At 47.2% G+C, this 72,089-nt stretch overlaps 1 protein-coding gene and 1 pseudogene across 1 annotated transcript in view; both read left to right on the plus strand.

The window, feature by feature from the left end:
* Positions 1 to 7,531: 7,531 nt before the first annotated feature.
* Positions 7,532 to 24,321, plus strand: LOC118023421 (annotated as a pseudogene).
* Positions 24,322 to 56,591: 32,270 nt separating this feature from the next.
* SMPD3 (sphingomyelin phosphodiesterase 3) overlaps positions 56,592 to 72,089 on the plus strand; it is an 82,756-nt gene continuing 67,258 nt past the window's right edge. Inside the window, exon 1 of the mRNA XM_035024913.1 lies at positions 56,592 to 56,810. The gene's annotated coding sequence lies outside the window, so the exon portion shown is untranslated. The remainder of the gene's footprint in view (positions 56,811 to 72,089) is intronic.

A 72,089-nucleotide genomic window follows, 5' to 3' on the forward strand; every position in this document is an offset into this window, starting at 1 on the left:
ATGGCACCCAGCCCCACTGGTCATGAGGAAGAGTCAGTATGTTGTACAAACACACACACAAAAGGAGGATTCAATCCTTCCCAACAAATCCTTTAGTCATTCATGGATGAAGTCCCCTGTCTGGAGGTTTCCCATGTTGTCTCAGATGCTCCCCGGAAAAGGGTGCTATGGTCAGATAAGCATGTGATGTGCGGCGCACTCCATCCTATGCCCCTTTGGAGGGCACAATGCACATCCTCTACTATACATTTTCCCTTTCGTTTCATCTTTCCTGCTGCTCCCTGCGCTCCATGCACATTTCCAGAAGAATATCAAGAAAACTATTTTCCCTGCATAATTATCCGCCTCCTCCCCACCCACCTACACACATCTTTCCTGCTTTGAAGGGGCAGCTGCTCTGATTTCTTTAAGTGGACTACACTCTGCATTTACTAGTCAGGTGGCATGAAAGTAAGGGAGCAGCCAGCCAAGGCTGGGGCGAGGGACTGGGCACTAGCCCTCTCCTCACCCCACCGGCCTAGGCTCCTCGGTCCATATTCAGGTCTCCTTCCCACTTCTGAGCTGGGGATGCAAGGCTGTTGGGCTTTGAATGGGTCACTAACCAGTGCCTGGCCCTCTTTCCCCTAAACTCAGACTGCCTCAGTCTTTTTTGTTGTTGTTTTTTAAAGATTTTATTTATTTGACAGAGAGAGACACAGCAAGAGAGGGAACAGAAGCAGGGGGAGTGGGAGAGGAAGAAGCAGGCTTCCCACGGAGCAGGGAGCCCGATGTGGGGCTCGATCCCAGGACCCTGGGATCATGACCTGAGCCAAAGGCAGACGCTTAAAAACTGAGCCACCCAGGCGCCCCTGGACTGCCTCAGTCTTGACCTTGCAACCAGATTTGAAATTCCTCTTCAATAAGATCAGCTAGTATGCTCTCAGCTGCAGGACACAGAAAACCCAATCCAAACTAATGCAAACAATAAAGAGAGTGGATTGGCTCACATAACCTCAGAGTCCAGAGGTGGCTGAGGCTCCAGCCAAGGTTCAGGCTGGGCAGTGACTCCACTGCTCTGGGATTCTCTCAGGCCTGACTGCCTCTGGCTATGGGCTTCATTCCCCAGCCTAGCCACACCTAACGCCATAAAGAGGTCAAAGCTGTTCCAAACGCATGTCTACACTCTGACCATCCAGAAGAGTCAGTGGGTCTTTCTCCATATTATCAAGAAAACATCTTCCCAGGCACCCATCAAAAGTCCCTCTGGTCCAGGTGATCCAGACTGGGTCGGGTGTCCAACCATTAGCCAATCACTAGGGCCAGGTGGATGGGACATGCTGACTGGCTTCACTCTATCAAGGCCTGCCTGTGCGGCTGGGGAGGATGGGAAGTGCAGGGACTGCATAGGGGAAGGATGGACATTCAAATAAAATGTGGAGTATATCACCAAAGGGAAGAAGAAATGGATACAGAAGGCCCACAGTGGTGAACATCCACTCCTTTGGGTAATATGTAATAAAGTCCTCTTAGCTTATCTCTTTGAGAAGCAAAGATCAACCTCTTTCTCTGTGCACTTCAGTAAAGAGCTTTCCAAGCAAGGTTCTTGCCTGTCTTATATCTGCAGCACCTAGAACACTGACTGGTTAACCTGATGCCCCACCAGTATGAGTGGAAGGAAGGGACCATAGAGAGGAAGAAACAGGAAAGCCAACTTCCCATTTGCTTGGTGCAGGTGACTCTGGGGCTCTGGGTGAGTCGACGGACTGAACAGCCCTGGGATCAATGGTGCTGGCTGGTTGGGGCCCAGGGCCGAGTGACACATGATCTCATCCACAGACCTCACTTCTGAGAAGGCCAGGAGAAGGAAGAGCTTTTGCCAACAGAACTATATGGCCTGTCACGTTAGTATCCACTATCTGAGCTGCAGGGATAATTCAGTGAAATTCTGGAAGCATTTATGGAATATCTACTTATGCCAAGTCCAGGAATGGGCACTGCAGAGCTCACAGTGGACAAGGCACAGGTAGTCTGTGCCCTGTGGGTGTCCAGCCTGGTGGATAGGGATCACAACCAAGCCAGGACAAAAACAGTGGGAACTCCATCACCAGAGGTTGGAGGAGCCCCCTCACTGCCCCCTCTGCATCACCTCAGACCTCTCTCTCAACAGCCAAAATGAGCCCCAAGTGCCCTCACATAGCCGCTGAGTATTCTGGACATTCCTCTTATAGATTTGTGACGAATCAATCCAAACCTGCACGTTTCCACCTTAGTTGCTAAGAATGAGAGAAAAGAGTGCTTCCCTAATTTTCCTTATGAAGAAGTTGGTACCTTGGACACAATGTTGTTCCCCTGAAAGCTCTTAGTGAGAGGAATAATTTCTTTTTCTTTAACAAAATAGTCTGTTCCTCCAAGTTTTTGAAAACCATTTTAGTCTCTATGCCCAATTCCAGAGTGGATGTGTGTTCAATGTCAAGAGCCAGCAGATGCCCCAGGCCAGGTGTCTGCGCAGCAAGAAGGGATCCTGTGGCTTCCTAAAGCCAGTTCCCATTTCCCAGAAACAGGGGTGCCTGGCTGGCTCAGTTGGAAGAGTATGCAACTCTTGACTTTGGGGTCATGAGTTTGAGCCCCACACTGGGTGTAGAGATTACTAAAAAAAAAAAAAAAACTTAAAAAAATAAAAATAAATAAATAAAAGTCACATGGCACCATATAAAATATGAGACGCAATGGGGACTTTTAATAATCTTCTCATGTTGTATAGTGTGTCTTGGTTGAGAAATTTTTGGATGTGTTCAAAGTTTTGGTTAAACTACCTGACAATCCCTCCCCAGCTGACTCATCTAGTGAGACCCCCTGAAGCCCTTGGGTCTGAAGACAGGCACTCTTGGGGTTGGGACCTAGGATTTTCAATGAGAGTCCATATTGGTCATGCCTGGAGGGCATTTCTTCTCCTTTCAGGAGCTATTCAATCACCAGACTAAAAGTATTCATTCACTTTGCAAAATTTTTTTTGGCAACTACCATGTTTCAAGTTCTGTTCTAGGTGCTGGTCTAAGACTCTGGGCAGCCTATTCCTCAGAAAAGTTACACCAGAAAGGATCTCTGTGTTCTCTCCCACTTTTCTCAGCCCTGTGAGGTATGCTGTGAAGATAAATGTGAGAAATAGGACATGGCCAAACTGTGGTTCCCAACCTGTCAGTAGTATTAGCTTCACATTGCTGCTACAACAAATCAACACAAACTTCATGGTGAAAACAAATATATTCTCTTATGGGTCTGGAGGTCAGAAGTCCAAAATCAGTTTCACTGGGTTCAAGTCAAGGTGTGAGCAGGGCTGGTTCCTTTAAGAGGCCCTGAGGGAAGAATTCTTGCCTTCTTGGCTTCCAGTGGCCACCTGTATTCCTTGGCTTGTGGCCCCTTCCTCAGCTTCAAAGCACATCACTCCACCTCCCCTTCTATCATCACATCACCTTTCCAGCTTCCTTCTGTGACCTTCCCTCCCTCTTCTAAAGACACCTGTGGTTATTTTAAGGGCCCACCCAGATAACCCAGGATAATCTCCCCATCTCAAGATCCTTAACTTAATTACATTTTCAAAATCCCCTTTGCCATATAAGCTAACATTCTCAGGTTCTGGGGATTAAGATGGAGATATCTTTGGGGAGAAAGGGGAAAGCCATTATTCAGCCTACTGTACCAGCCCAGAACAAAGTTAGGGTGAACCTTCTCTCATGCCTCATGTCAGAGCTTGAGCTCCTACCAGCATCTGGCTGGGTTTAGCACCCTATGCAAGTGAACCCCCCCACCCCGGAAAATCTGAGCTTTTCCTGGGGACTAACTTGTGCTTCAGAGCATATGCCAGCTTTTTGGCTATGAGGCTGCCTCTGTTGCCAACGACCCTGAGATGGCCACTCAGCTGAGCACTGCTGGCCTCCCTGGCCACCCTAAGGCCCCACTCAGGCTTTTGGAGCCAAAAGATCAGTCCTGACAAGCCTCTTTGCCAGATGTCAGGTCTCCCAAAAGTCATTTGCCTCAGAAATGGCTTGTCTTTGGCCACTGCTATGGCCTCCGCTGTGATCACCCATTAGTCCTCCACCGACCCCTCCAAGCCAACAGCAGTTGACTGGTAGGGCCTCTATATCTGCTTCCTTGCTCTTTCCTGCCTCAGTGTGGGCACTTGGTCCCCATGCTGGAACCACCCAGACATCTCTGTGTAGGGTGACCAACTGTCCCACTTGGGCTGGGACTGAGGAGTTTCCTGGGATGCAGGACTTTCCGTGTTAAAACCTGGACAGTCCCAGACAAACCAGGATGTAAACCCCCATCTCTGTATCTCAGAATCTGGAGGCCTCTCAAGCAGCCCCAGAAAAAAAATAAGTCTCTCCCTCCTCCAGTACTAAGACTAGCTTCATTTCTGGCCTAAAAATTAATCATTTCCAGGACAGTTAACTAAGTCAATTATTCTCTTCAGGGGCAATTGCCCCTCTTCCCCAGGACCCAACTAGACAATCATCAAATAATCTGAAAGGGGTACACATCCCAAAGTCTGGGGAGCTCTGTCCAACCTGAGCATTATCCTCCTCATTAGAGCTAAAATAAAACAGCCCTTCTTATCAACTGAGCATGTTGCAGGCAACTTGACAGGATGTGTGCAGAGGCCCCTAAGAGTGAAGTGCCTGGGAATGACAAAGTAAAGCAGATCGATTACTGAGCATCTTCTGTGAGTCCAGTACTATACTAGGATACACAGTTAGGAGAGGTTGATAACTTAGGACTTATGCCCTCAAGGACTCACAAACCCCAGATCTTGGGGGATCCCAGTTATTTCCTACTGGACATGTGGCTTTACTTGAAATCTGGATATTGGGGTGGGTCCCACGAAGAGGGGTTAAAACCTAGATTCCACCTGCCCCAGGAGAAGAAGCAACCCTTTGCATTCCCCTCAAGGAAAAAGGCTTTCCTGGGGAAGATCTCCCTTTCTTGAAGACACACTCATTCCTGGGGCTGACTGCTAACCTCACGAAAGCACAAGAACATCAATTATCTTGTCATTTCCCCCCAACACGTAGGTCAAGATTTCCAAGAGCCAAATCAGCCCTAGCTGTAGGTAAAACGTCACCATCAAGGTGCGAATGAAACTTACAATTCAGACTTCTCCTGAGGCAGACTGTGTTGCTAGAACGTGCGTGGGCTTTGCTCAATGACATGTCAAGCAGACAAATGCATACCTGGTACCATCTGTATTCAAGGCTGCCTTACCAGGCACTGGGAGGGCGTCCCTGAATAAATCTCACAGGCTTTAGTGGGAAGAATCCCCAGCGACTCTCAAGTTCATCTCCTTTATTTGATGGGTGAACAAATTGAGGCCCCAGGGAGGATGGAGGGGTACCCAGGAAGCCTTTAGAGCAGGAGGGGGACAGAACAGTGAACAGAGTCCTGGACTCCGAATCCCCCAGGCAACGTTCCTATCACATCGATTAATTAGGGAAAAGACCAATAGTATTAGCTGACCGTAATGGAACCTGGATGAACTGCCTGCACTGGGCTAATTGCTTTCTGGACATTGTTATTTACATAATGGGTGTCATTTACAACTGGGGTGCCCAATTGTCTTAGTCTGTCAACCACTGAGGGGTTTCCCTGGAAGCAGCACTTCCGGTGTGAAAATAGGAGAGTCCCAAACAGGGACAAGTTGGTTACCCTACATTTTAATCCTCTCAAAACCTTATAAAAGAGCCATCATTGCTGCTTCCGTTTTAAAGATAAGAAAACTGAGGTTTAGGGCACCTGGGTGGCTCAGTTGGTTAAGCGACTGCCTTCGGCTCAGGTCATGATCCTGGAGTCCCGAGATCGAGTCCCACGTCGGGCTCCCGGCTCGGCGGAGAGCGTGCTTCTCCCTCTGACCCTATCCCCTCTCATGCTGTTTCTCTCTCTCTCTCTCAAGTAAATAAATAAATAAAATCTTTAAAAAAAAAAAAAGAAAGAAAACTGAGGTTTAGAGACTCTATGTAACTTAAGGTCTCACAGTCAGTAAGTAGTAGAAGCAGCACCAAGACAGGAAATTCCACTCCAGGGCCCACCAGCTGAACCACTAAATTATAACAGGGACCTTGCCCTTAAAAAAAAAAAAGATTTTAGGGGCGCCTGGGTGGGTCAGTCATTAAGCTTCTGCCTTCGGCTCAGGTCATGATCCCAGGGTCCTGGGATCAAGGCCCACATCGGGCTCCCTGCTCAGCAGGAAGCCTGCTTCTCCCTCTCCCACTCCCCCTGCTTGTGTTTCCTCTCTCGCTGTGTCTCTCTCTGTCAAATAAAGAAATAAAATATTTAAAAAAAAAAAAGAAGATTTTATTTATTAATTTGAGAGAGAGAGAACAAGGGAGAGCACAAGCAGGGTGAAGAGCAGAGGGAGAAGCAGACTCCCCGTTGAGTAAGGAGCCCGATGAGGGGCTTGATCCCAGGACTCCGGGATCGTGACCTCAGCCAAAGGCAGACGCTTAACCAACTGAGCCACCCAGGCGCCAACAGGGATCTTTCCTAAAAGATGAGGAATCTTGCAAATTTTGACTTTTGTATTTGGGAGCCATTTTCTCTGGAAAGAGAGTCTAAGGCACTCAGCAGGACCCCATACAGGCCAAAGAGAAGGTGTAGGGTGGTGCAACAAAGGGTCCCACACTGAGTTTACTTATCTCTTACTCTGAAGATTGAAAAGTGCTCAACCACGAGATCGGGACTCAGGCACAACCCCAGGAAAACATACGGGGGGCGGGGGGAGCTCAGCAGTGTTGGACCAGGTCCTGAGGAGTTGTGAAATCACATTCCCTGAAAGTGTTTGCACGGGGAGAGTCCCGGTTCAGCTGCCGTGACTCAGGCTTGACCTCCACAAGGCTCTGAGGATGTGACCCCTTGAGGACCCCAACTTGAGAAGGCAGAAAGCAGCTCCAAGCTTTACCAGCTCAGCAAGGCCACTTCCTCTGCTGCCTGCTTTTGTCAGCAACTAGCAGGGGGTTGTGCTGCTTCTGCAGCCCCCATCCCAGGGAAGACACCACAGTCTTCTGCCTGGATTGTCACAGTAGACACTAATCATGTCACTCCCCTGCTTCACAGTCCCTCCGGGGGATCCTCCACATTTTTAGAATGTTAACATCCAAATTTCTCACAGCATCTTACAGATGCCTGGGCTCCACACTCACCCCCAAACCACCAACAGACAGGGCCTGGCCTGGGGTCATCCTAAAGGAATCCTGCCCAAGTGAGGAGGCAGTGAAAGAGGATTGGGTGGGCCATAAGCAGCCACTTGGGGGGAGGAACCCCATGCAAAAGAACTGTGTTTGGGGGTTCCTAGTGGGAAGGGGGGAGAAGGGTCTCTGAGGAACCCATGAAAGTGCCCAGTTGGGAAAGATCCAGAAGTTATCTATGTGCCACAGGGAAAGCCAGAATGTCAGATTCTAGATCCAGGGAAAAGAAGCCCTTCTCGGGCCTCTTGCTTCTCTCTCCTCCTCACTCCCCCACCTTAATCCATCCTCAAAGACAGGGATAACAGAGCGGCTAGCAAATGGAGGATGAGCTGGAGCAAGAAAGAAAACAGGCACACCACAACCTGCTGTCCTCCCTGGAGGCTTCCCACGGTGAGGTAGGGAAAGGTCTGAATAGGATATATATTTGATTATGCAATGGTGGCTACCTGAGTTTTTCCAATAGAGAGAGTTGGGGGAGAGGGGGTTTGCAGAAGCCAAATCCAGCTTATTCCATGAACTGCAGATGAAAGTTGGAGATGTAAAGTGCAAGGCATGTCCAGGGGACAAGTCACTCCATGCAAATTGTGGAATATGGAATATGCTGGCGGCAGTTGCGGTAGGAGTGATGAGTAGTGGGCAGGGACGGATCACACTGGTCTCATGGGTCTGGTTAAGTAACTTGAACCTTACCCTGACGACAGTGGGAAGCCATAGATGGTTGTAGGCAGAGAGTACCACGACCTGATTCATGTGTTCTAAAGTTCATTCTGAGTGTGGAGAATGGACTGAGGGGTGAGAACAGAGGTCTGAAGAGGCCTGAACAAGGACAAAGGTGGTGGGCTGGCAGATGGGGAGTAGGCTGGTAAGAAATGAAGGAAATGAAACTGGCAGAACAAGCTCTATTGGTCCTTGGGTCCCCTGCTCCCCCAGTGAGTCACTGAGGTCTGTGGGAGGAGCTGAGCAGCTCCTAAATGCAGGCCCAGGCAGGTGTTTCCATTTGTTCTCTCATCCAGTCCTCAAATGACCCTTGAGGTAGGAATCATCATCCCTACATGGCCAGTGAGAAGACTGGCTCAGAGCAGCCCAGTGATTTGATGGAGGCCACACATCTGGCTAGTGCAGCAGCCTGGACCAGAATCCAAGTCTGTTCTGGGACAGGGGCACTAGGCCATGCAGTCCTGAGTCTGTGGACAGCCACACCTGCTGACAGCTGGGGCAGCACCTCACATGAAGGACATTGGGTATGCTAACCTGGGCAGCCAGGTACACCGTCACTGGGGCCACTGAGAGGAAAAACCAAAGTGTCAGAGTCACTGAGGGTCCTGACTGACACGGCAGGGTATCAGACGTGGTACACACTGACAAGAACAACAAAAGATGAGGGGTGTGGAGGAAAGCTGAGAATGTGGCTGATGTCCCTTCCTGAGCAGAACGTGGGCCAAGAAGTTACAGGGAGAGCCTGCCCTGACCTTGCTGCCTGCCCGAAGGCCACGGTCCTTCCTTTCCTGCCCCTTACAAGAGGAGAGGGTCACAGGTGACCAACTGTCTGGTCATCTACTCACAAAGGGACAAAGCAGGGGCAGGGCAGGGTTGGGCCACAGAGGACTGACCAAGTGCCAGGCCTGTTTCTAAGTGATTTACACTGAACTCATTTAACCCTCTCAGTGGCCCTTGGTGTAAGTTACTGCCATTATCCCCATTTTATAAATGGGTAAGTGGAGGAACAAAGAGGTTCAGTAACTTCCCAAGGTCATACGATATCTGGTAACTGGCCAAGCTGGGGCTTAAACCCAGGTGGTCTGGCTCAAGTATAACAGCTGCGTGCTACACCCACCCATTCCTCCCACCTGCCCCTCCTCCACCCTCCCCTGCCTGCTCCCTGCCCCAGCTTTCCCATCTCACAAAATGGTCCTAGTCCCTCCACCTAAAGACCTGTACAGATCATGGCTGAGTGACCTTGACCCAGCCACAGCCTCTGGACATGATCTTGGCTATCCAGCCATCTGCCCTGCCCTGCTCAAGTGCCTCAGGCAGGAGCCTATGGATGGACCTTCCCTATCCACTCAGCCTGAGTCCAGCCAGGCTTTTGGGATGGAGAATGGGCATCCCTGCAGGCATGCTGGCCCACAGTAGGTCAGATGAGGGCTGTGAGCTGGGCCTGCTGGTGTCCCTGCCACCACAGCCTTGCCATGTGCACAGACCACAAACCAGAGACACCGAGCCCTTTGTTCCACCCAGCTTAAAATAAGTCAGGCCTTGCTCCATAGTGAGAAGTGCCAGGCCACCCTCCTAAAATGGACTCATGTGCCAGGGAGATCTGTGACTGCAACTTGGTGACCCACTATGACCATTTAACTCCTACTTCTCCATGCAGGGGCTGCAGGACAGTCCTTATTCCAGACAGGACTGCTCTTCTCATCCTGGCCTGGTCACTCTGGGCTCCCCTGCCTCCCAGGGGAGTTGGTCACAGCAGAAAAGTGGGAAGGGGTAGCAGTTCTGTGGGTCCCAAAAGGCATGGAGACGGGGGTTTTGGGCACCTAGGGCAGGCCAGAATTGAGCCTCAGCCTTTCCTGCTCTTGTTGCTAGTCTGCCCTTTGTCATCTCCAAGGGGACCGTGCATTCCAGCCCACCAGGAAGTTGAGCCAGCCTATGATCTCATTTTAAAGGTAAGGCAGATGAGGCCTGGAGAGGTATGACCTACCCAAGGGCAGCCAGGGAACAAATGGTAAAGCCAGTATTCAAGCTCCAGTCTGTTCCTATAGCCAAGGGCACCCTACCTCATGAGCACCCCATAACCACACCCAGGAAAGGTCGTGTCCTGTTCTGACGCTCCAGGACACCCTAGACGTGCCATCAAGGCAGTGAACATAAAGCCTGCCCTGCCCCCTGGCAGTTTTTCCTAACCATAAAACTGATTTTCCCTTTCATTTATTTTTCCACTTACCCACATGAAGAAGGCATCAAGAAAACATAATAAAAGAGCTCCCAAACTAGAGATGCACCATAATGGCAGAGAAGTGTAACTATAAATAGAAGAAAACCAGCCTCTCCAAGCTGTCCGGGATGGTCTGATTAGGCAGAGGCCTGTACCCTCTCATTAAGCAGCCTCAGTGTCCTACCTTGGACCCTCAGAAGCAGCTGGGTGGGGTGTGAAGTGGTCAGCAGGGTCGGGGAGGCACTTACTGGGCGTGCTGCAGAGATAAGCTTTTGGGGAGGGAGTTTCAGCATCCGTCTATTGTGGATAGCATCCCCTCAGCTGGGGTGGAGGCTGGGGGCAGGCCTGGGGGCAGGTTGTACACAGGGGTCACCTTGGCTTGGGCAAGATGCCTGGTGCCCTCCCAGTACATATTCTTTTCTTCCTCCAGTACATATTCTTTTTTTTTTAAGATTTTATTTATTTGACAGAGAGAGACAAAGCGAGAGAAGGAACACAAGCAGGGGGACCGGAAGAGGGAGAAGCAGGCTCCCCGTGGAGCAGGGAGCCTGACGTGGGGCTCGATCCCAGGACCCTGGGATCATGACCTGAGCCGAAGGCAGACGCTCAATGACTGAGCCACCCAGGCACCCCCTCACCCAGTACATATTCTTAAATAAGGACCATGGATGCTCAAGGAGATTCAGAAGCAGCAAGTTCGGCACCATTGACAGCTGATCTTCCTTGGGTGTTTACTGTATGCCAGGCCCAGCACTGCCCATAAGTGATCTCATTTAATTCTCCCAACAATCCTGTACAGTATTATGATTGCCCTTATTTTACAAATGATGCACAGAGAGGTTAAGCAACTTGCCCAAGGTCACACAGCAGGTAAAAGGTGGAAATATGGTTTGAACCCAGGAAGACGACTCCAGTGCCTATAGGTCTAACCGTGATACTACACTGTCCCCCTGAGAAGGCTGTGGAAGAGGCCTCTATCAGCCCTGAGGGGGTCTCTGGCCTCAGTCCCATCTGGTTTGACAGGCCCTGGGTAAGGCCTAGCAATGTCTGAGTCCGTCAGGAAGCCAGGATGAAGAGTGGAAGGGAGAGGCTGCTGACATGGAGGATGATGTTTACGATCCTCAGAGCTACCCAGCAGGAGTGACAAGTTGAACCCATAAGGATGTAATATATCTCGGGGAAATGTGGGGAGCAGGGATTAGTCCCCAGAAATAAGATCGAGTGTGGGGGAAAAGCTGCGCCAGGTCTTTTGTTGCTGTCATTAATAAGTTTATTTTTATTTAGTTAGTTAGTTTTAATTTTTTAAAAATTAAACTCTATGCCCATTGTGGGGCTCAAACTCATGACCCCAAGATCAAGATGTGCAAGCTCCACCAACTGAGTCAGCCAGGCACCCCATGTGCCAGGTCTTAGCAGGCACTCATCAAAAGGGTTGGTTAGAGAGGCCCACATACCTGACGCTGGCCCAGGGTCACAGCCCCAGGGTCAGCAGGCACTGGGGGCTAAGGGTCCCCTGGAATGAGGGAGGTAACCTGGGCTGCAGATCCTCAGGTTCATAGACCTTCGGGGTCCCAGCCCCAGAGCTGAGGGCCCTGGGGCCATAGATCCTGGCTCCCAGCCTGTGCCTCCATCTACCACCACCCCTCTGGCCAGAGAACCATCCCAGCGGTTACAAATGAGTCCACAGAGGGCGCCTGGGTGGCTCAGTTGGTTAAGCGACTGCCTTCGGCTCAGTCATGATCCTGGAGTCCCTGGATCAAGTCCCACATCGGGCTCCCTGCTCGGTGGGGAGTCTGCCTCTCCCTCTGACCCTCCCCCTTCTCATGTGCTCTCTCTCTCTCTCAAATAAATAAATAAAATCTTTAAAAAACAAACAAAACAAAACAAAACAAAACAACAAATGAGTCCACAGAGTCCAAGGGCAACAAAGCTCTGCCAGGTGGGGATGGCTCTGCATGACATCAAGATGTCTAGCATAAATAGGACCCCTGAGTCTGGTGTGAGGTGTTCTTGAGTGGGTAGCCCAAAGGATGATGTGGTCTGAGAATCTATCCTGGAGGACAGTGCCAGAACAAAGGAGGAAAGAGGCTGTGCCATGGAGTCCTGCTGGGGGAGGCTGTTTGAGGGGACCAGGAAGGAGCCATGAGGCAGAAAAGACCCAAGCTAAGGTAAAATGGGATGGCTCTGTGCCCCCAGATTACTGTGGGTAGAGGGCAGGGCCAGTCTTCCCCTCAGGGACCCACAGTCCCAGGAGACACATCAAATACGGTAAGGATGGCGACCTGGGAAGGTGTCAGGTGCTCTCATCGGAGTCCTGAGATTTGTAGAAAAGGAAATGCTCCACCTTCTTTAGGTGTGGAGTGAAAGTCACCGAGACTGCTGTGGGGGAATATGCCTGGTTTCCCTCCTCAGACCCCCAAGCAGAGGTCTTTGTCCATCAGGAGCCTGGTCACAGCGCTCAGGACAGGGAGAGGGGCCCTGAAGCCCAGGCTGGTCCAGACAAATTGGACCCCAGGAGGGGCCTAGAAAGCAAGACAAGGGGGGGCAAGAGAGACAGCTTCAGCTTGGCCTGGGCACCCCAGGCCCAGCCTTTCCAGGGAGCTAAGTCAGTGATACGAAGGCTGGTACTTTCTCGAGTAATGTGCTGGTACTAATACGGCCACCGCCGTACAGATTTATAGAACCTCTGATTTCACAATCACTGAGGGCCTCACAAGTATTAATTAAGGCTCAAAACCCCTGGAGTCTGGAGCGGATTCTCATTAACCTCATTCTGCAGACGCTGTGACTCGGCTTCCTTCTTAGAACCCCATGGATATGGTAATGGCTCCAGCCCTGGAAGCCGGGCTGACAAGGTTCCCTCCTTATGTCACAGGGGGTGGGGGAGGCTTGGAGGCTCCTGATGACTCCAAGAAACTCATGTCACAGCCAGGTTCAGACCAGACAGACCTCAGCTTCTACTATAGTAGCTGACACAGAAAGGATTTCCCTTCTTTTGGCCTTTTTTTTTTTTTAAGATTTATTAATTTATTTGAAAGGGGGGGGTGTGCGCACACAGTGGGGGTGGGGCAGAGGGAGAGGGAGAGAGAGAATCCCAAGAAGACTCCCTGCTGAGCACGGAGCCTGACTTGGGGCTTGATCCCACAACCCTGAGATCATGACCTGAGCTGAAATCAAGAGTCGGACACTTAACTGACTGAGCCACCCAGGCGCCCCTTGACTTTTTTTAAAGCAGATTAATTGAGATACAGACTTCACCCATTGAAAGCATTCAATTTAATGGCTTCTAGTATATTCGCAGAGTTGTGCATCCATGACCACAATCAATTTCAGAACATTTCATTATCACATTTCTTTTTTTTTTTTTTTAAGATTTTATTTATTTGACAGAGAGAGAGATAGCGAGAGCAGGAACACAGGCAGGGGGAGTGGGAGAGGCAGGCTTCCCGCTGAGCAGGGAGCCCCATGCGGGGCTCGATCCCAGGACCCTGAGATCATGACCTGAGCTGAAGGCAGATGCTTAATGACTGAGCCACCCAGGCACCTCATTATCACATTTCATTACCACAAAAAGAAACTCCCGCACTCCTTACTGATGATCCCCATTTTCCTGGCATCCTCCCCAGCCCTAGGCAACCACTAATCTACTTTGTCTCTATAGATTTGCCTATTCTGGCTTGTTTTTATTTATTTTTATTGTGATAAAATATACATAACATAAAATTTACCACTGTCACATTTTTAGGTGTCCAGTTCAGTGGCATTCAGTACATTCACGTTGGGGTGCAACCATTACCACCATCTATCTCCAGAGAGGTTTAGTCTTTCCAAACTGAAACTCTGTACTCATCAGACAGTAACTCCCCATCCTCCTTTCCCCCAGCCCCTGGTCACCGCTACTGTACTTTCTCTCTGTGAATTTCTACTCATGTAAGTGCAACCATACAATGTATGTTCTTTTGTGTCTGACTTATTTCACTTAGTGTAATGTTTTCAAGGTACATTCTGGATTATTTCTTAATTATGAAACATTTCAACTGAAAGTAAAGAAAACAATATGCAACACATCACCTTGAATTAAGTCATACATCTTATATTTGTTTAATCTGTTAGCTTTTTGCCATATTTGCTTTTTTTTTTTTTTTGGTAACACCTTCCCCAGAGCTAATTCAGTTCCCCAGATGCATACCAGTTGGTATGCATCTTTCTTGTTCATGTCTTTATATTTTTAAGTTTATAACACAATATATGGTACTATTTTGTGTCTTTAAACATAGTTAACCTACATGATGACTATAGTTAACACTGGCCTATTGTATATTTGAAAGTTTCTAAGAGAGTTGGTCATAAAAGTTCTCATCACTGGGCGCCTGGGTGGCTCAGTTGGTTGGGCGACTGCCTTCGGCTCAGGTCATGATCCTGGAGAGCCGGGATCAAGTCCCGCATGGGGCTCCCTGCTCGGCGGGGAGCCTGCTTCTCTCTCTGACCCTCCCCCCTCTCATGTGCTCTCTGTCTCTCTCATTCTGTCATAAATAAATAAATAAATTAATTAATTAATTAAATAAATAAATAAAAAAGTTCTCATCACAAGGAAAAAAACCTTTTTTTTTTGGTATCTATATGAGATGATGGATGTTAAATAAACTTACTGTTGTAATCATTTTACAATATATGTAAGTCATGTCATTATGCTGTATGCTTTAAACTTACATAGTGCTGTGTGTAAACTATCTCAATAAAACTGAAAAAAATAAAAAAGCATTTTTAAATGTAATTTGATCTCTTTGAAGAATCTGCATATATAAATACAAGGTGTTCAACTCTTAAACAATATTTAAATGGTGTCATATATTGTCTACCCTGTCATTTGTTCTCCACGCCACACTTTATTTTTGAGATTGATCCTTGCTGATATATGCAGCTCTGGTTTGCTCATTTTTACTGCTGTACAGTGTTCCTGTGACTGTGTACCCCACATGCTGGGTTTATCCAGGGGGTTCCCACATTTGGATTCTTACCAGAGAAGCCAGGATTACTCCCATCTGAGCTGGGCAGACACAGATAGCTCCCAAGCAGAGAACAAGCCACCCCGCAAAAAAAACTGTGTTCCTAACTGGGCCTGGAACCCCAGCGCTCCATCCCAGTTCAAGTTCTGTATTCGGAGTTGTGAGGGGCATGGCCTGGCCAGCTCGTGCAAGACCAGCACCTCAGAGAGGGAGCAAACCCTGTCCAGGTCCTTATGATTCGTTCCTCACCTTGGTCTCTCTTTCTGAGTTGCAGAATCCCTTGAGACAAAGCTCAGAATTCCTCTCCCCATGGAAATGTACCCACAGAGAATCTTCAAGCTCACCTGTAGGCCCCCAGGGTTGGGCTCTGGCCGCATCTTCCTGCTAGTTTCTCTATACAGTTTAGGGAGCCATGTGGCTTGAAGGTGTTAGGGAGGAGTAACTAGCATTGTGCACCTGGTGGAGGCATCAATAAATGCTTGCTGAGTGAGCGAGCAAATGAGTGCATGGATGAGAAAACACTCAGAGCCCCTGGCACCGGGCCTAGTAGGTGCTCAGAAACAGTGGCTGTGATTAATGTGTTCATGTATGTTTTAAGTTAGGTTGAACGTAGTATTATTTACAGGCAGTAAAATCCACCCTTTGTAGTATACAGTGTATGAGTTTTGATAAATGCACAGCTGTGTAATCATCACCACAATCAACATATAAAATATTTCCATCACTCCTTTGTGCTCCTTTGTAGTCGATCCCCTCCACCCCCACCCCCACCCCTAGACCCTGGCAACCCCTGATCTCTCTCCTGTCCCTATAGGTTTGCTTTCTCCAAAATGTAACTGGAATGACATCACGGAGCCTTTTGAGTCTGGCTTCTTTTACTTAGCATAACACATTTGGGACTGATTCCTATTTTTGCTCATATCATATCATACATTTGAGAGTTTGATTTCCTTTTCATTGCCAAGGAATATCCCACTGTATGGATGGATCACAGTTTGTTTATCCATTTGCCAGTTGAAGGACATTTGGATTATCTCAGTTTGGGGCAATTATGAACAGGGCCACTGTGAGTGGTAGCATACAGGTTATTGTGTGAAGATAAGTTCATTTCTCTTGGGTAAATATGTAGGATTGGGATTTCTGGGTCATATGGTGAGTGAATGCTTAACTTTACAAGAAGATGCCAAAGTGTTTTCCAAAGTGGCTGCACCAATTGCATCCCCTCCAACCATGTCTAAGAGTTCCAGTTGCTTTGCATCCTGACGAGGACTTGATATAATTAGGGTTTTTTTTTTTCTTCTTTTGACCATTCTAATAGGTGTGTGGTGGTATCTCCTTGTGGCCTTAATCTGCAATTCCCTTATGATTTTAAATTGGTGTATTTTATTGCTAGTCAATCTCATGGCGTGTGGTCTGTGGCTGGCCAGGGCTTCAGCTCCAGACACTACTCCCCTGAAGTGCTGGGGGAACCCGGGACACCATGAGGCCTTTTCACGGGCAGAAGGCAGGCTCAGGGCTATGCTGCTGGGGACCCTATTTTGCTCAAAACGAGTGGGTGCCTGCTGTTCCACCATGCTGAGTTCCTCATCTGTGATGGGCTGGTTGCTGGGTAATGACTTGGGCCAGGCTGTGACAACTGGTGCTGAGAATACCTCCAGCCACCCACAGTGGCCCTTCTCAGGCACAGATGCACTTGTGGTATCTGGAGTGGGAGTAAAGGATGGGGCGGAGCTGCCTATGCTAAAGGCCCTATGGTTGCCTCCAGTGAGCGCTCCAAAACTGCCAGGAAGAGGTACTGCCCCATTTAATAAGTAGGGCTCCACAAAGCGGGGGGGTGTGTGTGTCTGCTTCTGCACCCAAAATGGGCTCTCCAGTGACTCATGATCAGATCTCTTCACTCTGCCTACTGCCCGGCTCCTGCTACCAAGAGTCCCAAGGGAAGCTGCATATGGTAGGGCCTCAGCCTTTGCCTCACCATCCAGAGAGGCCCAGATCCAGGTCTCTGGCCTTTCCTCTATTTTGCTATCTCTTTCACCGATCACAGCCCCGACTAGTACCCCCAGGGAAACACCTGCCTGTCCCTATCAGCCTGCCCCTCTGACCAGGGCTCCCATTGTTTGTCTATCCCTGTTCCCAGCCCCTGCTGGTACAGATGCCAGAGAGATGACCACTCCTCAGGCCTTCTTTCCTGGGTGTTCTCTACTCCAGGCCCCTGCTCAATTGTAGATAAGCTGGCTGGGTCTTGCTCTCCGTCTACCTTCCTTCTCTGGATGCCTCCTACATCAGCTACCTGCCCTCCCTGAGACTGGTATAGAGACGGGAACAGATGAAGGCAGGAGGTCTGCAAGGCCTGGTACAGCAGGGAAGGCTTTGGGCAGGAGGCAGAGGACTGAGCTGGGCCAGGGAGCAGGGAAGGTTTGGAAGAGGGAAGAAAAGAAGGTCAAAGAGCCAGGTGTAAGGGCACTGCTGGTGATATTAGGGCATGAGGGGAGAGGGAGGGGGTAGTGTCTGCCCAAATCTGAAGGATCTGAGGTTTAACTCTGGAAGGGCTCAGTGACCATCAGGAAGCCAGGATCAGAGGCTCATCCAGCCTGTTCATTTCCCCCACCATCCCCCAACACAGACACGCAAGAGCTCCAGGTCACTCTCCCTCCCATCCTTGTGGGTGGAAGGCCTGGGAGCTGAGGGCCCCCCTGTGTGGCTGCTTGCTCCTCCCGTTCCATCACTCATGCAGCAAGGAGCCAGGTTGCTTGAGAAGGCAGGGCATGGAGGATACAGAGAAAATCCCAGAAGCTTGGTGTAGGTCACTCATGCCACTGTGGACTGTACAGCCCACATCTGCAGCTCCCAGGTGGCACCAGGAGGCCTGGGGGAGGGTTTGCTGCACAAATACAGCACAAAGATCACAGCCTCCCTCCTCTGGCCATGCCCTACCCAGATCTTCCACATTCCTCCTCACTCACCTGAGGCCATCACCCCAGGTAGGACCCTTGGCAGAGCTGTGGAGATTTACAGGGTGCCCTCGGCTCTAAAGTTCCTGAGTCATTGGCAGGAATTCATGCCCTGGGTCTAGAGATGCCCCGCCTGTACCATCTGGCCGGGGGCCAAACAGCTCATCGCCAGGCCTCCTTCCCTGGATTTCTCAGGCTGGCACCACCACTTGGGGCCTGGCTCTGGTTTTTATCATCAAATCCAGGCAAGTGCCCTGGACCGAGAAAAACAACAACGGGTTTATCTCTTCTGTGTGCCACACACCGCCCAGCTCATCATAAACCTTATCTTCTAGCACTGGACCTCTGCTGTCCCCTCCCCACCCTTGGGCTCCTCACCTCCACTGTCTGTGCCTGAACCACTTTCCCGGCTCCTGCTGCTGCTATTGTTGCAATAGCCTGGCAAAGAGGAAGGCCATTCACCAACGAGGCAAGACCAGGCAGGCTCTCTTTAAGAGGTTCATGGACAAGGGCAGGAGGGCCCTGCTGGTGGTGCCACAGGGCAGGGAACAGGGCCAAGGCCGTTCCGAGGCAGTGACCACTGGGTGCCTCCTGTACAGCAGCCCAGAACACCAAGCACTGAGGTCCCCCAGGAGCCCTCAGAGCCCATGTGGACAAGCTTGGTCATTTCTGGCCAGGGCCTCCGCTGCTCCTCCACCCTCTCTGGGCCTCTGGTTCCTCTCACATCAAACAAAGGGTTGAGAGGAAGTCACTCAGTGCTCTCCCAGCTCTGAAACACTAAGACTGATTCAAAAGACTTGGGAGCAGCCCCTGGGCCAGGAGGAAATGACCACGCACAATCATGTTCCTCATGACCAAATCAAACCTCCGTCAAATTCTGTGGAATTTGGGCTGCAAGCTAAGGGCTGGGCCCCTGATTTAAAAGTTTAGCCCTTCACTCACTTTCAACACTTGGCATCAACGGCCAACAAGTCACAGCCTGAGCTGTTCAAAGTGAACATCTCTGATCTATCTTTTCACAAACCCAGTTCAGAGGGTCTGTGCCCAGTGCTTTGACCCTCTTGGGGCCCAGACTGAAGACGACGGAACACAGACATAGACACTGACTTGCAGCCCCTGTGATCAGAGTCCAGATCAGCTGAGACAGGTGAAGTGATTCCCTCTTGTGGTCGCCCAGGGGACGTGGCAAAGGGGACTGGAATCCAGGACTCTAGGCTTTTCCCACATGTCACCAGCACTCTTTCCTCCACATCATGCAACTCCAGTGGCCCCTGCCCAGAACCCCTCCATCCCTCCTCCCCTGCCCCTCCACACTATTTTGAGGGTAAACTCTGGTTATGGTGAGCACCATTCTGAGGTCCCCTGTGGATGGAGCCTTCAGCGGGTCAGTAAAAAACACAGAAACGTACCTCAACAGTGCTATACTCACTGTGCTTAACCAGACAAAGGTCACATGATATCAACATTCTGTGATCACAACTAAGACCCACTTCATTAACAGGGATCAAGCGGAGACCTTTGATCTCCCTACCAAGCTCTGGCTTCTCTTCCCCTCCCTTTCTGCCCCAAGGAGGAGGTCTTCATGAGAAATTGGGGCCTTTCCTTCCTAAAGGTTTAAAGTTTTGGGAGTCCCTCACTGCTTTGGGAATCTGGGGCAAGAAGGGACCACAGTGCCCTTGTTTCCCAGGTGACTAACTGAGCCTCCCCGAGTCAGTCCATGCTGAGAGCTGTCACACATGAGTCAGTGACATCCTGTTGAACCAGGAGGACAGCTGCAGTTCCCATCTTCACCTCAGTGAAGGATGCCTGCTAGACAGGTGCTCGCAGCATGGGTGGAGCCACACAGCATCCTTCTATCCCTCCATGTATTTATTTATGCAAGCCATGGTTGGTGGGAACTGGGAGGTAGCAATGTCACTAAAGCCATGAGAGAAGAGAGCTGGCAGCCGTGGGGGGGGGCTGACTCTTCCCTTTCTCATCCACATATCCGTCCCAAGTCCCTCGTCCTCCCACTGCTGCTGCCTGCTCAGATCTTCCCTCGCCTCTTCCTAATGACCTCCCTGCCCACGAACTATCCATACTTGAGTCTAACCTCCACACTGGCTGCCAGGGTCCCTTTCTAAAACACAAGCCCGATCTAATCACTATTTTGTGTCCCTTCTGTACAATCCACCCAAAGACCTGGCAGAGACTGGAGGATTTCACAACCTGAACCCAATTTGCCTGAGTCATCTCTGGTTCCAAAGAAACACTAATGAATGTGAATGAATGAACAGCACACTCATAACTCTGGTGGGGCTCACACTCTACAGATATGAGCATCCAGAAAGGCCAGGTCCCAACAGTGGCCAGAAGGACATGGACATTGGTCTTGCCCTCTAGTCCTGGATTCTGCTCCATAGCTCCGACCTGTGGAGAATGTACCTAGATTAGCAACCTTCACCTGGGGGGTCCCCGGGGCTCTGGAGCCCTCGGTTCTATGGCTCCTCCTGACCATCTGGCCAGGATGCCACTTCTCTGGAATAGGGCCCTGAATCAGAGACCACAGCCATTCCCACAGCTGGCTGGTGTCCCCACATAAGCTTCTGAAATCATTTATTTACACAAAAATTCATTTCTGTGGAATTTGGGCTTTAATCTGTGGGACTATGGCCTCATTAGGTCCAAAGGGATTTTCTCAAGTTCTGAGCTAGAGGTGCCCTTAGTTCATTACCCTTCGGTGCTACTCAATTCCCCCAGCTCCTGAGGCAGTATCGATGACAAACAAGCCTCTCGAAATGATGCCAAGTCTCTGACATCAAAGAATCCCAGGATACCCTCCTTCCCTTTCCTGGTCCCAAGGAGTACATGTCTCAAGCCTTCAATTGTAGTCACTAGCTGGGCAAACGCACATGGAGACTCAGTTCTGAAGGTTCATCCTGCAGTTCGTAGCCAGTCAGAAGAAGGTATGTCTGAGATAGGACTGCAAAATCAAACAGCCACTTAGGAAACAGTGTGGCAATTTCTTTAAAAGTTAAACATACATCTGTCATATGACATGACCATTTCATTTCTAGATAGTTACCTGAGAGAAATAAAAGCACATATCCACACAAACGCTTGCACACAAGTATCGATGGCACCTTAATGTGTAGTAGGCCAGAACTGGAAACAACCTAAATGCCCATCAATAGCTGAAGATAGACAAATTGTCTATCCATACAAAAGAATAATACTTAGCTATAAAAAGGAGTTACCTGTTAATATATACTACAACATGGATGAATCTCAAAAACAATTATGGCGAGTGATAAGAAGAACAAACAAAAATATTACATACTGAATGAGTTCATTTATGTAAAATTCAGACAGTACAAACTAAGCTGTACTGACAGGGCAGCAGATGGGGGGTTGCCTAGAGGTAGTGGGGATGGGGGAGACGACAAAGGGACACGAGGAAACTTTTGGGGGTGATGGATATATTCATTATCTAGATTGTGGTGATGGTATCACAGGTGTATACATATGTTAAAACTCACCACATTGGGGCGCCTGGGTGGCTCAGTCGTTAAGCGTCTGCCTTGGGCTCAGGTCATGATCCCAGGGTCCTGGGATCGAGCCCCGCATCGGGCTCCCTGCTCTGCGGGAAGCCTGCTTCTCCCTCTCCCACTCCCCCTGCTTGTGTTCCCTCTCTCGCTGTGTCTCTCTCTGTCAAATAAAGAAATAAAATCTTTAGAAAAAATAAAAATAAATAAAAATAAAAATAACAAAAGAAGAAGAAAGGGCAGAGTCTCCTTGTACCCTCACTGCAGTCTTCTGTTGCCCTCAGAATACAGTGAGCACCCAACTCGGTCTGCAAGGCCCTTCTGGTAGCCTGGTCACCCTCTCCAGCCTCATCTCTTGTATCTCCCCCATGTGGCAATCCATCAATTGTGGCTCCCGGAATGTGCCATGCTATTTTACACTGGTGTATGCTGTCCCCTCCACTGGCAGGGCTGACTCCTGCTCAACCACCCAGAGAACTCCTACTCTATTGTCAAGGCCGTGCTCAGTAATGCCCTCTCCACAGAAGCCTTGCCAACCCTAGCAGGTCCCTGTGAACAGCATCTTCCTCTGTGCTCCACAGCCAAGTGCTCAATTTGCTGTTAGCATCTGTTTGTCCCAGCAGACCGTGGGCTCCTTGAGGCTAAGGACGGTGTCACATCCATCCCTGTCTTGTCTGTGTCAGGCCCATGGGCATCTATGAAGCTTTATTCAGTGAATTCAATATGCCCAAGAAGGGGGGGGTGGGTCAGCATGGGGTGGGATATGAGAGGTTCAGAACAGGAGCTAAGAGGTGGGAAGAGCCAGGAAGGGCAGAAGGCACAGGCTTCCCCTTTCCCAGCTCCCCTGGGAAGAGAAGAGACTGCACCAATCAGGATTCAGCTAGATCCTCAGGTGGGTGGGGTTCCGTAAGGTGGGCCCCCTGCTTCCCCACATAAGGAGCTTTGGCACAGGGGTGCTGAGGCTTCTGCTCCAACACTCATCAGGAAGTTCCAACATCTGTTTGTTTGTCTGCATTCCCCACATCTGGTGAAAAATGGCCTCCGAGACTACACCTGCAGTTAGCAGCTTGGAGAAGTGGAATGGACAGCAGACCCTGCAGTGGTTCCCAGACACAGTGAGAGAGAACCACTGCAAAGGGAACCCATGAGCTCCTGATGCCTTGGGTAACTGCCCAGCAGTCCTGGCCTCTTCCTCCTCCATGGATTCAGGGGTCCTAAGCAGGCCCCTGGCTGGATGACTGTGTAGGGGTGACATTTTCTCCACCTAGCCCTGCAGTCTTGGCATTGCCATTCAGCTGTAGCCTAAGATGAACTGGTGTTTATGTTGGGAGCTGGGCCACTCAGGCGAAGAGAGCTCCCACTCTGCCTGATCAATCAGGGAACAGTGCCAAGGCCAAGTACAGGGGGCCCAGGGGAGATCATTCTTCAGGGATCAAAAGTGGGAGGATAAATACCCAGAAATGATGCCCCACAAGCTTCTAGGTTGGGAACTAAAGACACAGGTTGTGCCAGGGGCTGAAAGTCCCTGCACCACTGGAGCATACTGGCAAGGAAGGGCAGCCAAGAGCCAGAGGCTCTGCCCGGGGGGAACAAGCCTGGGGCCAAGGCACAAACGCATCATTTGTCCAATGACCATCAGACTATTTTCTGATGCCACAGGCAGATGATTATAAATGAAACATTTCTTTCAAAATGTAAGTGACACCACTGGGGCTGATCCCATTATTTACTCTGGGGCAGAACCAGCAGTGAGCTGGTTGCTCTCGGGTCCCCTCCAAGCTGGTTTAGTAACTGGTTTTCCACCAAAGGGCTTATTAAAGGTCAGCCTCTCCTAGAAGGTATCCTGTGGCACCTCTCTTGGAGAGGGGCCTTCTAATGTCACATCGCTTGAAAATTTCTCAAGCTAGCATCCCAAAGTGAGATCCTACAAACTCATTCTTGGGCCCCCACACTCTAGGGGTGGCACCAAGGTCAGGCCTGCAGCTCAGAGTCGCTTGGCGCCTGGGCAGGGTACAGCCTGGCAGTGCCCACAGGAGGAACGCTGGCTGCGCTTTGTCTAGCGGGGCTGACCGGGCCACTGGAGGCCTGAGGGAGGTGGAGCTGGGTGCGGACCGGAATGCGTGGGCAGTTCCTGAAATCGTGAATCCTGTTTATAGCCCTGCTTTTTCTGGGGTTTCCTATGAAAATGCCAAAGGAAGTGGTCATCCAACTGGTTTCCCCATAGGTTACGCAGCTGCAGCTCCCAAACAGGCTACACTTCTCGCACATCTTACAAAGTATCCTGTTCTCCCACCAGTGGGCCAGTACCACCATACTCCTCCTCCCCCAACCCCTACCAGACCGCTGTGGACCCCAGGCGAAGTGCCTACTCCCAGCAGAGTCCTGACACACAGCAAAGCACGGACTACACACAGCCCCGTATACCCCGCCTGTTCATGTCATCCACTACACCGAGGGGCTGCAGCCCGACCGCGTGCAGGTGATGGTGTACGTTGCTCCCATCCCTCCATCCCTCCACCTAGAAGCAATGGTGTCACCATGGGCATGGTGGCTGGGACCACTCTGGCCATGTTGACAGGTATCCTCTGACCACCCTCTCCCCAACTCCTGTCGCCCCCCACATAGTCACTGTGCCCACGTACTGGGGCCCCGGGAACGTCCATCTACATCTATGTACACTCTCAGTGGTGATCACCCTGCAAATGTGTGAGGATGGATATGTGCAGTCACATCATGGAGGTTCCACAGCTGGGGCTGCACACCTCACACCTCCAGCCCGGACTTTCTTCTTAATGCTCTCGACACTTAGCTAAACCCTACTGTGGCCCAGCAGGTCCCAGCGCCATTAGTCTCCAACCAACTCTGTGGGTTGGTCTTAAAGCAAATCCTGTTTTGTGGGCTGCCTGGCAATTTTTTAGGTAACTGTAATGATAAAGGGGAGAATTAATCTAAAAAAAAAACAAACCCACACACTCTACCTTAAAAAAGTTGCTAAGACTCTTGGTACCTCAGTATCTTCCATTGCAAAGGGTCTGTAATTCACTTCCTTTTGTTCATTTCACAAATATTTTTAGGGTACCTGCTACATATGAGGCCCTGTACTAGATATCTCAAGGAAGAGAGATGAATATCTTACCTGAAAGAGGCTTGCAGCCAGCTCTCAGACACTCACTGACCCTCGCAGCCTGAGAGCCAGGTCCAGTGAGGGTGCTTGGGGATGTGGAAAGTGAGGGTGAGGGTGAAGGTCTCACAGCACAGATGCTGTGAAACACAATTCAGAGTGCTCTGTGAACTGATCAAAGAATGTTCCAGGGGCGCCTGGGTGGCTCAGTCGCTAAGCGCCTGCCTTCGGCTCAGGTCATGATCCCGGGGTCCTGGGATCGAGCCCCACATCGCGCTCCCTGCTCGGCAGGAAGCCTGTTTCTCCCTCTCCCACTCCCCCTGCTTGTGTTTCCTCTCTCGCTGTGTCTCTCTCTGTCAAATAAATAAATAAAATCTTTAAAAAAAAAAAAGGAATGATCCAGAACAGGTGTACCAGGAGCAAAGTGGGAATAGCACCTGGTTTGTGTCATTCTCATTCAGATTTCACTCCCCAGCAGAATTAGATGAGCTGATCTTTCTACTGGGAGTGTCAAGGGTCAGGGAAGGCTTTGTGGGGAGGGGCCACTTGAAGAGTCTCTGAGTAATAAACAGAGGTTTGCCAGGCAGATAAAGGGAGAAAGGGCAGCCCAGTCCAAGAAAACAACATGAGCAAATCTCAGAGAAATATTTTAAGATATGAGATAAGAAGTGCCTTAAAAGAAGTACAAACTTTGCTATTCAAAGAATCCCCGAGAAACTCCCAGATTTAAAAAAAAAAAAAAAAAAAGGATGCAGTGATGTTTGCCTCTTGATACAAGAATGTGTGCCTGAGTTTGGCACTGGCCTGATTCTCTTACCTCTGCCTCTGCAGGGAATTTCTTGGAGATAGCTCATGCTAAAGGCCCTTAGTAATGTTTTCCTCCAAAGACACACCAATTCCCCACTGGATAATTAGGATGTAGCCAAACCTTTGGAGAATGGTTGTTTTCTCTAAAGGTATAAACTGTGGCAGCCCAGGGACTGACTAGGGCTCCTTAATTGATATATTTTATCTGCATTTGAATCTCATTTTCCATTTTGTAAGGGCATGCACCTTTTTTTTTTAAAGCTGTTTGAGCTTATTTAAAGAGCTATCTATTGTATACAAGCATATGGGCAAAATGGCAAAAAGTGCTGCATTTGATAGGAAAGTGGTTGCATTCTATAATGTAGTCTATGATGATTAGGATCATAGATCTTCTCTTTCTTCCAGACCTGCACTGCTCCACAGCCAGCGCAATAATTTCCAGCCTGTTGCCCACCCCACCTGACTGAAATGTAGAAAGCTCCCTCTGGACAGGGACCATGTAATGCACATGGTAGACTCCTGACTTGGGACAGGTCCTGAGTTTATGTCATTCTCATTCATATTTCACTGTGTCAGAGTGGATATGTCCAGCCTGCTGGGCCAGACCTCATCTCCCAGGGAATTGGTATAAGGGCCATAAGGATAGAAATGACTGAGGTTAAGCTCAGGAAAGAACAGGAGGTTCCCTACCAACACCAAAAGGGGCGAGGGGACAGGATACTGCAGTGTCATCTGAGCTCTGGGAGTTCTTATTAAGGAGGAAATGTAATCCACAGAAAACAGTGTCCATGACCCTGGAAACACATTCAAACCCTCTGGTGTTCGGGAGAACTGTTATGACCTAGGTTGGCAGAGGTGGTCAGGTCGGGGGACTGTAATGGAGTAGGGAAGAAAGGTCAGAATGGACTTTAGGAAGAGCCTGAATAGCCCCCAGGGGAATCCCTTATTCCAGCTTCCCAGGGTAGAGATGGACACTCCTGGCCTCCTGGCCCCAGGAAGCCAATTCCTCTGGGAATAGACACTCACCAGTGGCCTTCCAGACCCAGGCAGAGAATTTTTCTCAGAGGTTCGGCTTGTAAGCCAAGTCAGCCCAAACCATCTGTAGTCGAATGTCCTCACAGGCCTGATGGCGGCACTTGCAGAGATGCTACTGAGGCCATAGTCCAGACTCCCCGAGAGGCCCTGCATGCCCCCAGCACTGAGAAGGGGCCTCTCCTGAGAAGGGAAGTGACCTACTCACGGTCAAACAGCATGAGAAGATCTGCCAACTTCTGTTTTAGGGAATATAGTTGCTGAAAATAACCAAAAATACTGTAGAAAACATGAAAAATGCCTTCTTGAGAACACTGAAGAACTGACAAGAGAGAAAGGAATAAGGTCAAAATGGAAGGAGAGGCAAAAACCTAGAGAAGTAAAGAATGCCGAAGTCCTTCTGGTTCTGTGTTTACTGATACAGGCACATCTGACTCTCCATTTTAATGGCCTTGAAGGGCAATGTGGACAAATGTCAAAACTCAGGACCTGTCCCAAGTCGGGAATCTACCAGAAGACCCTCCAGATTAAGCTAGCATCCTAAAAGGCCTCAGACCCAGGGAATGCAAAAGAAGGGGAAGAGGGGCCTCCCTGAGAAGTTAGGCCACAAGCTGATCTTCACACAGAGTAGCAGCCCAAATTCACATCATTGGGGTGGTTCAACTAAGTCATGAACTTAGTTCAAAGTACTTCTGCACTGCTAATACTCTGAGGTATTCTGCAGAAGAATGTATAAATTCTCACTAGGGGAAGGTATCTTCATCCCAGGCCTCAACAAATACCCACTAATAAATTCTCCAGTATACTGGGCGGTACACAACCCAGAAATAACCAAGGACACAAGGAAACAACAAACAAGGACCAGAAGAGACAACAAATAGCAGCACAAACCTACACCTTCAAATAATGAAATTGCTGAGCACAGATTATAAAACAACCATATTTAATATGTTTAATGAAATAGAAGACAAGCTTGGAAATATGTGCAAAAAATAGGAAACTATAAAGAATGACCCAACAGATCTGAGAAAGCAGCAAACAGAACTCCCAGAAATGAAAAATACCATAACTGGGATTTTAAAACACAGCGGAAGATTAAACTTAGCGAAAGGGACCATTTGCGAACCGGCAGATGGATTAAAAGAAGGCAAGAGGAATGAGCAGAGAGAGATCAAAAGATAGACAATATGGACTCCACATCCTGCAAAATTCATCCTTTTAAAGTGTAAAATTTAGTAGGTTTTAGTGTATTAACAGAGTTGTGCAACCATCATCACTACCTAATTTTAGAACATTTTCATTACGTGAAAAAGAAACTCCATATACATTAGTAGTCAATTCCCCATTCTCTCCTACCCCCAGACCCCAGCAGCCACTGATCTACTTTCTCTGTGGATTTGCCTATTCTGGATGTTTCATATAAATGGAGCCATACAATCTGTGGTCTTTTGTGTCTGGTTTCTTTCACTTGGCATAAAAGTTTTCAGAGTTGATCTATGTTGGAACATGTGTCAGTGCTTCATCCCACAATGGCTGGCTAATGCTGCATTGTGCGGATATGCTACTTCTATTTGTCCATTCACCTGTTGATGGACATGTGAATTGTTTCCAGTTTTCTGACTGTTAAGAAACATGCTGCAGGGGCGCCTGGATGGCTCAGTCTATTACACATCCACCTTCGGCTCAGGTCATAATCTCAGGGTCCTGGGGTCAGCCCCATGTTGGGCTCCCCACTCAGCATGGAGTCTGCTTCTCTCTCTCCCTCCATCCCTCCCCCTACTTGTGCTCCCTCTCTCTCTCAAATAAATAAATAAAATCTTAAAAAAAAAACAAAACAAGAAACATGCTGCTATAAACATTTGTATTTAAAAAAAGATAGAAAATATGGAGGAAATGTTCAGAGACATGGAAAAGAGTGGCCTATGATTAGTAGCAATTCTAGGAGGAGAAGAGAGAGAGAATGGAAAGAGGGAATTCTTTAAGAGATACTTGCTGAGAATTTTCCAGAATTGATAAGAGATGCCATTCACAGATGTTAAGAATCCCAAGGAACTTCAAGCAGGATTTTATTTTATTTTTTTAAAAAGATTTTATTCATTTATTTGACAGAGATACAGCGAGAGAGGGAACACAAGCAGGGGGCGTAGGAGAGGGAGAAGCAGGCTTCCCGCTGAGCAGGGAGCCCACTGCGGGGCTCGATCCCAGGACTCTGGGATCATGACCTGAGCCGAAGGCAGACGCTTAACGACTGAGCCACCCAGGCGCCCCTCAAGCAGGATTTTAAAAGGAAGAGGAAAATAAAGAAACACACATTTAAACAGAGTAAATGGCAGAACACACACATCAGAAGAGACAGGGAGAGAGAGAGAGAGAAAAGCAAAGAAAGTAGTATACCTTACACTAACAGCTGCTTTATTAATGGCAACAGAAGCTGGGGGTGGAAGGGACCTGACAACCCAGAATTCTTCATCTAGTGAAAACATCTTCCATGAATGAGCACAAAGCAAACACATTTTCAGACAAACAAAAACTGAGAGAATGTGTAACCAAGGAACTCTCATTAAAGGATATTGTAAAGAAAGTATGTTGGGCAGAAAGAAAATGATCCCAGATGGGAGATCTGAGATATAAGAATATATGAAGAGCCAAAAAAAAAAAAAAGTGGTAAATATGTGGGTAAAGCTAAACAAATGTTGGCTTATGCTATAATAATAATTATAAGGTCTTGTGAGGTTATAGCAAAATAAGACAGAATTAAAGTACAAAACAATAATGAGGGGGGAAACAGTTAAGATGTTTTAAGATTCTGCACTACCAAAAAGGAAAGTAAAGTAACTAACTTTAGACCTTGATAAGTATGAATATGGTAATTTCTAGGTAACCACTACAAGGAAAAAGAAAAAGCAACACAGTGTATAACTTCTAATTAGTAGAGGAGAAAAAAAGACAATAGTAAAAAAAAAAAAAAAATCAGTCCAAAAGAGAAACATGAAAAAAGATGAGAAGAAGAGAAAGCACAAAAGAGGATTCAACATCATATTGTGCATGCACCTGTGTGTGTGTGTGTGTGTGTGTGTGTGTGTGTGTGTGTGTGATGGAGCTGGGTCTTGTTCTCCGCTCCACATGGCTATGGAAAATCACCATCCATCCCCAGGGCACCCTCACTACCTCCCAACACAGCCCCCATGGGTTGGACACTAGCCGGCCTCACTGCCTGCCCCTTCCAGTGGCTTCCCCTGTAACCACAGTAATGCTGGGCTCCCCAAGGCAGGAGATTCAGGTACTGTATTAACAACTGTGTGGCCCTGCGATACCTCCATCCACTCCTCACAGCTACTCCACAAGCTGGTCTTAACATCATCCCAGTTTTATTGATGAGGAAACAGGCTTTGACAAATGAACTAACTTGCCCAAGCTTGCCCAACTATAAAGCAACAAACCTGGGTTTGCTTGTCTGGCTCAGAGATCCCATGCTCTTAAGCATTAAGCTGGCTTTCAAGGTTTTTTGGGGTTTTTCTTCTTCCCCAATTGTGGTAAAATACACATAACATAAAATTTACCACCTTAGCCATTTTTAAGTGTCCAGTTCCGTGGCATTAAAGTACATTCACACTGTTGTATAACTATCACCACCATTCATCTCCAAAACCCTTTTCATCTTACAAAGCTGAAATTCTGTACTCATTAAATGACAACTGCCCCTCCCCCAAGTCCCTTATAACCACCATTCTATTTCTGTCTCTTGGTTTTCAAGGATTTATACAGACTGGTCCCAAGCTCCCATCCCAACCTCTACATAAAACTGAGGGACGAGGAGAAGACTGGACACGAGGTAAAGGGTGTGGATGTCCCTGAGGCCACCAGCCTGGCTGGGTGGACAGAGACCAGATGAAAGGACCAGGTAAAAGAGGCTGAGGACACCAGGCTGAGAAACTTGGGTCTTGATGAGGCACCGTGGAGGGCCTCCCGCGAGCAGGACTGAAGGGAATGTACATCGGGCAGCCCCTCCCTTCTTTCCTCCACAGTCTCAGTGCTGTGAACTGAGCCCTGAACCCCACAGGAGCACTTCCTTTCTGGACCCAAAAAAAGCAGAAGAAAAAATAAAGCCAAGATCCATCTGACAAAAGGAAAACCAGCCTCTCCCACACCTAGTTCTTTGACTTACACCCAAGACCTTAAATATGCCCTTTGAAACCTTTCATTCACTGAAGTTGCTTTTCTTTGAAACCATAAAAGAACACGGGGCTGCAGTTTGTCTTCCTGGCAGGAAAATTCCACATGCAACTTGCAGCATTTTATAGAGTGGAGACTGCTGGCCTGAGAGTCTGGGTCCTTTCTGGACCCAGGAGTTAAGGCACTCTGTGGTGAGCCAGTTGGGTGACCTTGGGCAGGTCACTGAATCTTATGAAATCTTACTTTGCTCACTCATGGTATGAAGGTAACAACAACAGCTGGCTTCCCTCAGGAAGGCTGCTTCCCTTCCACACACAAGGGTTGCTGCAAGTGCCAACAAGGATGTCAGGATAGTTGAGATTCCAATTGTCTCTCCCACTGGGGAGTTCCAGATCCTTGGGTTGTGACTGCAGGAGACAGATGTCATGGAAGGCAAACTGTCACCAGAATTAAACAACCATCAAGAGTGGAATGGCCTCACAAGGACGCTGTCTGGTCTTTGCCTCCCTGATCAATGCCAGATGGAAACTCCAGGGCATCCAGAGCACTGTCGGCACCAAATACTTGAGCATACAGCAGGAAGTCAGAGGCTGAATAGCTTAGGAGATATCAGAGACTAGAACAGGATGGTGGCTTCATGAAGAGGTGGAGATGGAAGTGTGGTGGGGAGAAGGCGGAATACTGACCCAGAACACCAGGAATCTTGAAAGAAAATGAACCTAGACTCTTACCTCACATCAGATACAAAAATTAAAATGGATCACTGACTTACATGTAAGAACTAAAACTACCAAATGACTAGAAGAAAATATAGGAGAAATTCTTTGTGGCCTCAGATTCGGCAAAGACTTCCTACATAGTACACAAAAGCGCAGGCTCCAAAGGATAAAAATCAATATATTGATCTAAAAGTCTTCACCAAGATTTTAAACTTTTGTACTTCAAAATACACTGCTACAAAAATGAAAAGGTAAGCCACAGACTAGGAGAAAACATTTGCAACCAAATATCCACCAATAAGCAAACTTTATAAACTTCAGTCTCTTCCTTAATATTTCAACATAGCTGTTACCCTGTGCCAATTCATCACAGAGCTTGTCAATAAATTCCAAGGGGGAATATAACATATTTGAATATATATTTGAAATACAAGCCTTTTGGTGGATAGATAGCTTATAAATATTTACATATAACATATAATTTTATATAATATGCAATATATTATAATATACAACATATACTATGTTAATGTGTCACAACATATGAATTATAATTATTTTATATATTATATTAATATGAACAACCCAACTTTAGAGGTGGGCAAAACATTTGAAGAAACACTTTACCCAAGAAAATATATAAATGGCAAGTAAACACATGGAAAGATGCTCAACATCATTAGTTATAAGGGGTATGTAAATTAATACCATAATGAGATACCACTACACACCCACTAGAATGGCTAAAATTAGAAAGAATGATCATACCAAATGTTGTCGAGCCTATGGAGCAACTATAACTCTCAGAAATTTCTGGCAGGAATGTAAAATGATTCAACCACTTTGGAAAATAGTTTGGCAGTTTTTTAAAGTTAAAACATACATCTACCATATGAGCCAGTCACTCCACTCTTAGGTAATTACCCAAGAGAAATAAAAAACATGTATTCATTTAAATACTTGTACATGAACATTCATAGAAGCTATATGCGTAGTAGCCCCAAACTAGAAACAACTCAATTGTCCATCAACAGATGAATGGATATGGATAAACAAACTGCGGTATATCCACACAATGGAATACTACTCAGCAATAAATAGGAACAAACTATGTATACATGCAAGGACATGGATAAACCCTAAAATGATGAGGTTATGAAAGAAGGCAGACCAAAAAAGTGCGCATACTGTATGATTCCTCATATATACAATTCTAGAAGATATAAACTGATCTACAGTGGCCAACAGCAGATCAGTAGTTGGCTAAGAGGGGCAGGAAGGGCAGGGAGGAAGGATTTCAAAGGGGCACAGGGAAATGAGTGATGAATACATTCCTTGTCTTGGTTGTGGTGATGATTTCACATATGTCAAACTCATCAAACTGTATGCTTTAAATATATGCAGTTTATATCAGTTATACTTCAATAAAGCTGTTGAAAAGGAGACAGCAGAAGGTGTCAGCCCTTGGCCCCTTGGTGGAGGAGACCAGTCACTCCTCTGCTCTCCTGGTGGGGTGTGGGTGTGGAGTTTGTCTACAAAATCTGTCTCCTCTGCCATCCAGGTCCCTCACTTGTTCTAGGTTTCTCAAGGGACAGAGCTGTGTCTTCTGTGTCAAGTCTCCTATTGAGGAAGAGGATGACAATGATGGAGCAGCCTCCTTGGGCAGCAACACAAGGCCAGTGGTGATTTCACTGGACTCCTGGAGGAGTCCACCCAACCATGGAATATGTGGGCCGCTGTCATGCCTGCCTCATTTGTGGAATGTGCAACAACTCACTCCAGGAATACTCCCACGGTGCTGCAGAACTGGCTAAGGCAGAGGTGAGATGCTGAGCCACGCTTGGCTTTTGAAGGAAATGAATTATCAGGGCTCACCATTCAGGTTGGGGCTGTCAGACAAGATGGTCATTACATAACCTACAGTGACTCGTCAAATTCTGGAGCCAGTAAGCCAAAGCTATGTGCAAGGTGCTCCTCCAGCAACTGGCTAACCCCAGATTCCAATCCTCACCATGCTGGCCTGACTAAAGTCTCTTGAGGTCCTGACTCCTGAGGGCCAAACACTTGACTTTACACAAAGGACCTAAGTTCTGTGGCATTCAACTAGGCTAAGAATGCAATCCTCCACCCTGTTGTCAGATTTGCCAACATGTGTGATCTGCCCTCACTCCCTGTGGGTTTTCCTTGATAGCATTAGCCTCACTAAAGGAAAGCTGGATTCAAAAAAATCTAACCATAAAATGGACATATGTGTTGGGGTTACTATTCATATGACTAAAGGAAAAACTGTTTACTCACAATACTTCTGACACCAAAGTGTGGGTTTTCCCTTTACATTAGACAATTCTGACACTAACTACCCAGATTTAGTGCAGACACCACAGGTTAAGGGCTTAGGCCCACAAGGCTGCCCCCACTTCATACACCAACTGAAAGCAGTGGGTGCCCAGGTAACCCACACTTCTGTCCAACTCAGCTGCAAATCAAGGATTCCCATGAGCCCCTTTTCAGGTTCAGTAATTTGCTACATAGCTCTCAGAACTCAGGGAAACATTTGATACTGTTTCCAGTGGATCATAAAGGTTACAGCTTGGGAACAACCAAATGGAAGAGATACATAGAGCAAGGTATGGGGAAGGGGTGCGGAGCTCCCATGCCCTCTCTGGGTGCGCCACTCTCCTAGCACCTCAGTGTGCTCACCAACCCAGAAGCTCTCTGAACCCTTTCATTTACAGATTTTATGGAGGCTCCTTTACACAGGCACAATTGATTAAATTGTTGGTCTTTGGTGTTTAAGTCAATCCCCAACCCCTTTCCCCTCCCCAGAGATTGGGGGTGGGGGCCAGAGAGAGAACTGAAAGTTCCAAGGCTCTAATCACATGCCGGTTCCTATGGAAACCAACACTGATTCCCACTACCCCAAGCCACCTCATCAGCATAAATTCAGATTTGGTTGCAAGGGGCTTATATGAATAACAAAAAATACCCCTTTCAGCTCTATCACTCAGGAAGCTACAAGGATTTTAGGAGCTCCGTGCCAGGAACCAGTGACAAAGACCAAATATGTACTTCTTTTCTTTCTTTCTTTTTTTTTTTCTTTCTTTCTTTTCTTTTCTTTCTTTCTTTTTTTGTATTTCTTATTATATCACAACATTACAGTGACAAAGGAATTAGACAGCTGATGGACAGGTGTTCTGGGTGTTCCTTTAAGTCACACAGTCTCTCACATGCATCCACAAAATGATCTGGTTTGCAGAAACTGTCTGCGGATGGATTGTCAGGCATGCCTGATAAGCAGGGCGACTCTTCTACTGAGAGTCATCCTCTCCTCTGGGTTCTTCTGTGGCTCCATTTCCTCAGGAAGTTCACCTTGATTCTGAGAAGGGCCAGGGTACAAGGGGCAAGAGGTTATGCACAGCAGACAATCTGAGCTTTCTTTCTAGGTCACTACCAATGCCCCACTGACCTTCATGGATGCTCTGTTCTCCGGCTCTGGCCCATATCCACATTCTCCCCTCACCCCAGTGTCCCTATAGGCTCAGAACTGGGGAGCACTCCTCATCCTCTCAGACATTCCTGACTGAGCTCAGCACTGCCCCCCGCAAATGGTGGGAAAGGCTTGCTTTCTAGATCTCTCTCACCCAGCAGACACCAGATAACAACTCGCCACCAGGCCAAGCAACCAAGCAAATCCTCCTGATGAATTTTAGTTGAAATCAAGTGCCCAGAATGGCCATCCCAGTAGATGAGGCAAAACTGGAAGACCTCTCCCCTTACCAAGCACTTGCGCAGGGTTCACATTGGCACAGCACATTTCCCACTTGTGTTATAACAGAATATGGTCTTCCCAGGAGAGCTTTTGTCCCTGCTGGCATGCGGGGAAATAAGGGTGTGAACAAGAAGGCCCTAAAACCAACTGCAGAGTCCTGTGGAGAAGGACGTGCTGTTCTGCGACTGATTGATCTCAGTGCCCCAATACCTGGTGTTTAGGCTGTACCACACACAGTGTGCAGTGGCCCTGTGGATTCAGCCTCATTCAGATGGGAGAGGCCCCTGCCCTCAAGGTTCTTACAGCCCCAGCCCTGTAGCCTTAGCTCTGAGAGGCCATGAAGCAAGAACAGGGCTGACCAGGCTGGATGCCAGAAGCAGTTCAGGTAGAACTCCAGAACTCCATCCCTGAGCAAAGGGAGAAAGAACTCAGGGCAGGAGAGGGTAGGGCCAGACACAGGGAGAAGAAGCCAACACCTCAGCCAAAAGCAAAAGGATGTGTGTAGGGGGGTGTATGTGTGAGTGATATGTGTGGTGTATGTGTGTGTGTGTGTGTGTGTAAATCCTGGATAGGTTCAGTGGGTGGCCAAGGCTGGCTGAGCACCAAGAAGGTCTAAAGAAAGTCAAGGGCCCCACCAGGGCCTCTCCTGAAGTCTCGATGCACTGCTCTTGGTCTTCGAAGGACAGCTCCTACACCAGCCTTAGGCCCAAGGTCCAGCAGCGTGGCTGGGAGCAAAGGCTAGGCTTTCAGGGAAAGAGTGAGGAGTACACAAGTGAGCAGAGAAGTTCAGAAGGTGGGCCTAAGAGGTGGAAGGAGAGGAGTAGCCCAAGTTAGCAGAGTGACAGTGGGGACGGCTGGGTGGCTCAGTCTGTTAAGCATCTGCCTTCAGCTCAGGTCATGATCTCAGGGTCCTGGGATCGAGTCCCACATTGGGCTCCCTGCTCAGCAGGGAGTCTGCTTCTCCCTTTTCCTCTCCCTCTACCTCTCCCCACTGCTCGGAATCTCTCTCTCTCTCAAATAAATAAATAAAATATTAAAAAACAAAACAAAACAGTAAAGGACAGGGCCACACTGTGAGTCAACAAATGCAAGCAGCACACTCCAGTCAGGACTATGGACCATGGCTGCATCTCCCACACATTTTCAGCTGAGATGCATGAGAACCAGGAACCCTTAGTTCTTGCAGCTGGCATCCAGGCTCTGCTTTTCACTCACCACTTGTCTCCTAACCACCTTCCCTAGGCTTTGGCCTTCTTGGCTGCGTCACCTGTGTCCAATTAGAGCTTGCCTTGTGAACTCCACGTCAGACTTGGACTTCCTTGGCCTGACTCCTGGGTAGCCCCACATTCAGATGCCCTCCTCATCCTCCAGCTATTATGGCTCCTATCTGATACTACTCTGACCTCCACCCCACACCCACCTGCTAAACTACCAGATTAGCTGGTCGTAGCCCACAGGGCTTTCCCTGACCCAACTAATGGGGGCTGGTCCAGACAGATCAAGGAGGGTTTGGCTCTAGGGAACAGAGCAAACTACAGGGATTTTTCGTTAAGAAATTAGGGGTCACTCAGGAGCTGGATGGGGAGGGGGACCAAGGACACCTGGGCAGGCATGAGCTGGAGGCAGGTCCAGCTCGAGATTCAAGAGATAGGGTTGAGGGGGCAGTCATAACTGAATCTGGGAAGCCTCCTAGAGAGCAGAGTCCAGAGTCACTAAGAGAAGCTTAAGGCCAGAAATCTGAGCTACTGCAGGGAACTCACCTGGGGACTACTATCAAATTAGGCATCTTTCTCATCTGGGCTTACTGTGTTCTTGACCCAAGGCATCTCAGAGATACTGATGGGTCAGGCAAAGCAAGCCAGACAGATGGGACAGGCCAGCAGAAAGAAGAGCCACAGTGACCAAGACAGCTCCGCCCTTGGAGTAAAGAAGCAGCCTGCTGGGTGCTCCGAAGAGAGTGCTAGCTCACTCATCGTGAAGCCCGAGCTAAATTCTCCCCGGGGCATGGCACTCCATGGGTATAGCACTTCAGAAGGTTTTCTTCCTTCCTGCAGACCACAAAGATACAGTTAGTCAGTCTTGCCTTGGGGAATTTCAGGTTAACTGCTCCCATCTGTTCATCATTCAAAATCTGGAGCAGAGTTGGGATAAGACATGAGACGCATATATCGGTTCTGGATCCCAGGATCTCAAATATCAAAGAGTTAATTCGGTTTCGGAAACACGCCATCATCAACTCCCAAGAAGGGTGTGGCCCCAAGGCTCCTGACGAGTGACAATGGCGCCACAGCGCCGACGCCCGCCGGTGCCACAAGTGCCGTCTCCAGCCATCTGCAGCTGCATGGCACACACCAACCAGGGCCAAGGCAGTGGGCAGCCCGGCACTGAGCCACGCTCTGGCACAGTCTGCTGCAGGATCCCAGGCAGACAACTTCTCTCCTGGTCTCGGCTCTGGATCTGTAACACCCTTCTGCCCTGTGTCAGGCTACCTGGGGGAGTCCTGCCCATGGAGCATGACTCCTTCCGCACGGGCTGAGCTCTGGGCCATTCATCTTCCCCCATCAGAGAAACTGAACTTCCTCTCAACCTCTGTGGCTCGTGGAAGACTCAGCCAACACGGAGTACTCAGAGGCCTTCCTCTGAAAGCAACCAATTCTATCCATGTGGCCCTGAGTGACCAAGGACAGCTAGCTGAGAGAACAGAGAAAGGAGAACCACACCAGAGGCACGTGTGCCCTCAGAGAACACTCAGTTTCTTCCCCCAGACCGCAGGGCTCAGCACCATCAGACTCCCTGCTGTTCTTGAGAGGGAGAGAGGAATTCGAACTGGATAGCTTCTCCACTCTGTGGCCTTGGCTAAGTGACTGCCCTGCTGCGCCTCAGTTTCCCCACCTGCAAGTGGCTTGGCTGTGAGGATTAAATAAGGTTATGTGTTAAACAAGTGTCACATAACAAACACCCCAGAAATATAACTTGCTTTCCTTGTAACCACACCGCCACCTTCCCTCAGGCAGGGCAAGCAAACTCTGTTGCTCTTCCTGTATCATAAGACAAATTCAGAATCTGCCCCCCAGGCTCTGGGCGAATCAGTTAATAAATGACTGCGAAAGTGTGTAGCTACATTATGAATAAACAAAAATGTGGATGTTCCCTGTTGCTTCCTTAACTTTTTTTTTTTTTTTTTAACAAACTTTACTAGTAGATGTACAGATCCCAGTATTTTGGAAAATTTCAGCGGATAGGAATAGCAAAAAACTATGTTAGCCCAAATAACTTTTAAAAAGAAGAGGGGCTCCTATGTGGCTCAGTCAGTTAAGTGTCCAACTCTTGATTTCAGCTCAGATCGAGATCTCAGAGTCTTGAGATCAAGCCCTGCGCTGGTTCCTCTGTGCTCAACACAGAGGCTGCTTGAGAGTCTCTCTCCCTCTCCCCCTCCCCTCCCCCTGTTTGAGTGTTGAGTGCTCATAATCTCTCTCTCTCAAATAAATAAATAAATAAAATCTTTTAAAAGAGGAAGAAGAAGGAGGAGGAGGAGGGGGAGAAGAAGGGGGGAGGAGGACAGGAAGGGGAGGGGGAGAAGGGAGAGGGAAGAGGAGGAGGAGAAGGAGAAGAAAAAAGAAATAAAACTGACACCAAATTTATTTTTAGAAATGCCTTTTTTGGGGACCAATATTTTAAAACAGTAAGAATTGTCACACACACACACACACACATACACACACAGGATTTTTCCTACAAAGTCTTTAGCTTTGTAATCTCAGGAAATCCTAGAACTCTTCAAATTTTCCATTCTGACCCAAATCCAATTTTAGTTCACTTTGAGAGTGCCTTCTACTGATATTGAACAGAACATGAAATTAATTTTCTATTCTCAGTATTTGTTGAGAAAACAGTCTTACAATTTTAAAATCAAATTTGTTCAGAAATATTTCAAAACCAGCTTTTACACTATCATTCTACCAAAATTGCCTTTTTATTTTTTTGGTTGGAGTATAGTTCTGTTAGTCAAAATTGCCTTACTTTCACTGGTGATTATCATGGTGATTTTGTATCTCACAAGATTAGACAAAGAGCCACACATTGGATTAGCCTAATAGAGCTGTAGCTGGCGTAGTCTCCAGAGGGAGTTTCCATCCTTTTCCATCGAATAGTTTTAAGTATTATTTTGGTACCTGAAGGCTTAACCATAGTGAACAAAAATACCCTTACATTATTATTTTTTTTAAATTTTTTTTTAAGATTTTATTTATTTATTTGACAGAGAGAGACACAGCGAGAGAGGGAACACAAGCAGGGGGAGTGGGAGAGGGAGAAGCAGGCTTCCTACCGAGCAGGGAGCCTGATGTGGGACTCGATCCCAGGACCCTGGGATCATGACCTGAGCCGAAGGCAGACGCTTAACGACTGAGCCACCCAGGCGCCCCAATACTCTTACATTATTAAAACAAACAGAACCCAGAGAAGAATTAGGTTAAGTGGCTGAAGCCACTGGGGACAAAAGATAGAATGCAAGCTCCAAACAGACACAAACTTAACAATTTGGGGATTTCTTTGCAAAAACATAACACCTGTGCCAATAAAACTCAACACACTCGAAGTGGGTTCTCGCCAGCTAATCCAGAATATGGCAGGCAAGGGGGTCTAGGCACCTGGGCCCAAGGGGTGTGGCCTGTGGGGCTGGCTTCAGGGACAAGCAAGCAGTGCAGCTATACTGGGCCCTGAACTGAGGATTTAATGCTGTATTATGGCCACCTCAAAGTCCTTAATAATTTTATATTTGAGTTGATGTCTTGTAAATGAAGTCTGATGGGACAACAGAGCATGCACCAAGGGCTGGGTACCTCGATCCCCCCAGGGCCAGCCTCCCTGGGACAGGTTCTCTGCTGTTTGCCCACCACCCTTATCCAGTGGCCGCACCAGCCCTGGAAGGGAGGGTCATGGTTGGCTGTGTGTAGCACACCGCACTGCAGGGCCCCAGGCACCGTGAGGGTCTGCACATGGAACTGTGACCAACCCTTGTGCCCGAGGAAGTACAACATTAAACAATGAATTAAAACACTACCACAGGTCAAGAGAAAGAAATTGCAGGGGGGGAAAAAGGCTTTTCCTGCATTTCGAACAAAGGGCCCCACTTCCCACAAATTATGTAACTAGCCCTGGCAACAGGCACTTACAGGAGAAAGTTCCAATTCCGGAAAAGGTGGAAATAGCTTCAGTGTGGAGCACGGGGACTTCTCCCAGCAGGTCTTAAGCAAGAAGACTGCCAAACAGCATGGAGGCAAGGCTGGAAAGCAGACACTGGGGTCTGCTATGGTATCCACATAGCCATGTGGGGTGTTCCAGCAGCAGGTAGCTGCCTGGGAGCAAAGAGCTAGATTGGGCCAGGTGGGGCTTTCATCTTTACCTTTGGTTTAAAATGTTGGGAACTATTATGCAAGCCAGTGGGAGTGCACATTGGTACAACCTTTGGGAAGCAGCTTCGCATCCACTAGTAAAGTCCAAGATGCACACACACTCTAGAGAAATTCTGCACGTATGCACAGGGGACCAGTATGAGAGTGTTACAGAGCGTTGTGGGAAATATGGAAAAAAGACTAGGAATAAGCTTAATGTTTACCAGGAGAATAGATATGGTAGTATATCCACATGGTGGACTACTATAGAGCAACGAAGACAAATGAAATAGAGCTACATGTGTCAACATAGAAGACTCTGGACTGTAACGTGAAGCAGCCCTGTGGGCCTAAAGCCTTCATGTGTGTCAGCTCTATGTCCCCCATGTTGGCGAAATCCTGGAGCAGGGAAGGGGATGGCTTCCCATGGTTGAATATCAGTTACCTCTAAGACCTACCTCATCCAATCCACGAAGGGTCCAATGGCAAATTGCCATTATTAGAAATTTAATCCTTGGTGTCAAGGCTATGTGCTGTGTTAGAGATCAAAGAGACCTGATGGTTTCCGGCTCTACAGAACTCTGCTGGGTAGCCACTGGCCACAGCCCAAATCCCTTGTCACTAAAAAGCTCATGGGAGGAAGCCGAGGTAGAAAGGCTGAGAAGCTGGGTCAAGGACAGAATTTCAGGGCAAACTAGTATTAAAGGATTGGTTAGATGAAGAGAGGTCAGAGGAAGCAGGTAGAAAGCATCAGGGGACAAGAAATGCCAAAGAAACAAGAGTTTTAAGGCGGACTTATAGAAACTGATCACATATCACAGAGGTAGGTCAGTTCTCGTGAAAAGATGTCATTTAATAATTCGGGAAGTTAAGCCGCTAGTGAACTTAGCAAGGGCAATTTTGGTAGAATGATGGAGGCAGAACCCAGATTTGTTGGGGAATGAAAGAAGCTGAGGAAATGGAGACACAAAATGCAGGCTACCTTCAAGAAGTTTGTTTATAAAGGACAGGGTGGAAACTGCCAGGGAAGAGAAAGTGAAGCTAAGGGCCTGTGTCTGAAATGGGAAAGAATTACGCTTACAGGGTGAAGGAAAGGAAGCAGACACAGATGAAAGATTAAAGAATCAGAGAAAGAGGATAAAGTATTGTACTGGATCCTGGAAGAGGCAAGAGAGGGTAGGAGGGGGAGCCTAGGAGGATTGTCTAGGAAATGCCATGTGGATCCTTTTAGAAGCAAGGAAGAAAGGAACTGAGAACCTGATAGGCTTCACTGTCCTGGAGCAGTAGAAGTTAAGGTCATTGGTGATAAAGACAGTGGTGGGGCAGACAATTTGAGGAGAGCTGGACAAGCGGGAAACAGCCACCATGGGGAACGGGATTAGTGTCTGACCAGGTGTGAATAAAAGGAGTGGCAAAGAGCTAGCTGAGTTAGAAACCACATCTCTGTGGTGGTGCTAATTTTCTTTTGTTCCAGTAGAGCTTAACAGCTCTGAAGTCCTGCAGACAAGATGGGAGACTAGATTATTCCAGGCTGGGGGAGGCAGACAGGGAAGAGCTGAACATGGGGCTTAAGGACACGGAGAGTGCTAGGTAGATACAGCAGCTCTGGGAACAGCTGGGGTTGGCAGACAAAAGAGGTTTTTCCAGTTTTCTTTTCTTTTTTTTTTTAAAGATTTTATTTTATTTATTATTATTTTTTTTAAGATTTTATTCTTAAGTAATCTCTACACCCAATGTGGGGCTCAAACTCACAACCCCAAGATCAAGAGTTGCATGCTTTACCGACTGAGCCAGCCAGGCAGCCCTCCAGTTTTCTTTTATAGAAGAGAAAATAGTCTGTTGTAAATTAAAAGATAGTAAATAGAAAAGGCATCCAAACGACTGGAGTTGATGTTTTCAACACTGAAGTAACAATCCACACCCCACCTTGCTTCTGTGCCAGCGACCAGAGTCAAATGTCTCTCTGGGCACATAACCTTGCCAGCCCACATCTTTTGGCCTTATGACCACCCCCACAAACTCAGAGGTAACATCGGGATGATATTTATTTTTTAAAGATTTTATTTATTTATTTGACAGAGAGAGAGACACCGAGAGAGGGAACACAAGCAAGGGGAGTGTGAGAGGGAGAAGCAGGTTTCCCCCTGAGCAGGGAGCCCGATGTGGGCCTTGATCCCAGAACCCTGGGATCATGACCTGAGCCGAAGGCAGATGCTTAACGACTGAGCCACCCAGGCGCCCCGGGGATGAGATTCTTTTTTTTTTTTTTTTTAAGATTTTATTTATTTGACAAAGAGCGAGAGAGGGAACACAAGCAGGGGAGTGGGAGAAGCAGGCTTCCTGCAGAGCAGGGAGCCCGATATGGGGCTTGATCCCAGGACCCTGGGATCATGACCCGAGCCGAAGGCAGATGCCTAATAACTGAGCCACCCAGGCATCTCGAGATTCTTATCTTTACTTCCCACCCCTGTGCAGATGACTGGTGTCCAAGGTGCTTAGAAAGATAAGTTTACAAGTTTCTAAAATGTAGTAATTTGGCCAACTTGATAAACTATTATTGGATAAGTCGGATGGACACTATTATGTCTAGTCATTGCTTTTTGAATAGAAACCATGCTGCTGAGCACTGCAGAAGTTTTATCACCCTCAAACATCTTTAAGCAATTTTACTCATTTTTCAGAATTTAGAGATAGGGTCTACTTTTTGTGCTTTATAAATTTTAACTCATTTTCAGCTAGTTATTCCTGCTCTGCACTGTTTATACTCATAAAAAGTCAGAATTCCTTAAATATCCAACAATAGGATTTGTTTCTAGTTCCTTTTTTTTTCTTACAAGGAAAACAACGCACATTCATGCCAGAAAAATTCAGAACTACAGATAGGCAAAAGGAGACCTGGAGGCTAGTTAATATGCAAGAACATGTCTTCCAGCTCCTTCTCTAATTTGTATACAGTGGGTTCACACTGTATTTACTTTCTCTCAACCACCTATAATTGTCTTAAGGAATCCAGCTCTCAGGGCTCAAGTGCCCTATCCACCTGACACATACCTGCCTGCCCTGTGCCTTAGGGAAGGAGTTTTGGAAGAAAGAGTAGAGGGTGCCATCCATGAGCTTAAGCTAAGGAGAAGAAAGACACCATGGGCTCTCCCTTCCCTGGAAGGTGAAATGGCCACATCTGCTTCAGGGACCACAATGCCCTCACTGAATAATCACGTTAACAACCACCCCTGGACATCTGTGAATAATCTGGAACCTTGTAATTTGTGCTTTTGGAGAGTTCCACAAAGCCATGATGGATCCCTCAACCAGGGACACGCAACTCATGGCTGAGTGGAGACAGTGAAACTTGAACCTGAGCCATAACAAAGTAGGAACAAAGTTCAAAAGATTAAACGAGCTAAAAATGCCAACCACCACCCTGAATGGTTGTTGTCCTGGAATAACATAGGAAGTAAGCCCTTGTCCTCATGGAACATTTCAGTGTACTCCCACTTGGCTTGTTCAGGAATGAGGAGATGTGCTCCAGACTCCCAGACGTGTTGCCGCCTTCTGCCCACAGTCAAGTCCTGTGACCCCTGCTCTTTCAGCCTTTTATACATCCCAGAAGACAGAACATGAGAGTTTCTTTCATGCCCCCAGGACAGAGCAGTGGGCCACATTCCCCATGAAATCTTAAGAAATTGATGGGTAAACTAGCCTCAGGGGCTGCATGGTGTATGGAGAAAGCAGAGGCCCAGGCACACCAGGATTCTCATCTTGGTTTTGCTGGATTCCAAACGTTAAGAAAGTTATCTAATTTCTCTGATGCTCCAATTACTTGCCTATAATTTAGGGTTTCTTAGAAGGTCATGAGGATTAAACTGAGACTCTGTAGGTAAAACACATGGCACCTTATCTGGCATATAGGTGGTACCCAGTAGAGTATTAATTTCTTTACCTCTCAGCCCAGTAGTCCCATCATGCCTTTTCAGACTTGCCACGACCTGAGCAAGAGCATTCTGGATATCATGGTGAACAACATTCATTCATTCAACCAACATTTACACAAAGTGCCTGTATACCTAACACCCTGGAACATCAACTTCATTTAAAGATATTTAAAATATTATTTTAATACTAAGACAAATACAATGGAAGAGAATGCAGAATTTGTAAAAAAAATTTAAAGAAAAATATAAGCCATTAGGCCCATGCCCCAGACCTCCCAGGGATCCCAAGGGCAGCTTGAAGATGCTAACATGCCCAAGGACCTGACCTCAGGTCTGATTCACACATCTCCACCTTTTCCTGCTGTGAGTCATAAACCAGAAGTGACATGGCCCCTTCCTAGGAAATCAGTATAGAAGAAAACTGGTCCAGAAGACAAACCAAACAATTACACATTGAGTCCTCATGCTCACCACCCTCACTGTCCCCCCAGAGCCTTGCTTGCACAATCTGTGTTTCTGACTTTCAAGTCATCCCAAGGCAGACTCCCCCAAGATTATCTTCAATTCTCAGGAAAAGACACTCCTGTTTCTGGGAAAACTTTGTGAAATTTTTCACACTTGGGATGTTCAACAAGGTCAAAGTTGTTTTCCTTACTCCCTCCTATTCTAGCCTTCTGCTACTTCTCAGGTCACCTTCTAAGGTCAGATTCTAGGATGTGAACTGGGGGTGACCCTATCCATTTGTTAACTGTGTCTTGCTGGACTCACATCTATTGTTGCTCTTAGCACAGGTTAACCTGGGCTGGGAACCAGATCTCCTAATCAGAAAAATGTAGCTCCTTCCTTGAACCAATAGCCATGTTAACTAATTTCAGTATTTGATATAAACAAAGAAATGGTAACAGTGATCACTTCTGAGTGATAGAACTGTAAGTGCTTTCTATATTCATCATTTTGCTTACCCATATGTTTTCATTTTTAACAGTGAGCATGTATTATTTGTATAACAATGAGAAAAATGTAAGACTGACAATCCTCTTGTTTAGCTCTTTCTTAATGATTTCACATTCCGAATTCAAGTTCAACATTCAAGACAGAAAGCCACAGAATGTTTTTCCAAAAGATGGAAGATTAGAAATCCAATAATTCCTGCGTATTGCCCTTTACCAAGCTGAACCAATTTCCAGTTTATACTTAGGTTTACAAGAACAAATGAAATTGTTTTTGTTTTTGTTTTTTAAAGGAAATTTTTTTTTTAAGATTTTATTTATTTATTTGACAATGAGAGAGAGCACAAGCAGGGGGAGTGGCAGGTGGAGGGAAAGGGAGAAGCAGGCTCCCTGCTGAGCAGGGAGCCCAATGTGGGACTCTATCCCAGGACCCCGGGATCATGACCTGAGCCAAAGGCAGTTGCTTAACCAACTGAGCCACCCAGGCGCCCCATGAAATTGTTTCCGAAGCAGGGTTATTTATCCAATGTACTTTACATATGGCTAAAGTTATCTTCTTACAAATCAAAATCACAACAACACTGGAAAAATTGCTGGTGATGTAATGGAAAAAGAAATTCAAAGCCATAGGCTTGGGAGATCACATTATTCTCTAAAACAACTTAGTAACCTGAGGAAGTGACACCAGGGGTAGAACTGTACTAGTAATTCGTTTAACAAATATTTGAATATTTACTATGCTCCAGGCACAGTTCTAGGCACTGGGGATACAACAGGAAACAAAACCAGCAAAAATTCCCACCCTCGTGAAGCCTGCCTTCCAGTCAGGGGGACAGAAGACTCCCATGCAGCAATACAATCCTTAGCACAGTATTGATACTATTTCTACTGTTTTGACTGTTTTCCTGCCATTTTCTTAGAGAAGAACTTTCTAACAAGTCCTTTCTAAAGCTTGTGGCTAGGTTCATTATTTCTTGCCATGACCTTGCCAGGAGTGGGAAAAACTGCATGCCAGTATCTTTGGAGTCAAAGTAACCAGAAAATTGGAGAGCTTCCCAGCCAGAACCTTCCTACAGTGACTGTCTTAAGGAGTTAGCTGATACAAAATGGTTCAGATGTTCCCTGAAAAAGGAGCTGAAGTGCCCTCAGGTATGACTAGAGTAGAGAACTGAGCTACAAGATTGGGAGACCAGGGGTTGCCATGGTGGGCTACTGGCATAAGCAGAAACAGAAATGGTCCTAACTTTGGGAGAAGCAGATTTTTAGTTCCATGTGAGGGAAAACATTCCTTTCTTTCTTTCTTTTCTTTCTTTCTTTCTCTCTCTCTCTCTCTTTCTTTCTTTCTTTCTTTCTTTCTTTCTTTCTTTTTTAAGATTTTATTTATTCATTTGACAGAGAGAGACAGTGAGAGAGGGAACACAAGCAGGGGGAGTGGGAGAGGGAGAGGGAGAAGCAGGTTCCCCCCTGGGCAGGGAGCCCGATGCGGGGCTCGATCCCAGGACCCTGGGACCACGACCTGAACCGAAGGCAGACGCTTAACAACTGAGCTACCCAGGCGCCCCGGGAAAACATTTCAATAGCCAGAGATGTTCCACAGTGGAATCGACTGAGGGAAGGGCAGTTCTCAGGTTCTGACAGTAGATGGCTAGCCCAGCTCTCTCACTTCCTGGCTGTGTGACGTTGGGCTAGTGCTATAAGCTCTGTGGGCCTCAGTTTCCTTATCTGTAAGATGGGAATTAAAATGGTACCTAGCTCATGGGATTATGATGAAGATTAGTAAGAGAAAGTATGTAAAGTGCCAGGGTACTACCTGACACAGAGTAACTTAGGCATTGAAAGCCTATGTAGATCAGATGATAAAGTTTAAGAACTTCTATTCTACTCTGTTTTTGTAGTGGATTTTATTTGTTTTTATATCAAAATATTATATATAGTCATATTTGGCAAGAGGATTAAAATTGGCAGTTGTGATTTTAACATCACAAAATCAGTAGCTATAGCAGGGATAGAACCTACAGCTCCCTATGAGGATTCCTCTGAACAATGCTCAGTGCTACCACGTTTCGGATACGACCATAGCCCAGGCACAGTACATGACCCCTGACTGATTTTAACACATGATGATCTCAGTCCTCCTGGAAGTGCACCAGGGTACTGGGCAAAGGCAGAGATCAGGCTAGCACCAGTGTTCACTGTACACCCGCATCAGGGAATGCCCTAAGGCAGAAGCACCAGCCCCCATGCACACACCCAACAGGGCTGACTTGGGGGTCATCTGGAGCTCAAGACAGAAAGTCCCCAGGGAAGCTAATCTCAATGTCACAAAGCTCCCAAGGTCTGACCATAGCAGCCATGCCAGCCTCAACCCCACTCTGGGACACTAGGACTGATAAACTCAGATGGCAGCATGCAAGGCAGGACTTGGGAGGCACAGCCAGGCTGGGCTGGAAAGCCAAGCTGTAGCTCAGTGGGATGAAGGGCAGCCGAAAGGTAGCGTGCTCATATCCTTCTTGTGATTCCAGGGGTGGGGAGCATATCCAGACAGGTTTCTTCTTCCACCCCAGTGAGGACACCCCAAGGGTAGCTGCACAACCCCAAGAGACCTGCTTTACAGCTTAGCCCCACCTTCTGGCCCTGGCTGTTGGTAACGGTCCAAGGGTAGGAGAGAGCAAGCAGCCCGTCTACTTATGTGTGTCCAGCAGGCAGGCCCTCTGGCAGCTTCCATCCCCATAACAACTGCCTTAGGGTCAGCGGTCAGCCTTTAACTGTTGAGCCAGGGTCTAGCCCACAAGTTCCTGCCATCATACCCTCCCATCAGCCAAATTTCAGGCATGCCTTGACCTATCTGAATTCTCAGCAGGTACAGAGTTCAGGCTTACCTTCCCCACTCCCCTCACACCCACTACTTAAGAATCAAAATCCCAAACAATAATACCTTGTAGGTGTGTGGTGCTTAGCACTTTCCAATACACTTTTCATATCCTGGATGTATAGGTTAGGATTTTTAGTTGTAAGCAAAAGTTACTAACTTTAGCTGACATGCACAGTAAAGGACATAAATTAAAAGATAGTGAGTAGCTCACAAAATCTCCAAGAGGGAAGAAAATCAGACTTAGAAGCACACAGTCAGAAACAATGCCCTAACCCCCAATTCAACAGTAGTCTAAGAAGATATCACTGTGACCACTGAGTCTGGAATTCCATCCCTGCCACCTACACCACAGACACCCTCATCCTGGGTGCGGCAGGAAAACTGCTGTCGCTGGAAACCGAGATTGTACCCATCAAATCACTAAAAAGGTTGCAGAGCAGACCCTACTCCTTTGCCATCACTGGCTTCCAATTCAAAATTGGTGAGGTGTGGCATAAGGAGGGGGCTTGTCTGACTGGAGGAGCCTGAGCCTCAAGCAGATGCCCATGCCCTAGCTGTAAAGGAAGATGGCTCCATCTCAAGCATAGGAAAGAGACTCAGCTGCCCGGCAACCAAAATGAGTGACAAATGTCCAACTTTGCATTATACTCAATCATCACATCAACACATAAAATTGTCAGAATGACTCTTATTATCCCAATTTCAGACAGCAGGAGTATGACCCAGGCAGCTTCTCTCCCAATATATTGATATAAAATAGGGAGAAAAGCAAAGTCTTGTTTTCAGGTTTAAAAGATCAACCACAGAAGTGTGAGGTAAGGAACTAGTTCGGCTACAGGTCACTTAAAGAAGGTCTTAGAATCTCAGCTAATTTTAAACTTCGTATGAACCAGCTGAAGAGGCTGATGACATACCACTGCAGAGACTTATGGGTGGGACAGTGCCTTGGCCTCTGTACCTGCCAGACTTACCTGGGATTGAACATTCTAATCTGGCCACATATTTGCAGCGACGGGCAGCCAAGGTAGAGAGGTTCTGGAACATCTGGCGTGTGGGCTCTGCTTCACAGACAGAACTGGGGTCACGTGGGAGCCATTGGGACCCGTTGCACCTCAACAACCGTAGAGCCTGGCAAAAACAAGACAGACTTCCCTATGAGGTCGTGAAGTCTCCAATTGCCAGGGATATGCAAACAGAGGCTGGAGAGCCACCTACCAAAAATTCTAGTCGAACTAGATGATGAATGCAATCCCTTGCAACTCTAAGATGCTATAAGCCTCCAATGTGTGCTAAACATCAGGCATGATCCACAAGGTAGGACAATGGCCCTCCAAGAGCCTCCTAGGGACCTAATGAAGTAACCAATGACAGGGAAAGAAGGAAGGAAGGAAGGAAAGGAGGAAGGAAGGGAGGGAGGGAGGGAGGGAGGGAGGGAGGGAGGGAGGGAGGAAGAAAGAAAGAAAGAAAGAAAGAAAGAAAGAAAGAAAGAAAGAAAGAAAGAAAGAAAAGAAAGAAAAGAAAAGAAAGAAAGAAAGAAAGGAAAGAAAGAAAAGAAAAGAAAAAAAGAAAGAAAGAGAAAGAAAGAAAGAAAGAAAGAAAGAAAGAAAGAAAGAAAGAAAGAAAGAAAGAAAGAAAGAAAAAGAAAAGAAAAGAAAAGAAAAGATGGGCACTTTTACTAGATATCAATTATATGCAAAAATAAAAGGAAGAACCATTTTATACTTTAGGCAAAACAGAAAGAAATGTCTAATGCTGGAGAGGCTGTGATAAAGCTGGAACATTCATGCTGGTGACTGGGTAAAATGGGTACCACTTTTTTGGAAATCAATGTGGCAAAGAGTATCAAAACACCAAAATTATTTTTAATCATTCAATTCAATAACTGTTCACTTAGGAATTTACCTTAAGGAACAATTTAAAGGATAACTGCTATAAACTAGGAAATATTCATTACATCATTATTAATAATAAACAGTAAGCCTTAAATAGGGAGGAGATTAAGTATAGTATGGTTTTGATGGAATATTGGGCAATCATTACAGATGGTGTTTATATAGAATCTTTGCTCCTTGAGGGCAAGTCCTGCATCCTGTTTACCAGTATAGATCCAGTTCTGTCTGGAACACAAAAACAGCTCATTAGATATTTGTCGAATGAATGAGTGAATGAACAACTGAAAAATGAATTCAATCTTAGCAAGAGAAAATGCTTATTACATGTTATGTTAAAAAAAAAAGCAGAACTTTAGTTACATCTAAAACTATGATTTCCAGAATGTGAAAGATATGAAAGACTAGATACATACACATGTGTCCTACATGTAGACTATAATGTGGAAAAATAAAAGATGTTAGGATTATATTATATACTAGGGATGATGTGTTATTCTTTTTTTTTTTTTAAGATTTATTTATTTGTTTGTCAGAGAGAAAGAGAGCACAAGCAGGGGGAGTGGCAGGCAGAGGGAGAAGCAGGCTCCCCGCCAAACAAGGAGCCCGATGCAGGACTCAATCCCAGGACCCTGGGATCATGACCTGAGCCAAAGGCAGACACTTAACTGACTGATCCACCCAGGTGTCCCAACACTGGGTTTTTTTAAGCAAAGATTGCTCAATACAATTAACTGATTTTGTAATTTTTTCTTTAAAAATTACGAAGATCATTTTTCTCAGTTAACACTTAGGTGCACATTTCATATGCTATACCAACTCCCATAATTGTAAACTGAGCTGCTGTTTGGAAAATCCTAAAGTTGGCTGTTTATTTGACTTGTCTTACATAGCTCACATACAACACTCCTAAAACATCACTCACAATGCAACATTACTGATAGGAGACCCTTGTGAAAGTCTGTGTATGCTGGCAAGATTATCCAAAAAGCTAATAAAATCTTTGTAATCCTTTTCAAGGATGCAGAAAGGAAAATGGCTGCGTTTCAAATTCATGGCATTTCAAAGGCATGAATTAAGCTCTAAGCTCTACATTTGAAAAAAAAAAATCAACACGAGTTCTCTAATTTATGTTCTAAACTGAGAAAACAAATCGTTGCTAAGAAATGAAATTTGCAAAATTCTTAAACACATTTTCTAGTTGATATGCACATACTCAAATCTACAAACTATACCAAAATATAAATTGCAGGAATCACTACATTGAACTTGGTTGATACAACTTCACCATGAAATCTAGAATTGTTTTTTGGTTTCGTTAAGTTTATTCCTAGACATTCTGCGTTTTAGTTATGGATAAAACTGATCATGTGTAGATGATGTTGAGATGATACTTCTATGAATATGTATAAGAAAGATCAGGGCTCTTATGAGGGTAAGAGGGCTTCTTCTTAGTTCCCCAACATCTTGTTTTCTGTGACACTCATGTCGGAGGTCTCTGCACCCTATCCCTCTTCCTTACCATCTGTTAACTTCCCACTCACTATACAGTTTGACACAGGGCTACTGGAGTTCCTCTCTCCTTCAAAGCATCCATCTTTCTGGGAGACCTGCTGATGACCTACAAAATTGCCTTTCAATGCTTTCCCATGACAATCCTGTGTCCACTCCAGCCACCCTGCCGGTGCCCTTGACCAGGGTTCCTCTACCTCTAATCAGCTCTGCCTGCCCTCCCTGCTCTTCCCTCCCACCCATCACATCTATCTTCTCACTACGCTGAGAACCCCACCCCTCTCACCTGCCCCCTCTATCCTGGTTCACCACCTTCCTCTTGGTGGACCAGCACTTCTACCTCTCAACATCTCCGACTTCCTTGCTTTCTTGCTTTCCAGCAAAGCCAAGACCTGGATAAGCCTCACCAATAGCCTTCTCCATGCCTATCTCAGGGCTGATAGGTGCTGAAGAAAGCCTACAACCCTACAAATTAGTTTCCCCCACAAACCCATTGCCTCCAACCTCAGCAGGCCCTCACCACTGCTCTGCAGGGTCTATGGGTTGCTATTAGCTTTCCCTCCTCTTTTCCACGGCAGCTATCTTGGACATTTTCACTCCTTTTTCCAAGCTTTCCATTCCATCCCATTTCCTCACGCTGAGCAGGTAGCCTTGTCTCTGACATCACATAAGAAGTAATGGCCATTGGGTATGAACTGCCTCCATTTCCTGAGCCCACCTCCCAACTATCTACCTACTGACCTACCAACCGACCTGCATCTCCAACTCCTCCTTCCTTTTGCCCTTCCCAAATTAAAGGACAAGTGGGCCCTCCTCCTGCCTGAGACTGACTCTGAACCCCACCCCCTCCCACCCCCTTGCTGACCTTACTCTATCCTTTAACCCTTCCCTTTCCTTTATCCTCATCTACCCCTCTACTGGCTTTTCCCCATCAGCATTTTTTAATATCCTTAATCTCTCCCAACTTAAAGCAAAATTGTCTCTCAGCTCTACATCCTTTCGGGTTTTCTCCCTCCTCCCCTTCAAAACCATTCCCAAGAGTTAGCTACACTGGTATTTCCCAAGGGATTTTGGTTTTCTCCTTGACCCTCTCTAGTGAAGAATTTCATCCATTCCCATGGCTTCAATTATGATGTATATGCTCATAACCTGATAACTTAAGATTCTTTTTCTGGATCACATCTCTCAAGGACAACAGGCTCTCAGGATCTGTTGTTTTGTCTTAATTAGTTTTAGGGTAATAGTCCCTCTGGTTATTTCTTCTCTGGCCATTAATTACCAAATATTAAGGCATCCTCCCAAGCCAAGCTCCAAATCACCCTACTGGACATCTCACCTGGATGTCTCCCACTCACCTCAAACCCACCTGCTCCTTAACTGTTCTTCACCTCAGGGGAAAATACCACCATCCATCCACCAAGTTTCCCAAGACAGACCCCTGGGCATCATCTTTACTCACCACTCTCCTCTGTGCCCTCAGCTCATCACTCACAAAGTTCTTTGAATATTTACCTCCTTAATATATCTCAGATCTGCTCTCTCTTTTCTATCTTCATAGATGCTGTGCCGGGTCACCACAGCAGCTTTTAAACTACATCCTAGCCTCATCTTCTGTCCATTCTCCACACGGGCCCTAGACCTTTTCAAAATGCATGTCTCCTTAAAAACCTTCATTATCTTTAGAATAAAGCTATAGTATACTAGGCTCTTCTACACCCAGCCCTGGTTAATCACTCCAACCCCACCTCTGAGATTCAACATTTTGGCTAATCCCCTCATTACTTAATTAGAAGACCTATGGAACTTCACTGAGACCTTTCTTTCCCCTTTAACAAGGTAGGAAGCTAGCTCAATGTTACCCTACAATCCTTTATAACTCCAGCTTCCAATCAGCTAGAATTCCATTCTCTTAGGCTTCTCTGCTCTAAAGCCACGCTTTAAAAAATGACAAAACAAATACACTGAGCATATGACTGACCAAAATCATACAACTAATAAGAGAATGGAAATTTGAACCCAGACTACCCAGGACATTACCTCATGCCTGTTTATTCACAGTCAAACCAATTTCTGATAATCCAAGATGAAGAACATTTGTTAAAGTGCCTAATATTTGTGAAGTGCTTTACATAAGGAACTTCACTTATCTATTACAACATTGTCAAATAAGCAAACTGTAGATCTGATAATGTAGTTTGTGCAAGGTCACACAGCTAGTAAATGGGTTTGGATTCCCACACCTCTATCTTATTAGCTGCTCCCTAACACCAATAAAGAGTATTTTACAAATGAAGAATCAGGTTCAACCCAGGATCACACATCTAATCACAGGCAAAGTCAGAATTAGAACCCAGCTTTCCTTACTCTACTTGGCTAGACCAATGCTATTTTAGTTCCTGCTTTCTGGAAGAATGGTACCCTGGCTTTTTCACTATTTGCAAAAATTTCCTGAAAACTAGCATTACTCCTTAAGTGCTCAACTGACCTTCAGAGTTTCAACTGTGGCTCTAGGCAGTCTTCTTTGCTAGCCTTCTGTTGATACTCTGCCAATTTTCTGTCGATGCCCACCCTGTGGTCTAGTCTTCCCCCACCTGTTTTCCAGCAACCTCTACTCTCACTGCATCCACAGAATTAGACACTCTGTGTCAGCACAAATCCCATTTCCCCCTCCCTCCTGATAGTTTTCTCATCTTCAGTAATGAAGCCTCATCTGTTTACCCAGCTCTAGTGACCTTCCCTCATGCTTTAGCCTGGATTAAAGCCCCTTTGCCATGCCTCTTAGAGTTCCTGTTAGTTCTTCCCCAAATGCAATCCATTTTACTCATTCCCCCATCCTCGTCTTCCCTCCACGGATGTCATCAACTTAAGGATGACAGGGTTTCTTTTCCTCAGAATCTGTCTTTTTGGCTTGAATCAGTCCCCTGGTTATTTCTTTGGCCATGAATTAATTATACTCATATATTAAGGCATTCTCCCAAGAATGCTTTAGCTGAAATACACCCAAAAGTCTGGATGGGGTGACATATGAAGCATGTGTGGGATTAATTGGACCATCTGGCCAACACCAGAGCCCTGAGTGTAAAAAGATCCAGAAAAAAAACAAAACAAAAACAAAAACAAAACATTAACTAGCAAGGTGGGACATCACCACCGGGGCCCTATGATGCTGAGCAGAAAACTGAAAGAAGGGCAGAGATCTCACACTGTCATTACTTTATAACTGACAGGGGCAGAAGATCTTTCCCAGAAAGGGAGTGGGAGGTAGGGAATTTAGGCACAGAAAGGAGAAGGGCAAACAGCTAGAAATAGAGGAACATGAAGAACTGATGACATTTAGGGGAGAATTGACAAGACTTCCAAGTAATGATTGGCATGAATCTATCAATCCCTAGCATCATAGGATTGTAAGGGCTCCCAAAGCATTCAGGCAAAATTCCAATCCACTGTATGAATGACATAAACATTTCCTCACTAGGGTGGCCTCCCTCTAGTTGAATGCTTTCAGCAATGGGAAATGTGCAACCTTAGGAAATTAAGAGCGTGGAGGTGTAAGTAAAATTCAATTACTGTTCAATTCATTTTCAATTCCTTTTCAACTCAACAAATATCTAGGCAGTAGCTACTATGTGGCAGACACTAGGCACCGGACTATAAGTATTAATAATATAGACATGACCCCTGTTCTGTGGATCTTACAATCTAATGTGGAAGATGGACACATAAACACGCAAGTAGAACAGGGGAAGTAGAGGGCGCGGCTCACACACAAGGTGGGGTACCTAACATGGAGCCGGGCATCTGGGAAGGCTTCACGGATGAGGCAACGTAAGCTGGCTGGGGCTTGAAGAGTGTGAAGGGTGAGTCGAGCGCAAGGGTGGAAGGAACCACCAGAGCGAGAGACAACGGATGGTTAAGGCTTCCCAGCTACCAAAGAAGTTCCGAGTGTTGCAAGAACAAGGTGGTCTCCAGTTTTAGAAGGGCTTAGCACCGGTGAGAGGAGCGTGGGCTTAATTCCATAGGCAATGGGAAGCCTGAGTAGCGCCCTCTGGCTACTGTGGGGGAAACGTTGCCGTATCAGGGGTGGCGTAAGGAGGCCAAGAGTCCGGAGGGGAAGACCGGATGAGAAGGCCTCCTTGTGACGGCTCAAGAGATATGACCAAAAGTAAAGTGCTCCTGTATGATAAATCGAAATAAATGTAAAGGGATAAAGTTCAGAAGGCCACACTCTGAAGCCACAGGTCTCCTCCGTCCTCTCTCACCTTTGTTGGGCAAACCAAAGCGACTCGACCTCGGTTTGCTCCATCACCGCGGACTGTGGGCAGGGGGACGGATCCACGCCCTTCTTCTCAGATGGGAAAACTGAGGCCCAGAGTCCCGTGGTGGGTATCGAGGAGAAAAAAAAATCGAAACGCCCTCGCAAGAGGCTGCCAGAAGTCGCGCACAATCCGAGGGTCCCGCGGCCTGCCCCATTTCTCTGTCAGCCATCCCCAACCAGCTGCCTTTGCTATGGAAACAGTCCTCCCGCCCTCCTCAGCGCCTCGGTTTCTTCATGCACCCTGGGAAATGCAGTCCACCTTCGGTTACCCCCTGCGGCATAAGCCCCCTCCGCGTTCTTAAAGGACTACCAGTTCCAGAAGGCTGTGGGAAAACTCCGGCAGTCTCTGGGCGATGCGGTCTTGACCGAGAGCCCGAGAAACCAGCCGGCCGGCCCGAAGAGAGCGGAGAAGGCGCCCCCAATGGGCGGCCTCATGGGCGGGGCCAGGATCGCCATTGGCTACGGCGGCGCAGGGGGGGCGGAGTCAGCGGAATGAGGCGCGGAGCTGTTCGCTGCTCCAGGTGCTGAGTCCGAGGGAGGCTCCGGACGCGAAAGCCGCGGTCGCCGCCGCTGTCGCCGCCGCCGCCGCCGCCACCGTTGCCACCGCGAGAGCCACCGCGGGAAAGCCGGGGCAGTGAGGAGCCCGGAAGAGCTGGTCGCGCTGCCGAGCGCTGACAGTCCTCCCTCCTCTTTGAGGTCGGTGCTGCTGGGTTCGCTTTTGTTTTATGGGGGGGGGGGATGAACTGAGAAATGAGGGGGCCTGGGGAGTTAATGGGACCTCTCCTCACCGCCCTCAAGACCATCTGTCCCGGAGAGCTGCTGACTGACTCCTCGAGGGCCTCCCCGTGGCCCGGCACCTGAAGTCAGAGCAGCTTGTGTTAGTTTTTGTTTTATGGTGGAGGGGCAGTGTGAGAGTGTGAGGGGTAAGGGCTGGAGGGACCCCCCCATCTCTACTGAGAGGGCGTTGGGGAGCTTGGAGATTTCCCCCACCCCGTGCCTGAAAACGAGGCTGCTTGGATTATTGAGGATGGGAGGGAGTGTTATGGGATGAAAGGTTCTGAGGTAGGGAGACCCTTCCCCATAACACCTGTACTGCTTGAGGTTACAAAGGGAGTCTGGGTGTGATGGATGAGACCAGGGGACTCCTCCTCCTCCGCTCAGACCATCCTGGGCTTATTGAGGAGGGGCTGTTTGGGATGTCAGGAAGATCCTTTCCGTGCCCACCCCTTTCCTGAAGCCTAGGTTTTTGTAAAGAAGGAAAACGGGATGGGATGGAGACAGGGGACTCTTCCCCCTCCCACTTGGATCCGCTTAGGTTACGGGGGGGGGGGTTGGGATGTGAGGAGCTAAGGCCGGGAGACCCCTCCCCACCGTGTTTGAAGTCGCCGGCACAGGAAGGCACTGATGGATTCTCGGGGGTTCTCCATGCTCAGGGTCCCTTGCCTATGGTCCGAGTGGCCTGGGTGTGGATGTGCGGTGGGGGAAAGTAAGAGGGGTGGAGGGAATCCTCCCGACCTCTCCCTCTCTGAGCCTTACACCATAGGCCCTCTCTACCTGGATCCAGGCCAGGGGCCAAAAGTCGAGACGACCCTCCCTGCCCCGCCCCGTCCCGCCCCGCCTGGCGACCCGGCTCCTGCACCGCGGCAGGGAGCCAGACGCTGATGGGCACGTGCGGGCGGGACGGGGTGGGTCCCTTCTCTAGCACTCCGAAGCTCGGGGCAGATGTCCCCTGAGTCTCCAGACCTTTGAGGCTGGTAGGCTTCACGCGGGGAGCGCCCCAGATCTGGCTACCGAAACCTGCTTCCAGGGCGCCCGGCGGCGGCTTCGGGAACCGTGCTTTTGCGCTCGGCCCAAGCATCCTCGGTAGGACAAAGCGGCGGTCGCTGCACTGGCGGGCCTGCGCCACCCGCTGGGCGGGGGGCGCGGCCAGGGAAGGGGGGGCTCCGGGCGCGGCGCAGAGAGCTTCCGCGGAAACATGCCAGGAGCCGGGCGGGAGACAAAGCGCGCTCGCTCCTCTCGGGCCTGCGCGAGCCGGGATGGAAAATCCCGAGGGAGGAGGCGGCTGCGCCCTGGCTGGGTACTATGCCCCGCACCCTTCTTTCCGGCACACCACCCCCTACGCCGGCCCAGCACCCCAGGATGCCCTGTGTGCGATGGTAATCAGGGTCCCTTCTGGGGGACATTCAAGACCTGTGACCACGAGGACACGGACAGGCGGCGGTGGGGTGGGGCAGGGGGGCTCCGCCTGGAGGGGAGGGTCCCAAGATTCAGGAGACCTAAGTGGGCAGGGTCTGGAGGGGCATCCTGACTGGATGGTGTCCCCACGCCCCATCAACCATGTTAGGTCCAGTTTGATTCCGGGGTTTGAGTGTGTTTGTGTCACCGTGTGTTTGCATGGGTGATGATGTGGGTCAGAGTGTGTGAACGTGTATGACTGGGTGAATGTACCAGCGTGTGCTCGTGTTCATGTGTGTCACGGTGAGCTTGTTAATCTGGCTGCGCGAGCCTGTGAGAAGAGGAGCCACTTACTGCTGACCTTAGATGTTGGCGGTGGGGGCAGGGTAGAAGCCCCTTCCACTCTAAAGCCACCATAATAACCTAGGGTCCCAGTGGGTGCCCTCAGGGTGAAGGTAGCTTCAGGCTGCCTTGGGCCTAGCCTGCATGCTTGGGTGTGGCCTAGAATATAGGACCTCACAAGTATGTGGAGCCCTCTAAAGCCTTTCTGGGGTCTCAGGTCTGACCCTAACATCCGTTACCATTGCCCTGCCCTTCCCATCCTTCAGAAACCTTATCCTGCTGTAATGGGCTGCCCTGGGGCCCAGAATTCCACCCCACCCCTCCACGTGGGCTTCCAGGTGGGGCTCGGGGCGCTCATCAGCACAGTCCTTTATGATGTGGGTGCAAGATTTTGTGGCAAGGCAAATTTTGTCCATTTGGCCTTCATGTCTGGAAGGGTCATAGGTCTGGGGTTGCTGGTCAGTGGCAGGTGGCCTCTCAGTAATACAAGGTATACTCTCAGAGCACGAGTGAGACACAGAGATACCACTATGAGTGGACACCCCTAGAAGATAAGGACAGCCCTCCCAGACATGCCTATTCCCAGAAAGTGACCTCAATTTCATAGTACTTTTATAGCAAAGGTGTTGTGTGGCTTTGAGATAATCCCCACCAGAAACCCCTTTCCCATAGGATGAGGGGCTAGACCATTGTCAGTGGAACCACAGGAAGAGCAGTTACCAGACAGTGGAGCCACCATCCAGCCCAGCCCTGCCTGGTCCAGTCTCCACGAGTATCCACTGCCAGTACCCACAGCGACCTCTACTGGGAAAAGTAGTAATTTTGCAACTAACACTCCCCCGGAGTGTGGAGGTTCAGGGTGGGTGTGGGCATTGTTAGGTAAAAACCACAAACCCTTTTATTTGGGGGCTCCCTGTCTGCCCTTGGGGTCCTAGGTTGATGTTCTTGATGGCAGTTCCCTCAAACTAGTTCAAGCAGTGCAACTGCCACTGTCCTTGCCCATATAGAAATATTTAAAGGGACACCTGGGTGTCTCAGTCGATTAAGCGTCTACCTTCAGCTCAGGTCATGATCCCAGGGTCCTGGGATCGAACCCCACATCGGGCTCGCTGATTAGCGGGAGCCTGCTTCTCCCTTTCCCTCTGCTGCTCCCCCTGCTTGTGCTCTCTCACTCTCTCTCTCTGTTAAATAAATAAAATCTTTTTTTGTTGTTGTTAAAGGGGGGAAGAAGTATTTAAAGAGAGCCAAAATGCTTTTGTCCAAGTTTCTGTACAGGGGTGGACATCAAATCTGCTTAAGAGGAAAATGTGTGGAAAATATTTATCAAGCTCAGGGTGTTTTAGGCATCTTTCTTATCTCTTCCTCTCCCACTATGTTCCCACTCCCCTTTCTTATTACACTTTATCTTCCTCTCTTCCTCATTATTACTCAATAACATATTTTCAAAGATAAGCCTTCTTTTACTGGTTGACAACATGGCCCAGAAAATGCAAGACTCGGGAGGCTATTACTAAGTGCAAAGAACTGGCAAACACTGGTTCTTCCAGACCTACTGATGGGAGTAGGGGAGATGGATGAAACATGCTCTGTCTTAAATCCTCATCTGGTGACATATGTCTCTTCTCCCAGAATTGCTCTGAAGGGATTTCACACAGCCACAAAATCTTTAGAGCTCCTCAAAGGAAAGGAGGTATTTAAATACCTGGTATTGTTCTTACTTTGGCATCCATGTGATTTGCATTGAACTATGTGACTCAGTATCATAAAGTAAAAATAGGACTTAATCTCTTCCTTGCCTGTTCAGAAGGTGTGCATATGTGTGTTGTGTTCTGCATTAGAGAGTGAAAAGCTAAATTATCTCATAAATTGAACCACCTGCTTATTCTGATTAGAGAATGGTGCTTAACATCACCTACAGGCAATAACATTATTTTATGTTTCTTTTAATTCATACCTGAATCTCTTTGTCTTGTAAAACCTTTCTTCATGCTCATACATTATTACTTTCACTTGAAGTTAATCAAGAATGTTTAATCCTTGTACAGAAGCCAAACAAATTAAATATCAGCAGATACAGGAAGATGTGGGTGGTGTTTCTGTTCTTGGGCTCAAAAAAATCCTTGGAGTTCACAGGAGAGAAGGAAAGGAGGTGAAGGTTTAGTAAATCTTATGGGTGTAGTTAACAAGTTTCTGAGGAGATGCTCCTCAGAATTTTTCCAGGAGAACTGGTCATGTTGAAGAATCTGAGGATGCAGGAAAATAGCATGCATGCTGGGAGTGGGAATGAAGCCCTGGGGATTCCTAAATCCAAGCACTAATGCAGCCTTTCTGGGAAAATCCCCCAAATCCCTCCTGTTCCTTTCCTGCAGTCACAAAGGAAAGGAGCTGTCCAAGGTTCTGGAGCACTGGCTTCAACCCCACTAGTGGGAAGGCAGGATTTAGGGCATGGAGTAGAAGCAAGCTCTGATGACCACGGCCTCTGTGAGGATTTCCCCAAAGCTCATCACAGAAAGAAATAGGAGGAAACAGAGCTATAGAGGCTTTTATTGCATCGCTTCAAACAAACCCTATTTAAAGAATTACAAGCTAATAATAAGAGGAAATTTCTGAGTCAGGCTTGTCACATGTGAGAATGTATTTAATCCTCACAGACCTATGAGGTAGGTGGTGGTGGTGTTTCCACTTTCAAGATGAGGAAGTGAAGCTTTGAGAGGAAAGGGGCTTGCCCATGATTACAGAGATCAGAAGGAACAGAGGTTAGATTCCCACCTGGATCTCTTAAACTCCAGAGCCTCCTCTTTTTTTTTTTTTTTAATTGGATCTGAGCCCACTTTCTTCTTTTTTTTTTAATGTTATTTATTTATTCATGAGAGTCAGAGAGAGAGAGAGAGAGAGAGAAGCAGGCTCCCCGCCTAGCAGGGAGCCCGATGTGGGACTCGATCCCAGGACCCTGGGATCATGACCTGAGCTGAAGGCAGACGCTTAACCATCTGAGCCACCCAGGCGCCCTCCAGAGCCTCCTCTTACCACGATTTTTTCCTACTGCTATTGGAGAAGCAAAATTGAAGTTTTGAACTGTCCTATCTGAGATGCTAACCAAATTTTAGAGGAATGGATTGGGGACCAACAAAGATTCAGACATAAGCCTCAAAGAGTCCTTTCAAATGCATCAAGGATATTACCACAATACTTTACATATTATCCTGACAGAAGGATACCTGTACTTGATTACCAAGGAGGAGAAAGGGGAGTATAATGACCCTCATGGCCAGCGTCCCAAGGTTTTCTTTCCAGAGTGGAACAATTTCACAAGAAGCCAAGCCTGGATGGCAGCAAAATTTATTTTTAATAATCTGCAAGAATGAGGGAACAATGAGGAGGCTGATATTATTTCACAGAGTACATGTAGAGCCAAAGAAATAGGGCTTATCTTTACTTGCTACAGTCCTGTTCCAATGCTGAGTACACTTGGATATTGTTAAGAGGCTCCTTTCCCCTATTCCCACTCTCACGTTTTTACAGCAAAGTCTCTAACACCAAAATGAAAGTTTTCGTTGTTGTGAGCCACAGCTAATCTCAGGGAACTATCACATTCCTGCCCTCATGTCATCATAACCACTGTTCTGCCTTCATATGTGGCTTCAGGACTCCTGAAGGTAGGCAGGTTTGGGGCTTGATGTGCTTCAGGCCACATGTCCTCTGGTTCTGCCAAGAGGCCTGTGCCTGAGAACTCCCCATTCAGTAGCTGTTGTTTAGGTATCTAAAGAGAGCAGAGAGGAATAGACTTTTGCTTTTTCTCCTCTCTCGATCTCAGTCTGCACAACACACAGATGCGGGGGGAGGGGGCTCACCTTTTAAGAAAATGCCTCACAGGGGCACCTGGGTGGTTCCATCGGTTAAGCGGCTGCCTTCAGCTCAGGTCATGATCCCAGGGTCCTGGGATCGAGCCCTGCATTGGGCTCCCTGCTCTGTGGGGAGCCTGCTTCTCCCTCTGCCTGCCGCTCCCCCTGCTTGTACTTGCTCTCTGTCTCTCTCGCTCTCTCTGTGTCAAATAAATGAATAAAAAATCTTTTAAAAAAAGAAATTGCCTCACATCAGGCTGGGTGTCCAATCCATTCTGAGTAATTCCGTCCCCTCCTAGGCTGGGGCTCTGCAGGACTCCGATGCACAGAGCAAGGCTGCTATTGCTTTTTCCGAGGGCACTGGGAGGCCAAGGACCTGGCTCCCCATCTGGGTCTGCTCTGACTCATATGACCGCAGACAGATTTGATTGTTTTCTTATTTAGAGTCATTAATTAACTCTCCTCAACATCGGAACAGCATGTATTAAGAGGAAAGCTATTTGTGGGGGTCTCTAGGAAGCCATGCCTACAGCTGAGCACCATCTCCTTTGCTAACAGGATCAGGAAATGGTTTTTAATTCTGGCTTTGACCCTTCAGAAAACTTAGATCATCAAGATTTTGTGCCAATGTGAGAATGGAAATATAAGTGTAATTGATTGCTAAGGCTGCTATAGTTATTTTGGCAAAAACTGGGAAACACAGGGATCCGTCAAAGAAGAACAGGATTTTCATTCATTCAACAAATATTCTTGTGTCTGCAATGTGCCAGGCACAGAGCTGGGCATAGCAAACGTAGTTCAACTTGGAATAAGCTCTGTCACATAGGAATCTTGAGTGGAACGTGGAAACAGATGCAGAACCCCTGACGAGCAGAGTTTTTAGAAATGGAAAGAACCTTAATCATCATAAACTGTCATCATCTCTTTTTTAACATGAGGAAAGAGGCTGAGGGAAATTGAGGGTTGCCACTGGCCATACACAGCCCCGATAGTGGCAAAAATGAGGATTAGAACCCAGGTTTTAGTAATTCCTCAAGCTTCTTCTCTCCACTGTACTAAACTACTGCTCTGCTCACCAAATTATCCAAAGGGCATGTTTTCATTAACATAGGCTTCTTGGATCTAATCGTAATGCAAAACTTAAAGTTGAAATAGAAAAAAATCATAGATGAAATACGAAGAGTGCCCATTTATATCCATGTTGTCCAAGCCACATGTGGCTAATGAGCACTCAAAATGTGGCTAGTTCAAATTGAGATACACTGCAAGCATAAAATATATACCGGATTTTGAAAAATTAGTATGAAAAAATATAAAATAGCTCATTAATGTGAATATTATAGGTTGAAATAATATTTTGGATATGTTGGGTTAAATAAAATATATTAAAATTAATTTCACTTGTTTCTTTTTACTTTTTTAATGTCTACTAGAAAATTTATAATTATATATGTGGCTTGCATTTATAGCTCATATTTCTACTGAATAACACTGTTCTAGAGTGCTTTCACTTAGGAGGAAATGTTCTTTACAAACTAAGGCATTTAGTGGCGCCTGGGTGGCTCAGTTGTTAAGCGTCTGCCTTCGGCTCAGGTCATGATCCCAGGGTCCTGGGATTGAGCCCCGCATCGCATCGGGCTCCCTGCTCTGCGGGAAGCCTGCTTCTCTCTCTCCCACTCCCCCTGCTTGTGTTCCCTCTCTGTCAATCTCTGTCAAATAAATAAATTCTTTAAAACAAAAAACAAACAAACAAAAACTAAGGCATTTAGCAAAGTAGGTTCTATAATCAGTCAGCCTGAGATGAATACTAGCTCTACCACTTGGGCTGTGTGACCTTGGACAAGTTGATTGATCTCTGCTTCCATTTCCTCACCTGTAAAATGAGGGTGAACAGAGCCTACTTCCTTGATTGAGTCAAATTTCTTAGAACAGTGGCTGGTACATAGTGAGTGCTCAATTAATATTAGCTATTGTTACTATCAGAAGGGGCTTATAGAATCTTACAAGACAGGGGCTACAGGAAGGAGAACAAGCAGACAATTTTCAGATAAATGAAGAAAAAGATTTACTACTAGTTAAAACATGATTGAAAATACTTGCTCAGTATAAGCTCATGAACTACCTTGATGTGGCCCCAGTTTTCTGGCAGATAATGATACTGAGGAAAGATTTCAAGCCATTTAAATAAGCATACAATGGATAAACAAATTAGCTAATAGCATTATGCACAGGTCTTGACCCCTGCTAAATGAGTTGAGGAAGAAGATGATCAAAGTATACTTATAACAGATGACCCAAGAGCTCTAAGTCTCTTTGACTCCAAGATTTCTCAGGGAAATATAAGCCTTATGCTCTAGGAGAAAGATCTTGGGTAGGAGTCAGGCGTATGTGAGGTCAAAGCCACTCTGCCATCCATTGGCCTTGATCAAGATAGTCGTGGCACCTGGTTGGCTCAGTTGGTGGAGTGTGTGACTCTTGATCTTAGGGTTGTGGGTTCAAGCCCCACTTTGGGTGTAGAGATTACTTAAAAATAAAATCTTAAAAAAAATGAACTGTCAGTTTTCTCCTCTATAAAATGGAGCTAGCACCACCTCTCTTGCAGGTTGTGGTGAGGACTAAATTAGATAATGCAAATAAAACACCTCATACATAGTAGATGCTTTAAAAATGGTGGCTTTCATGAAATGGAATTTCAGATGTTCTTTAATAGGGAACTTTTGGTTAATAGAGAATTTTTTTATGAGGATCTCCATGATCTTTTCTACATTTTCACTACCACATTCTCCATCTTTGCTTGGTCCCTGAGGTGGTTGAAAGGAGTTTCATCTGATTGTGTCTACACCAAAATGTAGGATCTCAGTAACTTTGGGCATTCTATACAATCTTTCATATTCTTCTCTCTGTCCCATTTACACATGTGAGGTTTCTTTCCTGGGATGGTAAAGCAAGCAGCAAAATGGGCATTGTTCTCCATCATATTTATCCTGAAGTTCTGACATTCTGACCTAGTGTTTAGAGCATTTTACATGCAGCTTTGCTTTAAAAATAAATGGGGCATAAATCTAGAAACCATAACCCCAGGAGAACCATGTTCTCCTGGCTCTTAGAGCAGACCGTGGGTCCACTCACTGCACAGCTCTTAGGGAACACATTGCTGCTGTCCTTGAATATCTATTCCTCTTCCAAAAATTTGCTTTCAGGACCAAAGAAATGTATGTTAAGCTCAGTGAAAACTTATGTTAACAAAGCTTGTTGGACTCTAGAGAAAACACTCAGACTAGTTACACGGCAAGTGTGGGGATCCCTGGAAGTATTTTGGCAGGAGAGCAACATAGTCAGATGTCCAGGGTCAAAGTGTGGTGGGGGGATTGAGGTGGGGAAGATCCGGAAGGCAGGCTCACCCATCATTCTGTTGAGAGACCCGTGACTTCCAGGGACCTAAGTACCAGTATTAAGTTCTCTTGGGATAAGTTCTGATCTTAAAATGCATTTTCCCCACCCATTCCCTCTTGTTCACTCAACAAATACGGAATAGTGCATTTTGAAAAACCTTGCTCTGCAAGAGCCCAGGGTCTGGCTGCGGAGAAGGGAGATGCCAATGTGCAGAGTGAACCAAGGAACAAGTGCTGAAGTAAGCACAAGAGGCCTGATTAAGGCGGGTTGGCTATGGCAGTTGGCTAAAGCTATGGATCCCAGCCAGACAGACCTGAATCTGAATCTCAGCTTCACCACCAATGTGTGGCCTCGGGCAAGTGCTTTAACCTTTCTGAGCCTCATTTTTCTTATCTGGGGCAATAAAATCTTCTTTCCCTGGGCTCTTATGGCCACTACAAGCCAACTTGAAGAAAATTCTTAAGAGTAATACTAACCTTCCTTTACTGAATGCTCACAGTGCCATCAGGCATTGTGCTCAGCACTTTATATGCATAAAAGAGATACCATTATTATCCCTATTTTATAGCTGAGGAAAACAACGCTCAGGTACTTTAACTTGCCCAAGGTCACACAAGCAGTAAGAAGTGGGACCAGGACCCCAATGCAGGCAATTTGACTGCAAAACCTTCTCTTAACCACTGTGATCACTACCTCCCTGGTTCAAGGTCAACAGGAACCCAATGACTGTTATTTTGAAAGAGGGCAAGAGGATTCATTGATTAGCTTGTGTAGAGGTCTTCTGCTTGGTCTTCAAGAGTGGGTATGATATGGAGAGGCTCTGAGCAGTGAGTACCGAGAAGAGGGAAGGCAGCGAAAAGCTGTGAGCAAATGAACAGGGCTGGGAATGCCAATGATGTGTTCTGGGGGCCCTGAAATGGAGAAGAGGGTTTCAGTAGAAAACAAATGTTTAGAAATAAGGGTTTGGAAAGCCTTGGATATCAGGCTAACAAGTGTTAGAAAACCAAAAAAGTTCATAGGCAAAAGAGAAGATGTGAAATCTGAAAGCACCAATTTGAGGCAGCTCACTGAATTTGGGCGTATGATTGCAGTGTGGAGCAGGTGACCAAGCGTGCCCAAAGCCAGAGTTTGAGGAGAGCGTGGCCAGACGGCACCACAAGCCAGCACACCTACCCCTGCTCTCTGCTTTCCAAACAATGTGCACAGCCTTTTCTTTCATTTGGTCTTCACAAAAGCCCTAGGCAGGAGAAGGGTGGGAGGTCGGCTACCAGCACTGCTGCCTGTGTCGAGTGGCAGGCAGCACGGGCTGCCAGGAACACAGATGCCAAACACAGCTGCAATGCTCAAACTCAGGCAAAAACCTTAGGACTTTTTCTGTGGGGGAGGAGGCAGAAGGTTTGCCCACTGGGCAGGGAGTCCTTTTCTCTGTGTTCTGGGAAGCAGGCAGTGTTATCCTCTGGTCCATGATTTCCCAGTGACACCCCTGCCTGAGTAGCTGCCCGCCAGGGTGGCTGCTGTGAGGGCCTGAATCAGGGTCATTGCAAATCCCATAGTTCTTCTTGGATTCAGCACCTGTCAGCCAGTCGCCCCCTCCCTTGCGGAGAGCTCATTTCACAAAATGAAATTTTTCAGACTTCTGGCATCATGAATTAATTGTGCTTGTTTCTCTGCAAACTGCAGGGACTAGAAACCAGACCCCATGCTCCTTAGGGGCATTAGAAGAAAAATCTCTTTTCTAATGGCTGCAGTCGCTGCTGACCACCAGATTTCTCTCCATGGCTACACTTCTGATAACAATGGAAAACAAAGGCAGGAAGGGAGAGGGGCACAGTGCGGGCTTCTTCCGAGAGCCCCCTGCAGTTCAGTGAAGGGTGTGAGGCAATGGGGAGGGGACTTTCACAGCCACGAGAGAGCCCCTTGACGAGTAAAGGAGTTCTGATGTGAAAGATGATAGAAAAGAAAAGAGACCGTGGTGCCACACTATATTTTCTCTAGAAAGTCATACTAGGGTTCCAGATGCCCTCCACAGTTCTGGAAGGATAAACAAACAGGTTGGCAAGGCCACAGAGATTTTGACAAGTTATCCAGGAAAAAGTGCCTGGGGATTTTAAACATACCATTAATGAGAAATGACAAACACTTGGGTAATAGAATGTTAAAGGCTCCTGTGGCCACCGACCCCAGTAACGATTAATGTGTGTCAAACACTGAACACAACAGGGTGGAATGGTGACTTCTGAAGGATGAAATCAAATTGGGAAATCAAAATAATAATAATAAAGGTACGGATTTTTCAAGTGGTTGCGCATCACAAAGTACAGCCGTGGTTATTCAGAATACCTTTACCAGCCAGGTCCCTTTTACCTGATCATTCTGATCCCAAGGGTCCATTTTTTGACATTCCTATGATCAGCGCCCAGCTCAGGGCGTAGCACACAGGAGGTGCTCAGCAAGTGTTCACAGCTTGCTCACGCCCTTAACACTACTGTGTGCGAAGCCTTGTGCCAGGCACTGGAGAGATGGAAGTAAATGAGACACGGTGCCTATCCTTAGGGGTGAGGCAATTCCAAGACAGAACAAGGAGTGCACTGTAGGAAATGTGCAAATGAACGTGGTCACCTGTGATGGTCACCAGTGATGCTTCCTTCTAGGTGCTTCCTCACACCTCTGGAATAAGGTAGTCCAGCAGGTGAGCCAAACTGGGACCTTATATTGCCAACCTTATCTCCCATCAAGTCTGAGCAGGTCCAGCTGTGGTGTCTGAGGTATAGCAGCGTGAAGGTGAAGGAGGCAGAGGCTGGTATGTTGCCGAAGCTTGTTGGGTATACACTCAGTAAAAATATTTTTCCTTTGCATGCTTCATTTGAAAGACCCACTCTTGAGACGCTTTGCCTGCAATTAGAGCATGCGGCCACAAGGAGCATCCATGAAGCAGTGTGGTCCAAGCAGCCAGGCTCCCCACAGGGATAGAATGCTGAGCAAAATAACTGCTCAGTTGCTAACCTTCAGAAGAACATAATTTTACACTAATGGATCAGAAAAGGATTGCACGTTTAATTGGACCAAACCATTGTAACCTATGTGTAGTGAGTGGAATTAGGAATTCATCAACATTCATTTAACAAAATTCATGTGTGTCTACTGTATACAAAGAGAAGCACAAAGTCCCCGCCCTTAGGTACTGCCTCCTGCAAGGACAAACACGGACAGATAATGGCAGTGCAGCGAAGTAAGTGGTATGCTGGGGGGATGAGCAGAGAGTACTAGAAGCACAGAGGAGGAGCGACTAACTGACAGGGGCAAGGGGGGTGTGGTCACACACACACACGCGCTTTTGACCCAGATGTTAACACCTGAGTCAGAGGGTTTACACCAACACACATAGAAGTGTGGATATTTTGAGACACTGAAGAGAATTGGGATTGGCCTGTAGAGTGATCTTGGATATATCATCTACACCTCTGGAGCTCAGTTTACCCCTCTGGTCCTCCAAGGGCTTGGTAGTGGCCATCCTGACCATGTGGGCCTAGAGTGGCATGGAGATTAGAGTGATAACCTTGATCTCAGTGGCCAAGGCCTGGACTTGTCCTAGCCCCAAGGCCTCCTGGGAACCAGCTTGTCTGGACCCTCTTGATTCTGGCTGAAATGTTCCAAGGGATTCCAGAGGATCAGCTGAGATGCTGGTGCTGGAGACACTTGCCGTTTTTGAGGTGTCAGCCTTTAGTGTCCAGTGGAAGTGGTCTAGCTCTCCTAAGTCACTATTTGGCTTCCCGTCCTTCTGCAGAAGCCAGGCTGGCCCCCTCACTCAACCCCGTATGCGCTGCCCTGTGCCCTTCCGGCAGGCCTGAGGCCACTGTTTGGAAAGCCTTGGCCTGATCAGATGCAGGATCAGTGGTGGCAGGCCAGCCCCACCCCTGTCTCCAGGCCCTTCAAGAAGACAAAGCCCCGTAGTAATTATTTCACGATATACTCGCGTATCAAATCCTCATGTTGTACACCTTAAACTTGCATGTTATATGTCAATAATATCTCAATAAAGCTGGAAAAAAAGAAAGAAAAGAGAATCTTTGCTGGGCCTGTGTCTCCCTCTGGAGACCTTCTTCGGTCCTGGCAGGCCGTCCTCCCCAGCCAGCGCCATCCGGCCTTTCCCCTGTGTGTGGCTGGGGCAAGGCCTCCCCAGAACAGGCCCCTGTGTGTTGGGGACACAGAGGAGCAACTATCTTGCATAAATGAAAAAAATGACAGAGTGTTTAATTTAAGCAAGTCGTTTAAAGCTTTTTAATTGCCCCATAGAGTTTTAATATAAATTAGAGCAATACCTGGTTAAGAGAGTAGACAAATGGAAGCACTGAAAAAGCCCTCACTGAAATCTTAAAAAGTCTTGAAAAGCCTCTTTTCAAATAATTCATGTGCCCAGGAAATTTCATGCAGAGCCTATCAGGCTCAACCACGTCTCTAGGCCAGAGCCAAGACCCAGGCAGCTCCAGTCCCCCATCCACTCTCACTCTGGTCTTTAGCCCTGGGACCATCTCTCTGCAGAGAGCTCAGCCCTGCCAGCTAGGACCACGGCTGCTCAGGCTGCTTTTCTCAGTAAGAGCCAGCAGGCGCCTCTTCCTGGGGGCTTCCGAAGGCGGTGGTAAGGACACTTCCTGCCTCGCCCCCTCACCATCTCCAAACACACCTGCCCCCTGGCTGGGGCCTGGATGGTCCCTTTATCTTGCAGGAAGCACCACTGGGTACCTATGCAGGACTCCATTCCCAGAGTGAGCAAACAAAGAAAAAACTACAGAGGGCCTTTAAAACCATTCTGCAGAGGATGTCGCCTCTACCAAAAGGAGATGAGAAGGGGCCAGGCTGAGATAAGCAGAGCTGCTTAGAAACCGAACACAGAGACAAATCAAAAACCTTCATTGGAGGCAATAGAATGCAGATCAGTGGAGTGAGAAACAAGATGTCTCCCATTCAAATCACTGCAGAAGATAAAAGAAATCATCTGCTATGGCGCAAAAGTCAGAAAAGAAAGGAAATGCAGAAAACATAAAACAAGATGACAGGAGACTACCCAAAATGGTTCTGACAATAAAAGTGAGTTTTTAACATTCCCTTGTTACAAGACAAAGGCTCCCAGATTAAATAAATGCAAGAGACTCACGTAAAATAAAACAACGCCATGGTAGGCAAAGCTATACCAGGTAAATGCAAACAAAAGCAAAAGCATGAGCGGCTATATCAAGACAAAGCACAATTTTAAGGCAATAAGTAACATCAGGCAGGATGAAAAGGGCAATTTTATATTCTTAGGAGCAACTGTGAAAGCATAACTGTTCTGAACATTTGTACACTCGGGATTTTAGCATCAGGACACTTGAGGCGAAACCCACCGCTGTTGGAAATACGAGATGAAGACAGTTGTGGGCATAAATTTACATGCTACTCGCAGTACCTGACCTGACATCGAGTAGCCAGAACATGTACAACAGCCGGAAGGAGTAATATTCTGAAGAGGACTGAGGCGAGTGCTGAACTTTGTACCCGTGCGAATGATGTTTGCCATGTTTTAAAAGACCATCATAGATTGATACTTGGGATATAAATGTTAAATTGAATACAGATTTATATATACAGTATAATTCTAATCACAACTTTAATAACCCTAAGCCACTGAAAAGCCACTGAAAGAAAATATACAAAAAGGTTGACATTTGGTGTGTTCAGAAAGGTTTGAAATTAGGTATTTAAAATTTCTTTCTGCTTTTTCTTCCCAGTGTTCTTTAATGATCATATAATATTCTAGGAGTTTAAAAAAAGTGAACTGAAAAAAATAGTTTCAGACTCATCCCCATCACACAGGATTTATGATTTTGAAGATTTGGATAAAATTAACAAGAACAGGGGGCGCCTGGTTGGCTCAGTCAGTTAAGCATCTGCCTTCAGCTCAGGTCATGATCCTGGGGTCCCAGGATCAAGCCCCACATCGGGCTCCTTGCTCAGCGGGAGGCCTGCTTCTCCCTCTCCCTCTGCCTGCTCCTCCCCCTGCTTGTGCTCTCTCTCTCTGTCAAATAAATAAATAAAATCTTAAAAAAAAAAAAAAATTAACAGTAACAGCGGACAGGAATCCCAGCAGGCCCCACACAGCCTGGGGCTCTTGGCCCCTCTAAACCCACCTGGTCACCTCAAAACCCTGGGGCACCTATATCTTCCCAATTCCACTCCCATCTCTTCT

The sequence above is a fragment of the Mirounga leonina genome, unplaced genomic scaffold, assembly GCF_011800145.1.
Source record: "Mirounga leonina isolate KUSES-001 unplaced genomic scaffold, KU_Mleo_1.0 Mir_180, whole genome shotgun sequence".
NCBI lineage: Eukaryota > Metazoa > Chordata > Mammalia > Carnivora > Phocidae > Mirounga > Mirounga leonina.